At 44.5% G+C, this 72,089-nt stretch overlaps 2 long non-coding RNA genes across 4 annotated transcripts; both read left to right on the forward strand.

Moving 5' to 3' along the window:
• Positions 1-12,838: 12,838 nt before the first annotated feature.
• Positions 12,839-26,151, forward strand: LOC140476628 (uncharacterized). Of its 2 annotated transcripts, none has more exons than XR_011960529.1 (3): positions 12,839-12,944; positions 16,662-16,766; positions 26,115-26,151. It is a non-coding gene; the product is annotated as an uncharacterized lncRNA (long non-coding RNA). The 2 variants fall into 2 exon arrangements; XR_011960530.1 differs by lacking the exon at positions 26,115-26,151 and adding an exon at positions 24,157-24,253.
• A 6-nt stretch (positions 26,152-26,157) lies between these two features.
• Positions 26,158-50,428, forward strand: LOC140476629 (uncharacterized). 2 transcript variants are annotated; one of them, XR_011960531.1, is made up of 4 exons: positions 26,158-26,221; positions 34,711-34,819; positions 39,862-39,968; positions 49,667-50,428. It is a non-coding gene; the product is annotated as an uncharacterized lncRNA (long non-coding RNA). The 2 variants fall into 2 exon arrangements; XR_011960532.1 differs by lacking the exon at positions 26,158-26,221 and adding an exon at positions 32,304-32,343.
• The last annotated feature ends 21,661 nt before the right edge of the window (positions 50,429-72,089 follow it).

The following is a 72,089-nucleotide window of genomic DNA, read 5'->3' on the forward strand; positions in this document are numbered from 1 at the left end:
GATTGCAGTGTTGGGTAGGGATCAGTCAGGGAGGGGGTGAGTGCTGTGTTGGGTAGGGATCAGTCAGGGAGGGGGAGATTGCAGTGTTGGGTAGGGATCAGTCAGGGAGGGGGAGATTGCAGTGTTGGGTAGGGATCAGTCAGGGAGGGGGTGAGTGCAGTGTTGTGTAGGGATAGAGGGAAATCAGGAGGCCAAAAAGGGGACATGAGATTGCTTTGGCAAATAGATTTAAGGAGAATCCAAAATGTTTTTATAAATCCAAAAAGGACAAAAGGGTTACTAGGGAGAGAATAGGGCCCCTCAATGATCAAGACAGCCTGCACGTGGAGCTGCAGGAGATTGGGGAGGTACTGAACAAGTATTTCCTGTAGAGAAGGACATGGAAGATATCGAATAGAATGATGGTTTGAGAAGTAGCTTTCATTGGGAAAGAGTTGATGTCATCTTGCAAAATGTCCACATTACAGAGGAGGAGGTGCTGGATGTCTTGAAATGGTTAAAGGTGGATAAATCCCCAGGACCTTATCAGGTGTACTCTCGATCTCTGTGGGAAGCTAGAGAAGTGATTGCTGGGTCTCTTACTGAGATATTTGTATCATGGATATTCACAGGTGAGGCGCCAGAAGACTGGAGGTTGGGCTAACGTGGTGCCACTGTTTAAGAAGGGTGGTAAGGACAAGCCAGGGAACTACAGACTGGTTCGCATGTCGTCAGTCGTGGGCACGTTGAGAGACGGAGACATGAGGGACAGGAATTACATGTGTTCAGAAAGGCAATGTCTAATTGGGGATAGTCAGCATTGCTTTGTACGTGGGAAATCATGGCTCAAGATATTGAGTTTTTTGAAGAAGTAACAAAAGGATTGATGAGGGCAGAGAGGTGGATGTGAGTGATCTGGACTTCAGTAAGGTGTTCGAAATGTTTCCACAAGGGAGATTGGAGAGCAAGGATAGATCTCACCGAATACAGGGAAAACCAGTTATTTGGATACAGAACTGGCACGAAGGTAGAAGACAGAGGGTGGTTGTGGAGGGTGTTTTTTTCAGACTGGAGACCTGTGACGAGTGGAGTGCCACAAGGATCGGTGCTGTCTCCACTACTTTCCATTAATTATATAAATGATTTGAATGTGAACATAGCAGGTATAGTTAGTAAGTTTGCAGATGACACCAAAATTGGAGGGGTAGTGGACAGTGAAGAATGTTAGTTCACATTACAACGGGATGGTGAACTGATGGGCCAATGAGCTGAGGGGTGGCAGATGGAGTTTAATTTAGATAAATGGGAGGTGCTGCATTTTGGGAAAGCAACTCTTCGCAGGACTGATCCACTTAATGTTAATGTCCCAGGGAGTGTTTCTGAACAAAGAGACCTTGGAGTGCAGGTTCATTGTTCCTTGAAAGGAGAATTGTAGGTTGATAGGATAGTGAAGAAGGTGTTTGGTATGCTTGTGTTTAATAATCAGTGCATTGGGTAGAGGAGTTGGGAGGTCATGTTGTGGCTGTACAGGACATTGGATAAGCCAGTTTTGGCATATTGCGTGCAATTCTAGTCTCCTCCCTATCGGAATGATGTTGTGTAAATTGAAAGGGTTCAGAAAAGCTTTGCAAAGACGCTGACAGGATTGGAGCATTTGAGCGAAAGTTAAATGGGCTGGGGATGTTTTCCCTGGAATGTCTGAGGCCGAGGGGTAACCCATATGGAGGTTTATAAAGCTATGAGAGGCATGGTTAGGTTGAACAGACAAGGTCTTTTCCCTGGGGTGGGGTAGTCCAGAACTGGAGGGCCTAGGTTCAGGATGAGAGGGGAAAGATATAAAAGGAACTAAGGGATAACGTTTTGATGTGGAGGGTGTTGTGTGTATGGAATGACCTGCCAGATGAAGTGGTGGAGACTGGTACAATCACTGTATTAAACAGGCATCTGGATGGGTATACGAACAGGAAGTGTTGAGAGGGATTTGCGCCAAGTGCTGGCAAATATGACGAGATTATGTTAGGATATGTGGGTGACGTGGATGAGTTGGACACCGAAGGCCTTGTTTCTGTGCTGTCCATCTCTCTGACTCTAAATGTTTTGTACTGTCCATTTCCAGCCAAACACTTCACTGTTTCCCCTGTTTACCTTGGTCAGTTCCCCTCTCAAACACATGTCAATGGCTTTGGTTGTGATTGTTGGGTGTGCTTTATGGTCACTTTAAAAAACCATCATCTCGCTGAATTCTACTACACTACAATTTCCCAGAGGATATCTCAGTGGGACATTACTCCTTCCCTCAGCGTCATCACCCAACGGTCGATCTGAGATAGTCACGTCCCTGGCTGTTTCCACAACGTGTTATTCAAAGAAACACTGACACAAACATTCAAAGAGGAGTTCGGAGAACATCACTTTTGCCGATGTGACTGTCTCAGATTATACAAAGACTGAAGTCTCCCAGAATTATCAGCGCCTTTGTATTACACAGGAATACATTGGAATGTGGAACAGGGTTGAGCAATAAAATGCTGTTTTGCAGCCTCTAAACTGTTCTCCTGCTTGTGTTTTTGACACGTGTTACCCAGAATCTCCATTCGGACTGATTCAGCTTCATCATCTGAGGCCAAATGCTTTCTCTGTTATGCCTTTGTTAACCATTACTGTCAGGGTCACCCATCCTGCACTCCCTGACACCCCTCAATAAGGTGTACAATAAAATATTCATGTTCCACCTTTTGTTCACCCTGTCACCACTAAATCTCATTTATCTCTGTGCCACAGTCCATCCACCTTATTGCAGAGACTTTGTCCATTCCAAAAAAGAACATTACGACTGACTCTTTCCACAATTTCTTGTCACAGTCCAAGTCACTGATGTACAGTTTCAGCTAAACTCTGCCTCTTCCTGTTCCTTTCTGCTTGTCTTCAGCTACATTGCCATTTCTGTTTGGATTTGGAAAGCTCCTTTCACCTGAACCCTGGCCCTGCATCCTCTCTGTCAGTTTAAAGTCCTGCCCATAAGCTTACCGACATGGTTGACCAGGACACTGCTCCCAGCAGTGTTGCGTTTAATTCACTCATGGGATGTTGCTGTCTCTGGCTGGCCAGCGTCGCATGCCCACCCCGAGCTGCCCTTGAGCTGAGTGCCTTGCTGGATGATGACAGAGAGCAGTTTAGAGTCAACCCCATCACTCTGGGTCTGGATCATGTGTAGGCCAGACCCGCTGCCTATAACAGATTTCCATCCTAAAAGGATATTAAGCAGTTAGATGGTTATACTGGACACCGGCATTAACATCTGGATGAGCAGTCGGGTGAGAATAGCACGAGGCCATCACCTGTCCCACTCGTAGCTCACCTGTCACTGAGTACTGATCCCCGTGCACCATGAATCACAACCCTTTTATCATGACCATTGTGTGATCCTGATACCTTCCTGCACTCTGGTGATATCACTCAGTCTCTCTCCATGTGGTATCCCTCACTGTGTGGGTCTAATTACTGCCTCTGTCAGTGTCTCTCACTCTTGCAGCTACTCCAGATCCTGAGCCAACAGCATCCTCCATTCCAGAGAGACACAGTAGCCCAGGCCAGGGATGGAGACTGGGATTTTCCAGATCTCTGTGGGACTCAGTGCCATTCTTCATGTGTAACTCTCACTGCATCAGTCTAATTTCCCATTTTGTCTGTTTCTCTGTCTCCTGCAGGTCATCAGGATGTTCCTGTCTCAGCCGAATTCCTAACTCTTGTCTCGTCCATAACCACATCAAAGACGGTTGGTCAGTCAGAGAGACATGGAGAGGGAGGTCTGGAACCTTCAGTAAATCCTGCAGCCGGTAAGATCACTCACAGTGAACAGCACAGGGAGGGGTTAGTGACCTTCTGTATTCAGACCTGGAAGACAGGACATAGACACAGAGCTGGGGAAGGAACAGCAACATTCTAGGCTTCATTCACATCATCTTGTGAGGTACCTGCTTTCACCTCTGCTGTACTGGTCCTCCCTGAGACATCTCTCTCTGACTCTCTCTCTCACCCCCTCACTCTCATTCTTTCTTTCTCACCCTCTCTTTCTCTCTCACCCCCTCATTCACTCTCCACCCAAACTCTCTCTCTCACCCGACTTCTCTCTCCCTCGCATCCCTCTCTCTCTCATCCCTCTATCACTGGATTGCCCTCTATCTCTCCCTATCAGCTTTGCCTCCTCGATATCTATCTTTCTCTCTCTCTCTCACTCTCGCTCTCTCTCGTCCCCTTCTCGTGCGCTCTCTTGCTCTCAGACTCTCTGTCTTATTTCCTTCCCCTCCCTCCCACTCATTTCCTTCCCCTCCCTCCCACTCATTTGCACCTCTCTCTCTCTCTTGCCCCCCCTCTTGCCCCCCTCGGTCTCGCGCTCTCGCTCGCCCCCGTCTCACTCACTCGCCCTTCTCTCTCACCCCCTCGCCCCTCTCTCTCACCCCTCCTCACTCTCAACCCATCTCTCTCTCACCCTCTCTCTCCCTTCCCCTCTTATGCTCTCTTCCCCCTCTCTCACTCACCCCTCTCTCCCCTTTTCTCACCCCCGTGCTCTCATTCCCCCTCTCAACAGTTTGTATTTCTATTATCATGCTTATAATTTCACAAAAATCCTATTGAGAACTTTAGACATAAGGCCAGAGATGGAGATATTAGGTCATTGCCAAAGCATTGCCAAAAAGCAGGTTTTGAGGGATGTCTTAAAGGTGGAAAGCAGACCTGTGAGGTTTTGGCTGCGAATTTCAGACCATGCTGCTTCAGCAAGTGTAGAAACAGCCACACAGGTGAACTAATGAATTAACAAATGGTTTGGAGTCTCGAAGAAAATGGGTTGTCCAGGTCTCAAAGTGTGTGTGGCGCAGGGAGTTAAAGACTATGACAGCCAGGAATTAAATCAAGTGTGAGAATTTTAAATTGAGGGATATTGGCCAGGTGCTGGCAGGTGAGACTAGATTGGGTTGGGGTATCTGGTCGGCATGGACGGGTTGGACCGAAGTGTCTGTTTCCATGCTGTACATCTCTATGGCTGTATGCTGTTGATTCTAATTAGGAGCCTTTTGATGAATCAACAAGCAGAGATTTAGACTTTCTTGAGATTACAGGGAGATTGAATGTTGGAAGCTGGCCCTGAGTATGTTTGGATAATGAAGTCTGGAGATAACACACAACGGATGAGAGTTTCAGTATATGAGCTGAGACAAGGGTAGAATCAGCTAGAATTAGTGATCTTGGAGTGGGACTGGGCTGTCACCCTCACCTCACCTCTGGGATTCAGTTAGTTGTCAGGTTGTTAATCAGGGCAGTAACACAATCGGGAGCTGATTGGCCCTGGTGGAGCCTAAAATGAGTGTCACTCAGCTGGCTGTTGTTGAGCAGCTGCTGCTTGGTAGCCCTGTTGATGACATCTTCCATCACTTTACTGTTGGTCGAGTGTGGACTGATAGATGGAAATTGCCTGGGTTGGATTGCCCTGTGTTTTTGTGTTGAACATCCCTGGGCAATGTTCCACATTGTCGATAGATGCCAGTGCTGGAGTGGTACTTGGCTTGATGGGTGGCAAGTTCTGGAGCACAAACCATCAGTATTATTGCCAGAATATTGGCAGGGCCCATAGCCTTTGCACTATTTAACCATTTCTTGATGTTATTCAAACTGAATCGAACTGGCTTAAAACTCGCATCTGTGATGTTGGAAACCACTGGAGAAGGCTGAGATGGATCATCCCACTTTGCACTTCTGGCTGCAGATTGCTGCAAATGCTGTCATCTTATCTGGTGAATGGATGTGTGAGGCCCCTCCATCAGTAAGGGTGGGGATATCTGTGATGCTTCCTCCAGTGAGTTGTTTAATTGTCCATCACCGTTCACAACTGGGTGTGGCAGAACTGCAGAGCTCCGATCTGTTCCACTGGACGTAGGATCACTTAGCTTTACAGATTGTGCTGGAGTACAGTTCTGCTGCTGTTGATGTCCCACAGTGCCTCCGAGATATCCAGTTTGAGATCCTACATCTCTTCAAAGTCTGTCCTATTTAGAACGGTGATAGTGTCACTCAACACAATGGAGGTTTTTCTCAACTTTAAGGCAAGACTTTGTCTCCAAAAGGAATGTGTGATGGTCGCTCTTACTGATACTGTCATGGACAGATGTATCTGCAGCAGGTCAATTCATAACAATGAGATCAAGTATGTTTTTCCCTCTTGTTGGTTCCCTCACCACCCGCTGCAGACTCAGTTGAGCAGCTATACCCTTTAGGACCTGGCCAGCTCAGTCAGTAATTCTGTTGCAGAGCAAGTCTCGATCATGGACATTGAAATCCTGTACCCAGAGTACATTTGACATCATTTTATTGCCTCAGTGCTTCCTCCAAATGTTGTTCAACATGAAGGAGAACTGATCCATCAGCCAAGGGAGGATGGTCTGTGGTAATCAGCAGGAGCCATGAAACCTACTGGTCTCCGGAGCCAATGCTGTGTACTCCCAGGACAAATCCTCCCTGTCTGTACACCACTGTGCCACCACCTCTGCCTGGTCTGTCCTGCCGGTGGGACAGGACATATCAGAGATTTCAGGAGAAAGTGAAGATTGCAGATGCTGGAGATCAGAGTCAAGAGTCTGGTGCTGGAAAAGCACAACGGTCAGGCAGCATCCGAGGAGCAGGAGAATCGACGTTTCAAGCCTAAGCCCTTCATCAGCCTGACCTGCTGTGCTTTTCCAGCACCACACTCTCGATATCTAGGGATGGTGATGGTGGTGTCTGGTTATCTTTGAAAGGGATGATTCCGTGAGTATGACTATGTCAGGCTGTTCCTTGACTAGTCTGTGAGACAGCTCTCCACGTTTTGGCACCAAAAACCATATGTTAGTGAGGAGGACGTTGCACCATCGAGAGGGCTGATTCTGTGGTTGTAATTTCTGGTGCCTTGTTAGTTGCCAACTGGTCCATCCAGTTTCATTCCTGTGTTGAGACTTTGCAGTGATTAGTACAGTGAGTAGCTGGCTGGGCCGCTGTCAGGTTGGCAGAATTTTTTTCGCCATTGACAATGGTTTCATGGAGTTCAGATTTCTAATACGTTATTCTTTTTCTTGAATTCAGATTCCACCATCTTCCAAGATGGGATTCGAATCAGGACTTCAGCCGTTTGTTTTAATATTCTGGATAAAAGCTAAATACATCAGGTTTGTTCACTCATTTTAAATATCACTAACCCTGGTTTTGTTTCTTTCTAAAACACTGTCCATCGTCCTGTCTCCTCCATCCTCCTCTCCAACAACGAGTGAGGAGCACATGGGGTTTCCCTGTCACTAAGACTGAGATAATCCGATCTGCTGTTTCTCTCCCTCCCACTAGCCTACTGAGTCAAACTGCCTCACGTGGTGTTCCTGGTTTTTGTCCTAAACCTACATCTTTCTCCAGTCTCTTTTCAAGCCTTATCAGAGCTCACCTTGACCCTTTACCCTAATCTCGCTAAACTCACTTTCCAACTCTCTTTCCTCTGCTGCCGCCTCATCACTCCCCCTCGCCAATTTATAGATATTGTTCCTTGTTCTGTCTGTTGGTCTTTTCTGGTTATGTCCTTCTCTCCCATTCTGTGAAAAACTAATATTTGACCTCACCGTTGTTGGAAAACCCTGCTCCATCTCCACTCTCCTTTTCCATTCTGAATTCCTTGCATTTGGTGTCCCTCAATGATCCATCCTTGGTCTCTCCTGTATCTCACGTACATAGTGCCAGGAGGTGATATCATCCAAAAACACTGTGTTAGGTTTGACATGTACACTGACGATGCCCAGTTCGCTCTCCCCATTATCCCTCTCCATTACTCCACTGTTACTCAGTTATCAAACTGCTTATCACATTCCCACTACTCAATTAGCTGCAATTTCCTCCAATGAAACATTGTCAAGGTTAAACCCATTGCCTTACTGCTGAGCCCCTCCCTCCCACTGGGAACTCTGAGGCAGAACGACACTCTCAACAATATTGCTGTTCTATCTGACCCCAAGGTGACCTTCTGATCAGACATCCACACAATCACAGCACCAGGAAATCCAATCTTTTAAAAGTTGCTTTTCTCCACCTCACCCCAGCTCCATTGCTACTGAAACCCCTTACCCGCGTCTGTGTTCCCTTGTAGAACATAGAACATAGAACAATACAGCACAGAACAGGCCCTTCGGCCCACGATGTTGTGCCGAACTTCTAACCTAGATTAAGCACCCATCCATGTACCTATCCAAATGCTGCTTAAAGGTCGCCAATGATTCTGACTCTACCACTCCCACGGGCAGCGCATTCCATGCCCCCACCACTCTCTGGGTAAAGAGCCCACCCCTGACATCTCCCCTATACCTTCCACCCTTCACCTTAAATTTATGTCCCCTTGTAACACTCTGTTGTTCCCGGGGAAAAAGTTTCTGACTGTCTACTCTATCTATTCCTCTGATCATCTTATACACCTCTATCAAGTCACCCCTCATCCTTCGCCGTTCCAACGAGAAAAGGCCGAGAACTCTCAACCTATCCTTGTACGACCTACTCTCCATTCCAGGCAACATCCTGGTAAATCTTCTCTGCACCCTCTCCAAAGCTTCCACATCTTTCCTAAAGTGAGGCGACCAAAACTGCACACAGTACTCCAACTGTGGCCTAACCAAAGTCCTGTACAGCTGCAACATCACTTCACGACTCTTGAATTCAATCCCTCTGCTAATGAACGATAATATTCCATAGGCCTTCTTACAAACTCTATCCACCTGAGTGGCAACATTCAAAGATCTATGTACATAGACCCCAAGATCCCTCTGTTCCTCCACCTGACTAAGAACCCTACCATTAACCCTGTATTCCGCATTCTTATTTGTTCTTCCGAAATGGACAACCTCACACTTGGCAGGGTTGAACTCCATCTGCCACTCCTCAGCCCAGCTCTGCATCATATCTAAGTCCCTCTGCAGCCCTCCTCACTGTCCACAACTCCACCTATCTTTGTATCATCTGCAAATTTAATGACCCACCCTTCGACTCCCTCATCTAAGTCATTAATAAAAATTACAAACAGCAGAGGACCCAGAACTGAACCCTGCGGAACTCCACTTGTAACTGGGCTCCAGGCTGAATATTTACCATCTACCACCACTCTCTGCCTTCGACCGGTTAGCCAGTTTTCTATCCAATTGGCCAAATTTCCCTCTATCCCATGCCTCCTGACTTTCCGCATAAGCCTACCATGGGGAACCTTATCATGGGGCGGCACGGTGGCACAGTGGCACAGTGGTTAGCACTGCTGCCTCACAGCACCAGAGACCTGGTGCTGGGTTCAATTCCTGCCTCAGGCGACTGACTGTGTGGAGTTTGCACATTCTCCCCGTGTCTGCATGGGTTTCTTCCTAGTGCTCCGGTTTCCTCCCACAGTCCAAAGATGTGCAGGTCAGGTGAATTGGCCATGCTAAATTGCCTGTAGTGTTAGGTATGGGGTAGATGTAGGGGTATGGGGGGGTTGCGCTTCGGCGGGGCGGTGTGGACTTGTTGGGCCGAAGGGCCTGTTTCCACACTGTAAGTAATCTAATCTAATCTAATCTAAATGCCTGACTAAAATCCATGTACACTACACCCACTGCTCTACCCTCATCCACATGCTTGGTCACCTCCTCGAAGAATTCAATAAGACTTGTAACGCAAGACCTACCCTTCACAAATCCGTGCTGGCTGTCCCTAATCAAGCAGTGTCTTTCCAGATACTCGTAAATCCTATCCCTCAGTACTCTTTCCATTACTTTGCCTACCACAGAAGTAAGACTAACTGGCCTGTAATTCCCGGGGTTATCCCTCTTCCCTTTTTTGAACAGGGGCACAACATTCGCTACTCTCCAGTCCCCTGGTACCACCCCCGTTGCCAGTGAAGACGAGAAGATCATTGCCAACGGTACTGCAATTTCCTCTCTAGCTTCCCACATAATCCTAGGATATATCCCGTCAGGGCCGGGGGACTTGTCTATCCTCAAGTTGTTCAAAATGTCCAACACATCTTCCTTCCTAACAGGTATCTCTTCTAGCTTATCAGTCTGTTTCACACTCTCCTCTTCAACAATACGGTCCCTCTCGTTCGTAAATACTGAAGAGAAGTACTTGTTCAAGACCTCTCCTATCTCTTCCGACTCAATACACAGTCTCCCACTACTGTCCTTGATCGGACCTACCCTCGTTCTCGTCATTCTCAGGTTTCTCACATACGCATAGAATGCCTTGGGGTTATCCTTGATCCTATCCACCAAGGATTTTTCATGCCCTCTCTTAGCTCTCCTCATCCCTTTCTTCAGGTCCCTTCTGGCTATCCTGTATCCCTCCACTGCTCTGTCTGAACTTTGTTTCCTCAACCTTATGTAAGCCTCCTTCTTCCTCTTTACTAGACATTCAACCTCCCTCGTCAACCAAGGCTCCCTCACACGACCAATTCTTTCCTGCCTGATAGGTACATACATATCAAGGACACGTCGTATCTGCTCCTTGAAAAAGTTCCACATTTCCACCACATCCTTCCCTGACAGCCTATGCTCCCAACGTATGCTTCTCAAATCCTGTCTTACAGCATCGTAATTTCCCTTCCACCAATTGTAAAATCTTCCTTGTTGTGCGCACCTATCTCTCTCCATAACTTGAATCCAAGACAGAACTCTTGATTCTGTAACTCAGAATCTTGTTTCAGACTCCCCTCTCAGTATTTACCCTCGGACACATCCTCTCAGTATTTATCTTGTCAAACCCCTTAAGAATCCCATCTGTCTCAATGAGATCACCTCTCTTTCTCCAAAATCCAGTGAGTAGAGTCCCAACCTTTTCAGCCTTTATTTAAATGATAATCCCTCCAAACCAGGGATCATCTCATTGAATCTTCCCTGAAATGCCTCCAATAAAGTGACACATTTCCTTCTCTAAAGGGACCAAATCTGCTCTCATTCCTGCAGATATGGTGGTCTCACCAGCACAGCCACACGTTACTCTCAGGTAGAGACGCCAAACTCTAATACTGAAAACCTTTGAAACAAAACATTCGATTCCCCTTCCTGATTCCCTATTGTAACTGTGTGGTAGCTTTCTGTGTTTCCTGAACAATTACCCCTGGTCCCTTTGTGGTTCAGCTTTCTACAGTTTCCACCATTTAAATAGTACTTTGTTCTTTTATTATCTCCTCCAAAATGAGCAACTTCCCATTTTCCCGAGTTACACCCCATCTGGCAACTTGTTACCTCCTTCTCCTGTGCATCTCTCTCTCTTCATAATTCTCTTAGACCTTTACAGTTATGCCTTTTCTAGGAGATATTCCTCTCCGCCCCCCCCCCCCCCCCCATCCCATTCTTACAAACATTTACTGGGAGCCCTGGGCAGTGGGAAGCAGAAAGAGTTGCTATCTTTTTAGGGATACGCTTTGGAGTGATTGAGAGGATCTTCCTACCCATTGGTCAGGATGGAGACAACTTGCCCATCGTTAGGCATTAGCCTTTCACACCCGTGTCTTATTGATGAGGCAGAGCGGCAGCACGGAATGAAAGAAAAGAAAGTCATTCTTGTTCCCCATATCTTACTGACCCTTGGATCATTTTCTCCAATGTGTCAAAGAACTGCTGTGTTCAGTCACATGAGATCTCAAGTTGGAATCTCCTAGAAACCCACAGATTTCCCCCTGAGTTGACTGCTGATGTCCTCAAGGGTAATATGTACAGTAATCCTGGGCCACAAGGAGGGGATGGTGTGAGTTTCTAACTTGAACTGATAGTGACAGATTTTATAAACTTGTATTAAGGGATATTACAGGTGGACATTCAGATGGTAATCTCAGTAAATATTCTGCTAAACTCTGATTGAATTACTCAGTATATCAGGATCTGGATATTCACATTGTGTGTGTGAGTATTGTGTTCCAGATCAATCCCATTTGCTGCTTAAATATTCTCCTTTGAATCATCGCATTCTCTCAAAAGGTCTCCCCAAACCTTCAATGTGTCCTGTAATCCTTTTATGCTGACCTGATGAGTGTAAGGTTTATTATTCGAATGTGTAATTTTTGTATAAGGATGTTTCAGAGAGGGAGCAGAATATTCTTAAAGGGGAGAATAACCATTTTGAGGGGAGGCTGTTGTTTATTGTTGTCAATGACATAGGAATAGAAGAGTTCACATTGTTGGATCATTGGAATCTCTTGTGGGGTAGAATTGACCTCCATCAGAAGGTTGGATTGCACTGGCACTGGAAGGGAACAGTTGCTAGTGCTATTCAGGAGGCATTAAACCAGTGAAGGTATGTGGGTAAACCCAGAGAGAGAGAGTGAGGGAAGAGCTCAGTCCGACGCTGGTACAGTTCAGATGTCAAACAGTCAAGGCAGACAAGGGCAAGGCACAGAATGAGCAGCTACACTGCATTTATTTCAATGCAGGAGGCCCGATAGGTCAGGCAGAGGAGCTCAGGGGGATGGTTTTGAACATCGCACTGGGGTATTATAGCAATTACAGAAGCATGACTTAATGATGGATAGGACCAGCAGCTTAATGTTTCACTGTATAGATGCTATAACAAAGATAGAAAGGGGGCAACAGAGCAGGGGGAGAGGTATTTTTGATAAGGGATAACATCACAGCTGGGCTTCAAGAGGGTATTCCTGGGAGTACATCCAGGCAGGTTATACAGGTGGAACTGAGAAATAAGAAAGGGATGATCTCCTTATTGGGATGGTACTATTGACCCCCCCCCACCCCCACTTCCCCAATAGTCAGCAGGGAGTTGAGAAGCAAATTTACGAAGAGATCACTTATCTGTAAGAACAGTATGGTTGGGTACAAGACTTGACCTTCTTTGTTATTCATTCACAGGGTGAGGGTGTCACTGGCTGGGCCCAAAGGGCAGTAAAGAGTCAACTACATTGCTGTGGGTCTGGAGTCACATGTAGGCCAGACCAGGTAAGGATGGCAGATTCCTTCCCTGAAGGATATTGGTGAATCTGATGAGGTTATTTTTTGCAATAATCAACAATGGATTCATGGTCTTTAATAGATTCTTAATTCCAAATTTTTATTGAATTCACACTCCACTGTCTGCCGTGACGGGATCCAAACCCCGGGCCCCAGAACGTTATCTGGGTGTCTGGATTATCCATCTAGTGATAATCTCGCTAGGCCATTTGGCAGGGTGAGTGACTGAGGTATCCGTGGTGCAGCACATCAGCACCAAAGATCCCATGGTCTCTGTCGAAGATAGAAAGGGCTGGAGAGGGAGATATATCCCTGGTAGTGGGGTCTGACTGTAGGTAGCGGTCATAGCAGAGGTTAATGGAGATTAATGGGTGGCAGGTGAGGAGTGGGGGATTATATTCTTATTGTGGTTGGAGGGGTGGGGGGAAGGCGGAGGTACAGGAAGTGGAGGATATGCGTTGGAGTGCATTGTTGATCAAATGGGAGGTAAATGCGGTCCTTGAAAGAGGAAACCTTTCTGGGATGTCCTGGAGTGGAATTGCTTCTCCTGGGAGCAGATATGGCAGAGGCGGAGGAATTGGGAGTACAGGATCACGTTTTACAGGAATATACTCGAGAGTAATCAGGAGAGCAAAAAGGGGACTTGAAATATCTCTATGACATAGTTTAAGGAGAATCCAAAGAGATTCTACAAATACATTAAGGATAAAATAATAACCAGACACAGAATAGGACCCCTTAATGATCAACAAGGCCATCTATGGAACAACAGGATGTGGGAGAAATACTATGCTATTCTATTCTGGAGAGTTTGGAGAAATAAATAGTGATAACTTGAAAAGTGTCTATATTACAGAGTAGGAAGTACTGGAAGTCTTAAACAGTAGCAAGGTGGATAAATCCCTGGGACCTGATCAGGTGTATCCCAGAAATTTGTGGAAAGCTAGGAAGGTGGTGGCAGTGCCCCTCCCTGAGGTATTTATACCATTGTTTGTGACAGGTGAGGTGCTGGAAGATGGGTGCCATTATTTAAAAAAGGTGGTAAGGAAAGGCCAGGGAACAAGAGAACAGTCAACCTAACGTCAGTGGTAGGTAAGTTGTTGGAAGGGATTCTGAGGGACTGGATTTATATGTATTTGGAAAGAAGAGGATTGATTAGGGATAGTCAACATGACTTTGTGTGTGGGAAATTCACTCTCTCTGACTTGATTGAGGTTTTTTTGAAGATGTGACAAAGATGATTGATGAAGGCAGACTGTGGACGTTGTCTATATTGACACTGAACGATGTTCCACAAAGCAGACTGGTTAGCAAAGTTAGATAACATGAACTGTTGGGAGAACCAGACATTTGGATACAAAACTGGCTTGAAGGTAGGAGGCAGAGGGTGGTGATGGAGGGTTGCTTTGCGGACTGGAGGCCTATGAGCAGCAGTGTGCTGCAGGAATGGATATTGGGTCCTTAAATAAGTGAATTGGATGTGAATATATGAGATATGGGCATTGGGTTTACAGAAGACACCAAAATTGGAGTTGTATTGGACAATGAAGAAGGTTAGTTCAGAATGCAACAGTATCTTGACCAGATGGGCCATTGGAGCAAGGAATGGCAGACTGGATTCAATTTAGACAAATGTAAGCTGTTGGATTTTGGAAAGGCAAATCAGAGCAGGACTTGTACACTTCATGGTAAAGTACTTGGGAATGTTGCTGAACATAGAGACCATGGAGTGCAGGTTCATTGTTCCTTGAAAGTAGAGTCGCAGGTCGGCAGACTAGTGAAGGTGGTGTTTGGTATGCTTATATTTATTGGTCAATGCATTGAGTACAGAAGCTGGGACGTCAAATTGTGGTTGGACAGGACATTGATTAAGCCATTTCAGGAAATATGTTTTAAGTTTGAAATTCCCTGTTCTGGAAAGGATATTGTGAATCTTGAAAGAGTTCAGACAAGATTTACAAAGACGATGCTCGGGTTAGAGGATTGGGGCTGCAGGGAGAGGGTGAATAGGCTAGGGGTAATTTCCCTGGAGAGTCAAAGACTGAGAGGTGACTTCATGGAGATTTATAAAATCATGAAGGGCATGGATAAGGTGAACAGCCAGGGTCTTTTCCCCCAAGTTATGTGGGTTCAAAACAAGATCACATGGGCTTATGTTGAGAGGGCAAAGATTAAAAACGGATCTAAGGGGCAAAGTTTTCAAGCTGTGTGTGGTGTATGTGTGGAATGAGCTGCCAGATGAAGTAGTGGAGGCTGATACATTTACAACATTTGAAAGGCATCCGATTGGGTACGTGAATAGGAAGAGTTTCCAATGATACGGACCAATAGCTGGCAAATGGGGTTCCATTTGTTGAGGATTCCTCGTTGTCATGGACCAATTGGACCAAAGGTCTGTTTCTGTGCTGTACATCTCTATGACACTAATAAATGAAAATAAGATGTGTTCCTCTTTTGTGGAGAGCTAGCAGAAGCACAGATAATTGTCCTTGGAGCTGAGAAGGTTAAGCAGTGATTTTGACCAGGTGCAAATTTGTTTCTCGGATCTCTTATCTGCAGAGAGAGGGGAATTGTTAACAATGTCACAATTTTAGTAACTATTTTCAGGTAACTGGCAAATAATGTGAATATGTGAACATTATTTTATTCAGTAAGTTCTGAGTATCTGGAACAGTCTGAATGGCAGCTGGAGACAGACTCAGCAGTTATTCATAAACAGATTTGGAATTTTACTTTTTAAGGGAAGATTTGGGGGTCTATGGGCAAATGGGAAGGGAATTGGGACAGATTTGCAGCATCTCCAGAGGGAGAAGGTACATCCCAAATGGGCCGAATAGCCCCAGCCCCTGTGCTCTGTGATACTGCCCCATTGACTGTGAATGTTGAAGCTCATCCCAGGGCAGAGAGAGGGAGGATCCCACCACTCACCTCACAATGGGCCCCGATGATTGATGTCAGCGCAGGCCAATGGGGCAGAGGGTAGTACTAGAGGACCCGGTCGTACCAGTTTGTCCTCCAACCAATCGGAGTGAATGAGGGCATCCTCAAGGCTGGAACTAAAGAAAGGCACATATCGCAGAGATTTGAGAAACTGGAGGACATGAGATAGGGAGCGTTCTGTGGCTGGTGAGGAATTCTATAAATAAGGAAGAGTTGTGAGGCTGGATGAGGTGACAGTGATTGGGAGAGTTGTGAGGATGGAGGAATTTAGAGTTAGTGAGGATTCGAGTCATAATGTTATACAGCAAGGAAACAGGCCCTGTGGTCCAACCAGTCCATGCCAACCATAATTCCAAACTGAACTAATTGTACCTGCCTCCGCTTGGTCCACATCCATCCAAATATTTAAGGTCTTTTAAATATTGTAATTGTATTCACAGCTACCACTTTCTCTGGAAGTTCATTCCAGTGTGTAAATTTTTTTTAAAAAACCCTAATGTCTTTCCCCTCAAATCTTTCTCATTTCTTCTCAAAACGAATGCACCCGAGTTTTGAATCTCCCTCTCCCCCAGCTATTCACCTTATCTACACTCTTTCTGATTTTGTAAACCTCTAATAAGGTCACCCCTCAACTCGTGCACGCCAGGGAAAAAAATTCCCAGCCTATCCAGCCTCTCCTTAGAACACAATCCCTCCATTCATGGCAACATGCTGGTAAATCTCTTCTGAACCTGCTCCAATTTAATAATATCCTTCCTATAACAGCACAACCAGAACTGGACAGAGTATTCCAGAAGAGGCCTCCCCAACGTCCTGTACATCCTCAACATAACGTCCCAACTCCTGGACTCAAAGGTCTGAACAATGAAGGTAGGTGTGCTAAGCAAAGCACCTTCTTCACCACCCTGTCTACATGTAACACAAACTTCAAAGACGTGAAGCTCTCAGTCTCTTTGTTCCCACATCACTGCTCAAGGCCCTACTTTTATTGAGTGTAAGTCCTACCCTCGTTTGTTTTGTCAGGATGTTATATTTTGCATTTATTCCAATCCAAAAAAATTTCGAATATAATTAAAAGGGAAATCAGGAGGGAAAAAAGGGGCGTGAGATAGCTTTGGCGCATCGGGTTAAGGATAATCCAAAGGGCTTTTGTAAATACATGAGGAACAAAAGGCTAACTAGGGAGAAAATAGAGACCCTCAAAGATCAGCAAGGCAGCCATTGTGTGGAGCTGCAGGCGATGGGCGAGATAGGAAACAAGTATTTTGCATCAGTGTTTACTGTGAAGAAGTATATGGGAGATATAGAATGTGGGGAAATAAATGGTGACATCTTGAAAAATGTCCATATTACAGAGGAGGAGGAGGAGGTGCTTTATGAGTGGCTAAGGAGCTGGTGCAGGGGAAAAGGATTCACGTTTTTTGGATCGTTGTGATCTCCTGGAGTAGAGTTGACCTTCATAAGAAGAATGGATTGTACCTGAATTGGAAGGTGTCTAATATCGAGGCAGGGAGACTTGCTGGTGATACTCGGGAGGCATTGAACCAGTGAGGGAGTGGGTGTAAACCCAAGAAGATAGTGAGTAAAGAGATATGTCTGTGGCTGGTACAGTTCAGAAGTCAAATAGTCAAGGCAGGCAAAGGCAAGGTACAGAATGAAGTCGGACTGAGCAGTTGCACTGCATTTACTTCAATAGAAGAGGCCTGACAGGGAAAGCAGATGAGCTCAGGGTATGGTTTTGAACATGGCACTGGGATATTATAGCAATTACAGAGGCATCACTCAGGGATGGATAGGACTGGCAGCTTAATGTTCCAGGGTATGGATGCTATAGGAAGAATAGAAAGGGGGAGAAGGAAGGAGGGGGAGTGGCATTTTTGATTCGAGACAGCATTATGTTTTTGCTTAGGGAGGATATTCCTGGGAGTACGCCCAGTGAAGGTATTTAGGTGGAACTGGGAAATAAGAAAGGGATGATCACCTTATTGGGGATTTCTGCATGGATCTCGTCTGGGTCCTCTGGTTTCCTCCCACAGTCCAAAGATGTGTAGGGTAGGTTGGATTATCCAGGCTGAATTGCCCACAGTGTTGTGGGATGTGCACGTTGGGGGGATTATGCAGGCTGATTTACCCATAATGTTCAGGGATGTGTAGGTTGGGTGGCCTTGGGAAATGCAATGTTATAGGGGGAAGTTTGGAGGCTCTCAGGGTCAGTAGTAATATGATGGGCTGAATGACCTGAAAACACAGTTTGGAATTCTGACATTTCTACTAGTTTTAAAATATCGAACATAGAACATAGAAGAATACAGCGCATTACAGGCCCTTCAGCCCTCGATGTTGCGCCGATCAAAGCCCACCTAACCTACACTAACCCACTATCCTCCATATACCTATCCAATGCCCGCTTAAATACCCATAAAGAGGGAGAGTCCACTACTGCTACTGGCAGGGCATTCCATGAACTTACGACTCGCTGAGTGAAGAACCTACCCCTAACATCAGTCCTATATCTACCCCCCCTTAATTTAAAGCTATACCCCCTTGTAATAGCTGACTCCATACGTGGAAAAAGGTTCTCACTGTCAACCCTATCTAACCCCCTAATCATCTTGTACACCTCTATCAAATCACCCCTAAACCTTCTTTTCTCCAATGAAAACAACCCCAAGTGCCTCAGCCTTTCCTCATAGGATTTTCCTACCATACCAGGCAACATCCTGGTAAACTTCCTCTGCACCCGTTCCAGTGCCTCCACATCCTTCCTATAGTATGGCGACCAAAACTGCACACAATATTCCAGATGCGGCCGCACCAGAGTCTTATACAACTGCAGCATAACCTCAGGACTCCGGAACTCAATTCCTCTACCAATAAAAGCCAGTACGCCATATGCCTTCTTCACTGCACTATTTACCTGGGTGGCAACTTTCAGAGATCTGTGGACATGGACACCAAGATCCCTCTGCTCTTCCACACTACCAAGTAGTCTACCATTAGCCCAGTAATCCATCTTTTTATTACTCTTACCAAAGTGAATCACTTCACACTTAGCTACATTGAACTCCATTTGCCACCTTTCTGCCCAGCTCTGCAGCTTCTCTATATCCCGCTGTAACCTGCGATATCCTTCCTCACTGTCTACAACTTCTCCGACTTTCGTATCATCCGCAAACTTGCTCACCCAACCTTCTAACCCTTCCTCCAGGTCATTTATAAAAATGACAAACAGCAATGGTCCCAAAACAGATCCTTGCGGAACACCGCTAGTGACGGCACTCCAAGATGAACCTTTGCCATCAACTACTACCCTCTGTCTTCTTCCAGAGAGCCAATTCCTAATCCAAACCTCCAACTCACCCTCAATGCCATATCTCTGTATTTTCTGCAGTAGCCTACCATGGGGGACCTTATCAAACGCCTTACTAAAATCCATATATACCACATCTACCGCTTTCCCCTCATCTACCTCCTTAGTCACCTTCTCAAAGAATTCAATAAGGTTTGTGAGGCACGACCTGCCCTTCACAAAACCATGCTGACTATCCTTGATCATATCATTCTTATCCAGATGTGCATAAATCCTATCCCTTACAATTCTCTCTAAGACTTTGCCCACAACAGAAGTGAGACTCACTGGCCTATAGTTACTAGGATTATCCCTACTCCCCTTCTTGAACAAGGGAACCAAGTTTGCTAGCCTCCAGTCCTCTGGCACTACTCCTGTCGACAAAGAGGACACAAAAATCAAGGCCAATGGCTCTGCAATCTCCTCCCTTGCTTCCCAGAGAATCCTAGGATAAATGCCATCAGGCCCAGGGGACTTATCTATTTTCACCCTTGCCAGAATTTCCAACACCTCTTCTCTACATATCTCAAAGCCATCCATTCTACTTATTCGTGCCTCAGTATTCATATCGACAACAATGTCCTGTTCCTGAGTGAATATTGACGAAAAGTATTCATTCAGCGCCTCCCCAATCTCTTCAGCCTCCACACGCAACTTCCCATTACTATCCTTGATTGGACCTATTCCTTCCCTAGTCATTCTTTTATTCCTAACATACCTATAGAAAGCCTTAGGGTTTTCCCTCATCCTACCAACTAAGGACCTTTCATGTCCCCTCCTCGCTGCTCTTAGCTCTCTCTTCAGGTCCTTCCGGGCTACCTTATAACTCTCAATTGCCCCTATTGAACCTTCACGCCTCATCTTTACAAAGGCCGCCCTCTTCCATTTAACAAGGGATTCCAACTCCTTATTAAACCACGGCTCCCTCACACGACCCTTTCCTCCCTGCCTGATAGGTACGTATTTATCAAGGACACTCAATAGTTGCTCCTTGAACAAGTTCCACATATCAATTACGCTCTTGCCTTGGAATCTACTTTTCCAATCCACACCTCCTAAGTCATGCCTCAACGCATCATAATTTCCCTGCCCCCAGCAATAACTCTTGCCCTGTAGTACACACTTATCCCTCTCCATCACTGGAGTAAAAATCACCGAATTGTGATCACTGTCCCCAAAGTGCTCACCTACCTCTAGTTCTAATACCTGGCCTGGTTCGTTACCCAGAACCAAATCCAGTATGGCCTCACCTCGTGTTGGCTTATCTACATATTGTGTCAGGAAACTCTCCTGCACACATTGCACAAACACTGACCCATCTAACGAACTTGAGCTATAGCTTTCCCAATCAATATCAGGAAAGTTAAAGTCTCCCATAACAATCACCCTATTACTGTCACTCTTCTCCTGAATCATCTTTGCAATCCTTTCTTCAACGATTCTAGGACTATTAGGAGGCCTGTAAAAGACTCCTAACAGGGTGACCTCACCTCTCCTATTCCTAACCTCAACCCAAACTACCTCAGATGGCAAATCTTCGTCCATCTTCCTTTCCACCGCTGTAATACTATCTTTGACAAGCAAAGCCACACCACCCCCTCTTTTGCCCCCACCTCTGACCCTACTAAAACATTTAAACCCTGGAACCTGCAACAGCCAATCCTGTCCCTGATCTAGCCACGTCTCCGTAATAGCCACAACATCGAAGTCCCAGGTACCAACCCACGCTGCGAGTTCACCTACCTTATTTCGTATACTTCTGGCATTAAAGTACACACACTTCAAGCCACTCTTCTGTTTACAGGCACCCTCCTTTAAGATTGATGCCATATTCCTAACCTCCCTACACTCCAGGTCCTGCACCCTAAAGCTACAGTCTGGGTTCCCATGCCCCTGCAGAGTTAGTTTAATCCATCCCCCAAGAGCACTAGCAAACCTCCCCCCAAGGATACTGGTGCCCCTCAGGTTCAGGTGCAGACCATCCGGTTTATAGAGGTCCCACCTTCCCCAGAAAGAACCCCAGTTATCCAAGTACCGAAATCCCTCCCTCCTGCACTTTCCCTGTAGCCACGCATTTAACTCTTCTCTCTCCCTATTCCTCGACTCTCTCTCACGTGGCACGGGTAACAAACCAGAGACAACAACTCTGTTCGTTCTAACTCTGACCTTCCAACCTAGCTCCCTAAAAGCCTGTCTAACATCCTCAGCACTCCTCCTACCTATGTCATTGGTGCCAATATGGACCACGACTTCAGGCTGCTCCCCCTCCCCCTTAAGGACCCGGAAGACACGATCAGAGACATCACGTACCCTTGCACCTGGGAGGCAACATACCAAACGTGAGTCTCTCTCGTTCCCACAAAACCGCCTATCTGTGCCCCGAACTATCGAGTCCCCAATTATTATTGCTCTGCTCTTCTCCACCCTTCCCTTCTGAGTAGCGGGGACAGGCTCCGTGCCAGAGGCCTGAGCCCCGTTACTTACCCCTGGTAAGTCGTCCCCCCCACAAGTATCCAAAACGGTATACTTGTTCTTGAGGGGAACGACCACAGGGGGTCCCTGCACTGGCTGCTTCCTCCCAGTCCCCCTCACTGTCACCCATCTATCTGCCATCTTTGGAATTACTACTTCCCTATAGCTCCGATCTATGACCCCCTCTGCCTCCCGAATGATCCGAAGTTCATCCAACTCCAGCTCCAGTTCCCTAACACGGTCTTGGAGGAGCTGGAGATGGGTGCACTTCCTGCAAGTGTAATCAGCAGGGACGTCCATGGCATCCCTCACCTCATTCATGTTGCAGGAGGAACATTGCACTGCCTTCACTGCCATCCCTCTAAAGCTAACCTTTATTTTAAACAAAAAACTGGGTCTAAAGAATACAACAAGCAAAATTCGGCACTTACCTCCTTACCACAACGGATCTTATTATTAGGTTAGAGGAGGAGGGCGGGTGGGAGGCACTACCTCCGTAGTGCCTCGGGTTCTTCAGCTGTTACAGAAAATAATGCACCAGATCTAAACGTTAAGGTTCTGAATTGGACAAAGGCCAATTTTGATGGCACAAGGCAAGAACTTTCATCTATCCCCTCAAGCCTGCTCTGCCATTCAATAAGATCAGGCCTGAGCTTTTCATGGCCTCAGCTCCACATTCCTGCTCTCTCACCATAACCCTTAATTCTTTTCCTGTTCACAAATCTACCTTTTCCCTTAAAGGCATTCAAGTTGATAACGTCAAATGCTGCACTCGGCAGGGAATTCCACAGATGCACAACCCTTTAGCTGAAGAAGCTCCTCCTGAACTCAGTCCTAAACCTGCTCCCCCTTATTTTAAGGTTATGCTCTAGTTTGATCCGCCCCCAGAGGAAATAGCCTCCCTGCTCCAAGCTTATCCACTCCCTTCATAATTTTATTTTTTCCTCTCCAACCTCCTATTCTTCTAAATTACAATGACTGTCAAACCAGTTTTCTCAATCTCTCCACATATACCAATTCTCTCAACTCCCAACTCAAACTAGTGAACCTCTTCTGTACTCCCTCCAGTGCCAGTACATCCTTGCTAATGTAAGGGGACCAAACCTGTACACAGTACTCCAGGTGTGGCCTCCCCAGCACCCTGTACAGCTACAGCAGAACCATCCCTCCAGCAATGAAGGACAATATTCCCTTCACTGCCTTAATTACCTGCTGCACCTGCAAACCAACTTCCTGTGATTCATGCACAAGGACACCCAGCTCCCTGTGCACAGCAGCCTGCTGCATGTTTTCACCATTTCATCAGTTAGCTGTTAGTCTGACCAAAATGGATGACCTCACATATCCCAACATTGTCATCCATCTGCCAGACCCTTACCTACTCACTTAACCTATCTGTATCCCTGTGCAGACTGACAGTGGCCTCTGCAGACATTGCTCTATCTCATCTTTGTATCAAATATGAACTCTGACACCGTACACTTGGTCCTCAACTCCAAAACATTTGTGTAAATAGCAAACAGTTGTAGTGCCAACACTAATCCAAACACCCATTTATCCCCATTCTTTATTTTTTGTTGGTTAACCGATCCTGTATCAATGATAATACATTACCCATAATTAGATTAGATTAGATTAGATTACTTACAGTGTGGAAACAGGCCCTTCGGCCCAACAAGTCCAAACCGCCCCGCCGAAGCGTAATCCACCCATACCCCTACATCTATATCTACACCTTACCTAACACTATGGGCAATTTAGCATAGCCAATTCACCTGGCCTGCACATCTTTGGACTGTGGGAGGAAACCGGAGCACCCGGAGGAAACCCATGAAGACACGGGGAGAATGTGCAAACTCCACACAGTCAGTCGCCTGAGGCGGGAATTGAACCCGGGTCTCAGGCTGTGCATCTTTACCTTATACAGCAGCCTTTTGTGTGGCAACTTATCGAATACCTTCTGGAAATCCAGATACACCACATCCACCAAATCCACTTTGTCCAATGCGCTCATTGTATCCTCAAATACTACCAGTAAATCCTTAAACGTGACCTGCCTTTCATGAATCCATGCTGTTTTTGCAAAATGAGACAATTTCTACCCAGATAACTCACCACTACTTCCTTGAGAGATTCAAGCATTTTCTCCCCTCAGAAGTTAAGCTAACCGGTCCTTTTTGAAAAATAGTGGCACCACATTTGCAGCTTCCAGTCTTTCAAAACCATCCCAGAATCCAACAAATTTTAAGTGAATTATCACAAGTCTATTTGTTATTCATCACCCCCTCCAACCACTACCCCCGCCATCTACTTTAGTCCCTGAGATGCAATCCATTAGAGCCAGGAGACCCATCTACCTTTAGGCTGTTAACTTTCCCAATATTACCTCTTTACTGGGAATGATTGCATCTCTGTCCTCATCTGCCATTGCTTCCATAGGCCTGCGACAACAAGAGTACAAAGACAGTATGTTCCTGTTAAGGCCAAGGCTGGAAGGTGTAGGGAATGCTGTCTATCGGAAGAAATTGAGGGCCTGGTCAAGAAAATGAAGGAGGCATATGGCAGGTACAGAGAGCTGTTTTTGTGTGAATCCCTAGAGGAGTATAGGGGCAGTAGGAGGAGACTCGAGGTAAACCATGAGGGCAAAAAGGGGACATGAGATAGCTTTAGGAAATAGGTTTAAGGAGAATCCAAAGTGATTGTACAAAAACATTCAGGACAAATGAGTAAGCAGGCAGAGAATGGGTACCCACAAAAATCATCAAGGCTGTCTGTGGAACCGCAGGAGGTGAGAGCGATTCTGTATGAGCGGAGAGGTTTTACAAACAAACTGTGCATGTCGGAAAACATGTCCCAGTCTCTTGTTTTCAGTAAACGGTGAATTGCCTCAGTGTGGCTGCAGGCATGGGTGCGCGCCGCCATCTTTATTTGGGGCAAAAATTCACTGGACACATGTGGAGCCACCAGCTTTGTAGGGGGCAAGGTGCAGCCAGGTGCATGTGCAGCCTTTCTCTGGTACAGAGTCATTGGGCAGGATTTACACAGAGCACATTCAAACTCCGAGAAATGGATGTTTATTTCTGGATTTGTTTCATCATTCATTTAAATGATTTGGTATCATAAATGAGTTTGCAGGTCATACAAAATTGGAGGTATTGTGGATAATGAAGAAGGTTACCTCAGATTACAATGAGATATTGATCAGATGGGGTTTCATTTAGAGAAATGTGAGGTGCTGCATTTTGGAAAAGCAAATCAGGGCAGGACTTATACACTGAATGGCAAGGCCCTGAAGACGTTTGCGCAACAAAGAGACCTTGGACTGCAGGATCATAGTCCTTGCAAGTCAAGTTGCAGGTAGATAGGATTATGAAGAAGGTGTTCAGTATATTTTCTTTCTTTCATTAGAGCATTGAGTATAGGATGTGGGAGGTCATGTTGCTGTACAGGACATTCGTTAGGCCACTTTTGGAATATTGTGTGCAGTTCTGGCCTGCCTCCTATCAGAAGGGTGCTGTGAAACTTGAAAGGTTTCAAAAAGGACTTACAAGGATGTTGTTAGGGTTGGAGGATTTGAGCTACAGGGTGAGGCGTAAAAGGCTGGGGCTGTTTTCCGCTGAGTGGTGATGTTATGGAGGTTTATACAATCATGAGGGGCATGGATAGAGTAAATGAACAAGGTGTTTTCCCTGGAGTGGTAGTGTCCAGAAGTACCGGGCATTGCTTTAGGGTGAACAGATAAAATTTCAAAGGGCCCTAAAGGACAACTCTTTCATGCAGTGGGTGGAATGAGTTGCAGAGGAAGTGGTAGAGGCTAGTACAATTAAAACATGTTAAAGACATCTAAATAGACACATGATATGATGAGGAAGCATTTACAGGGATATGGGCCAAGTGCTGGCTAATGGGAATAGACTAGGTTCGGATACCTGTTTGGCATGGAGGAGTTAGACCAAAGGATCTGTGTCGGTGCTATACATCTCTATGACTGTGGGATCATAACAGCTTATACTGCTCTGCTTCATCTCTGGGCTCCCTCATGACCACTTTGTCAATATCTAGCTTCCTCAATCTCGAACAATGGGTGTATTTTTGGTCTGTTTGGTATTTTAATAATATAAAATACCAAAGGGTGTATATTTGGTCTGTTTGGTATAAAAATAATAACTATTATTTTTACAAACATTTCTGTAAGTTAATTTTTCACTGCCACCCAGCCCCTGACCATGTGCTGCTTATCAATATTTTCTGGAAAATCTTTAACAGTCAAGAATTCATTTTTCTAATAAGCAAGTGTATCTTCCTTCCATTTCTGGCTATCTCATTCTGCACTATTTTCATTCCCTGTAATCCGTTTTGAACTCCTTGAAACATCAACTGTGTTTCTCCTTCCACAGATACCAGTGATTAATGCCAAAGCCCTGTTGCCTATGGAAAGGGTGATGTTTGACTTTCTTGTACAGCTGCAGTTTGTGTGGTGAAGGTACCCCCACAATGTGGTTGGGTAAGAGACATTACAGAATATTCATTCAGCAACAGTAAAGATCTGAAGAAAATGTCCAAATCAACAACAGTTTGTATTTTTATTATCATGCTTATAATTCCACAAAAATATTATTGAGAATTTTAAACATAAGGCCAGAGATGGTGATATTAGGTCAGGTGACCAAAAGCATTACCAAATAAGCAGGTTTTGAGGAATGTCTTAAAGGAGGAAAGCAGACCTGAGAGGTTTTAGCTGCAACTTTCAGACCTTGTTGCTTTGGCAACTGTAAAAGCAGCCACACAGGTGAAGTAATGAATTAACAGATCATTGGGAGTCTTGAACAGAATGGGTTGTCGACGTCTCAAAGGTTGTGTGATGCAGCGAGCTAGGGATGATCACAATCAGGAATTAAATCAAGAGTGAGAATTTTAAATTGAGGGATGTGGGCTGGATGCTGGCTAGATTGAGTTGGGATATCTGGTCAGCATGGACGGGTTGGATTGAAGGGTCTGTTTCCATGCTGTACATCTCTGTGGATCTATGTTGTTGATTATGAATAGGAGCCTTTTGATGGATCAACAAGTTTTGGTACGAGGGAGTACTTGGGCAGCAGAGATTTAGTTTTTCTTGAGATTACAGGGAGGTTGAATGTGGGAAGCTGGCCAGGAATATGTTTGGATAATGAAGTCTGGAGATAACACAGAGATGGATGAAAGTGTATAAGCTGAGACAAGGGTGGAATCAGCTAGAATTAGTGATCTTGGAATGGGACTGGGCTGTCACCCTCACCTCACCTCTGGGATTCAGTTAGTTGTCAGGTTGTGAATCAGGGCAGTAACACAATCGGGAGCTGAGTGGTCCTGGTGGAGACTAAAAGGAGTGTCACTCAGCTGGCTGTTGCTGAGCAGCTGCTGCTTGGTAGCCCTGTTGATGACATCTTCCATCACTTTACTGCTGATCGAGTGTGGACTGATAGAGGGAAATTGGCTGGGTTGGGTTGCCCTGTGTTTTTGTGTTGAACATCCCTGGGCAATGTTCCACATTGTCGGTCGATGCCAGTGCAGGAGCGGTACGTGACTTGGTGGGTGGCAAGTTCTGGAGCACAAGATATCAGTATTATTGCCAGAATATTGGCAGGGCCCATAGCCTTTACACTACTTAACCATTTCCTGATGTTATTCAAACTCAACCGAACTGGCTTAAAACTCATATCTGTGATGTTAGAAACCACTGGAGAAGGCTAAGATGGATCATCCCATTTTGCACTTCTGGCTGCAGATTGCTGCAAATGCTGTCATCTTATCTGGTGAATGGATGTGTGAGGCCCCTCCATCAGTAAGGGTGGGGATTTCTGTGATGCTTCCTCCAGTGAGTTGTTTAATTGTCCATCACCATTCACAACTGGGTGTGGCAGAACTGCAGAGCTCCGATCTGTTCCACTGGACGTAGGATCACTTAGCTTTACAGATTGTGTTGGAGTACAGTTCTGCTGCTGTTGATGTCCCACAGTGCCTCCTAGATACCCAGTTTGAGATCCTACATCTCTTCAAAGTCTGTCCCATTTCGAACGGTGATAGTGCCACTCAACACAATGGAGGTTTTTCCCAACTTTGGAGACTTGTGTCTCCGAAACGAATGTGTGATGGTCGCTCTTACCGATACTGTCATGGACAGATGTATCTGAAGCTGGTCAATTCATAACAATGAGATCAAGTATGTTTTTCCCTCTTGGATCCCTCACGACCCCCTGCAGACTCAGTTGAGCAGCTATGTCCTTCAGGACCTGGCCAGCTCAGTCAGTAATTCTGTTGCAGAGTTAGTCTCGATTGTGAACATTGAAATCCTGTACCCAGAGGACCTTTGACACCTTTTTACTTCCTCAGTGCTTCCTTCAGATGTTGTTCAACATGAAGGAGAACTGATCCATCAGCCAAGGGAGGATGGTACGTGGTAATCAGCAGGAGCCGTGAGACTTCCTGGTCTCCGGAGTCAATGCTGAGTACTCCCAGGGCAAATCCTCCATGTCTGTGCCACGACCTCTGCCTGGTCTGTCCTGCCGGTGGGACAGGACATATCCAGAGATTTCAGGAGAAAGTGAAGACTGCAGATGCTGGAGATCAGAGTCAAGAGTCTGGTGCTGGAAAAGCACAGCAGGCCAGGCTGATGAAGGACTTAGTCTCGAAACATCGATTCTCCTTCTCCTCAGATGCTGCCTGACCTGTTGCGCTTTTCCATCACCACAACCTCAATATCTTGGGATGGTGATGGTGATGGTGGTGTCTGGTGGTGTCTAAGTCTGTAAGGGTTGATTTCATGAGTATGACTATGTCAGGCTGTTCCTTGATTGATCTGTGAGACAACTCGGCACATTTTGGCACCAAAATCCAGATGTTAGTGAGGAGGACATTGCACCATCGAGAGGGCTGATTCTGTGGTTGTATTTTCTGGTGCCTTCTTAGATGCTGAGTGGTCCATCCAGTTTCATTCCTTTGTTGAGACTTTGCAGTGATTAATACAGAGAGTAGCTGGCTGGGCCACTGTCAAGTTGATAGGGTTTTTTCTGCAATTCACAATGATTCCATGGAGATCAGGAGATTCCTAATTCCAGTTATTTTTTCTTAAATTCAGATTCCACTGTCTGCCAAGATGGGATTCGAACCAGGACTTCAGTCGTTTGTTTTAATATTTTGGTTAAAATTTAAAGACATTAGGTTTGTTCACTCACTTTAAATATCACTTACCCAGTTTTTGTTTCTTTGTGAAACACTGTTCATCATCGTGTCTCCTCCATCCTTCTCTCCAACAACAAGAGTTTGGAGCACATGGAGTTTCTCTGTCACTAAGACTGAGATAATCCGATCTGCTGCTTCCCTCCCTCCCACTAGCCCACGGAGCCAAACTGCCTCACGTGGTGTTCCCGGTTTTTGTCCAAACCTATATCTTTCTCCAATCTCATCTCATGTCCAGCCTTATCAGAGCTCACCTTGACCCTTTACCCTAATCTCACTAAACTACAGACTTTCCAACTCTCTTTTCTCCTCCTCCTCATCAGTCCCCCTCACCAATTCACAGACATTGTTCCTTGTTCTCTCTTTTCTGGTTATGGTCCTTCTCTCCCATTCTGTGAAAAACTGGCATTTGACCTCACGGTTGTTGGAAAATCCTGCTCCATCTCCACTCTCCCTTTCCTTTCTGAATTCCATGCATTTGGTGTCCCTCATGGATCTTTCCTTGGCGCCTCCTGTATCTTGCCTACATACTGTCAGGAGGTGATATTGAGCAAAAGCACCAAGTTGGGTTTCACATGTACACTGACGATGCCCAGCTCTCACTCCCCATCATCCCTCTCCATTACTCCACTGTTACTCAGTTATCAAACTGCTTACCATATTCCCACTACTCGATTAGGTGCAGTTTCCTCCAATGAAACATTGTCACAGTTAAACCCGTTGCCTTACAAATTCCTTTCCCTAACTGCTGAACCTCTCCCTCTCACTGGGAATTATGCAGCAGAACTAGACTCTTCACAATACTGCTGTTATATCTGACGCGAAGCTGACCTTATTAGACATCTACACAATCCCAAACACCAGGAATTCCAATCTCTAAACCGTTGCTTATCTCCTCTTCACCCTAGCTCCATTGCTACTGAAAACCCTTACCCATGTCTGTGTTACCTTTAAACTTGACGAATCCAATGCAGAACCCTTGATTCTGTGACTGGCTCAGAATCTGGTTTCAGACTCCCCTCTCAGTATTTACCCTCAGAGACATCAGTATTTATTCTGTCAAACCCCTTAAGAATCTGGTGGTGCGGTCTGATTGTAGGTGGTGGGAATGACAGAGGATGATGTGTTGTATCTGGGTGGAAGGTAAGGACTTGAGGGGGGGTGTTCAATCCTTGTTGCAGTTGGAGGTGTGGGTTTCAAAGGCATGGGTGCAGGAAGTGGAGGAGATATAGTGGATGGTATTGACCACATGGGAGGGGAAATTGCAGTCCTTGAAATACGGGGCCATTTGGTATGTTCTGGCCTCACTGGAACGCAGCAGTAAGCATGAGGCAGAGATGTTGGCCAGGGAACAGACTCGTGTGTTAAAGTGGCAGGCAGCCGGAAGCTCGGAGTCTGTTTTCGCAGCAGAACGTAGATCATCAGTCGCCATTTCTGCCACCTCCACTGAGATGCTGCCAGACACAGGTTCCTGTCCCCTCCATTAACAGCTATGCACACCCCCCCGCCCCCCCCCCCCCCCCCCAGCCAGATGGTAATCCACTCCTTTGTCTTTCCAAATGTTCTAGTCTCTCTTTGGGTTCTGTCCCTGCCTGTTATTTACTCTTTAACCCCTATCTCCTGCAGTACAAAGATCTGCAGGTTAGTTGAATTGGCCAAGCTAAATTTCCCATAATGCTCAGGGATGTGTAGGTTAGTTGCATTAGTCAGGAGAAATATACAGTAATAGGGTAGGGGAATGGGTCTGGGTGGGATACCCTTCGGAGGGACGCTGTGGACTTTTTGGGCCGAATGGCTTGTTTCCACACTGTCAGGATTCTAATTTTCCCAGCTCCCATCGGTTCTGAGGAAGGGCCACTGGACAGATTTCTGTTCCAAGATGCTGCCAGACCTGCTGAGATTTCCCAGCACCTTCTGCTTGTTGTTCCTGATTGACCCCATCCATACACCTTCTGGGTTTGATTCAGACGGGGGGAGGATCCCACCACTGACCTCACAATGGGGTCCAGCTGATTGATGGAAGTTTCGGACCAATAGGAAAAGGTGGTGGGACTGGTGGACCAAGTGCAACTAGTTGGTCATCCAAACAATGGGAGTGAATGAGGGGCGTGGCCAGTGGGATGACACGTCACCAGTAACTCAGCCAATACAGTGCCACGTGACTCGGCCGTTGGTGAATGTTGGAGACGCAAACAGAGAAGGAGAGAGTGGCTTCGGAGCTGGAGATAATGAGTCACTTTAGACTGGGAAGTTTTAATTACACTCTGTGTGGTTTGAAAGTCTGAACTAGAAACTCTTAATCCCCCGTTTGCAGCAGATGGGAAAATGGCTGCGGCCCTCAGGCGGTGAAAGGTCCTGGGATATGGCCGCCATCTTTATTGGGGGTAAGGTACAGTGAGGCACATGTGCATGTCCCCTTCCTAGGATGGGGGGGGGTGGGGGTGCAACTTGAAAAGAGGCATTTACACATCAAGCACATACCAAGAGAAAAGTGTGTCTTTATATTCTTCCTGTACTGACTGAGTTTTGTTTTGTGAATTCATTTCATAGGATATTAAATGAGAATAATTGGGGCTGGGATCTCAAAAGCAAGTTTTTACAGTCAATGGGGCCATCAGGATCTGAATGTTGTTGGCATTTAACTGTGGAAGGAGAAAGGTTTGTCTGTTCTGTTTGTGGGACGATATCTCCAATATTTTTGTTAAGAAGAAAGATGTACAAATTCATGATTGGGTCACCCTTTGGGTATCTGCTCTGTTCTGTGCCCTACAGCTGAGGAAGGAGATATTGGCCTGAGAGGGAGCACAGATTTATCCAAATTACACCTCGTCTCTTTGTAAGAAATGTCAGATTTAGACCCAATCACCCACTTCATGATGTTAACCTGTAAACTTCATATTTTTAATTACCTGTAAACTTCCCATTAAAAATCCTTTTGGACTAAAATTCCAGCACCATTTCGGGTGGAATGTTCCAGATTCTGACAACTGTCTGTTCATTCAGAAACTGCTGAAGTCCATGTTGACTCTGGGGTTACAAAGGGCTGAATTGAAAGATGAGGTGCTCTCCCTGAGCTCCCATTCAGTTGCATTGGAACAGGACAGGAGGCTGAGGGCAGTGTAGGTATGAGCAGACAATGAAAATGACAGGGCTGCACTGTGAGGGCTGCTTGGCTCAATGAGAGTGTTCTGGAGTTGGGTGTAAACAGAGTGAGGTGAGACAGGGAGAAGGTGAAGCTGAAACTCCGTTTTAGTTCAGGCCTTTCAGAAATTCACAGTCCCAATGGGAACAGCCAGTTTTTAAGTGATACCTGCGGAGTATTTGTTAACAGTTTTTAAAGTACTTTTCCTGAGGGCAGTTGAGAGTTAACCACATTGCTGTGGGTCTGGAGTCACATGTAGGCCAGACCAGGTGAGGATGACCGTTTCCTTCCCGACAGGACATTAGTGAACCAGATGGGTTTTCCAACAATCAATAACAGTTTCATGGTCATCATTCGCCTTTTCATTCTAGATTGTATTGAATTCCGATGCTGCCATCAGCCATGTTGGGATTCTAAGCCGAATCCTCGGAACACTGTACATATCACTCATCTGGCAGGAATACCATTAAGCCGTTGCCTCCCTATTTAACAATGTTTAAAAGAAAGTTCCATCATTCTCCATGTACAATGTGAGATAAAATACTGCAACGTCTATGTGTCAGCCTCTACAAAAGGTCAATCAACAGAAATTTGTTTAGGGCTGAAATATTTCACTTTTTTTTTGGGGGGGGGGTTATTAAAAAAAAATGAATCTAAATAAAAATCTTATGCCAGTCATGTAATTTCTGAAGCCGGAGGGGGATTACAGAGACAGGGAGGGTTGTGGGGCCAGAGGGGTTTGTTGTCCAAACATCACTGAGGTGTACATGGACTGCAGCATTTCAGGGAGGCGGTTAACCACCACTTTCTCCAAGACAAGTAAAGGTGGCCAATAAATACTGGTCTGGGCAGCAAAGGCAACCCCCAGTGAATAAAATCAGGCAGTGACCTCTCTGAGCTGACTTGCTGTGAAGTTAAAAACCTCTCTGGAAATGGAGTGGGCAGAGAAGAGAAACAGAGACATTTCACAGCTGGTCTCAGAGAGACCTCACCCTTGGAAGTACTCAGAGCCGGGGATCAGCTCAGTGAGTTTCAGTCTCTTCAAATATCAATCTTAGTCCGTTTTATTTTATTCAATCTACAATAGTGAGTAAGGTGAGGATTTCTTTTTAATGTCTTACGGTCTCTTGATTAAATGTTTAAGATTTGAAACGTATGCATTAAGTTATTCTCGGGCAGTATTTTTCGAGCAGTAAGACTGTGCCTTTGTCTTGGTCTGTAGATTGTTAAGGCGGGGAAATGGCCTGTTGTAGAGTGGTGTGCTGTTCCTGTCGGATGTGGGAGATTAAGGAGAGTTTCGATGACCCTGATGATTATGTCTGCAGCAAGTGTGATTGTAAATCCTGTTGGAACGCATGGATTGGTGGAGGAGTGATTAAAGCCAGTGAGGAATTGACAGGGGAGGGGGAGGGGGAGGGGGTGGGGGGGGGGGATTGTGATAGGTGGCAGTCTCAGGAATGCAGGATACTGCAGATACAGTCAGGTAGAGGAAAGCTAGGAGGGGTAGGTCGGTACTGCAGGAGTCTCCTGTGGCTATCCCCATCTCAGACAAGTATACTGTGTTGGAAAATGTAAGTGGTAATAGACTTTCAGGGGAATGTAACACTGACAGCCAAGTTACTTGGTATTGAGACAGGCTTCGAACATAATGTGAGGTGTCTCCAGTTCCACACGATCGATGGTGATTGGGGACTCTCTAGTCAGAGGCACAGTCTGCCGTTTCTGCAGCTGACAGTGAGACATCAGAATGGGGTGGTCCTGCCCTGGTGCTAGTGTCAAGGATGTCTCTCAGAGGGAGCAGAATATTCTCAAAAGGGAAAATAACCAGTGGGAGGACATTGTACATTGGTACCAATGGCATAGGAAGGGGAAAGCATGGGGCCCTGAAGAGCAGGGAGATTTGCTAGTACCACTCGGGAGGCATTAAACCAGTGAGGGAGTCGGGGTAATCCTAAAGAGATAGTGAGAAAAGAGGTAAGTCTGAGGCTGGTACTGTTCACAGGTCAGACTGTCAAGGGAGGCAAGAGCAAGTCACAGAATGAGGTGCGACGGACCAGTTGCACTGCATTTATTTCAGTGCAAGAGGCCTTACAGGTCAGGCAGATGGGCTCAGGGTATGGTTTTGAACATGGCACTGGGATATTACAACAATTACAGAGGCATCACTCAGGGATGGATAGCACTAGCAGCTTAATGTTCCAGGGTATATATGCTATAGCAAGGATAGAAAGGGGGCAACAGAGCAGGGAGAGCGATGTTTTTGATTAGGGATAACAATTTGGCTGGGCTTTGGGAGGATATTCCTGGCAGTATCTCCAGGCAAGTTTTTGATTGGTACTGAGAAATAAGAAAGGGATGACCATCTTAGTGGGATTGTATTATAGACTGTCTCAAAATAGTCAGCGGGGAATTGAGACACAACTTTAACAGTAGACCTCAGTTATCTGTAAGAATAATATGGATGCAATAATAAGGGGTTTTAACTTTACCAACATAGTCTCGGAGTGCTGTAGTGTTAAGGGCTTGGATGGAAAGATATTTGTTCAGTGTGTACAAGAACATTTCAGATTCAGTTTGTAGGATGTACCTACTAGAGAAGGAACAAAACCTGACCTGTTTTCTTTACTCATTCACAGGATGAGGCTGTCACTGGCTCGGCCAGCATTTATTGCTGCGTTTACCCAGAGGGCAGTTAAGAGTCAACCACGTTGCTATAGGTCTGGAGTCCCATGCAGACCAGACCAGGTAAGGATGCCATTTTCCTTCCCTACAGGTCATTAGTGAACCACACTGGTTTTTCCAACAATTGACAATGGATTCCTTGTCGTCACTAGATTATTTTTTCCAGATATTTATTGAATTCACGTTCCAAAGTTTGCCGTGATGGGATTCAAACCTGGGTTCCCAGAACATTATCTGGGTCTCTGGACTAACTATCTCGCGATAATTTCACTCCGTCATCACTGCTACTTAGGAAATGAGGCAGGCTGAGTGACTGAGTTATCAGTGGGGCAGCACATCAGCACCAAAGATCCCACAGTATGGTGGCTCAGTGGTTAGCGCTGCTGCCTCAGCACCAGGGACCTAGGTTTGATTCCAGCCTATGGCAACTGTCTGTGTTGGAGTTAGCACATTCTCCCCAGTGTTTGTGAGGGTTTCCTTCGGGTGTTCCATGTTCCTCCCACAGTCCAAAGATGTGTAGGTTAGTTGGATGAACCATGTTAAATATCCCGTAGTGTCTAGATGCAGGATATGAGATTTTGGGATGTGCAGGCAAATCTCTGCCTGATGTGAAAAGATCCTTTTGTGGTCTTGGACAGAGGTCAGAGGGAGGTGTGGCCGCATGTTTTCCATCTCCCATGGTGGCAAGGGAGGGTCAAGGGTGTGGACCGAACAAGGAAGGCGCAGCGGGAATGATCTCTGCGGAACGCGGATAGAGATGGGGAGGGAAATATGTCTCTGGTGGTAGGGTCTGACTTTAGGTAGCAGAAATAACAGGTTAATGCGCTGTATCTGGAGATTAGTGGGGTGGAAGGTGAAGACTGCAGGGTTATATTCTTTATTGTGGCTGGAGGGGTGGGGTAAAGGCGGAGGTGCAGGAAGTGGAGGGTATGTGTTGGAGGGCATTGTTGATGCAGTCAGAGGAAAATTACGGTCCTTGAAGTCGGCCTTTCTGGGATGTCCTGGAATAGGATCCAAAGAGATTAAACAAATATATCACAGACAAAAGGTTAACTGGACCAGAGAATAGGACCCCTTAAAGGTCAACAAGGCTGTCTATGGAACCACAGGGGGTGCGAAAGATATGCAAATATTTCACGTCGTTTTTACTGGAGAAGCATATGGAAGCTCGAGAGATTGGAGAAATAAACAGTGATAACTTGAAAAGTGTCCATGTTCTAGAGGAGGTGGTACTGGATGTCTTAAATTGCATCAAGGAGGATAAAGCCCTGGAACCTGATCAGGTGTATCATGGAACTTTCTGGAAATCTAGGGAACTGATTGTTGGGCCTCTCCTGAGGTATTTGTATCGTTGATAACGACAGCTGAGGTGCCATTATTTTTAAAAAGTGTCAAGGAGAGGCCATGGAACAAGAGAACAGTGAACCTGAAGTCAGTGGCAGGCAAGTTGTTGGAAGGGATTGGGAGGGACAAGATATCCATCTATTTGGAAAGGTAAAGAAAGACAGGGAGAGTCAATGTTGCTTTGTACATGCACAGTTGTGTTTCACTAACTTGAGTGAGTGTTTTGAAGTGACAAAGAAAATTGATTAAGCCAGGCGGTGAACGTTGTTTATATGGACATTCAACAAGGTTCCACAAAGCAGACTGGTTCGCAGTGTTAGATAACATGGAATGCAGGGAGAGCAAGCCATTACAAAACTACCTTGAAGGTAGGAGACAGAGGATGATGATGTTGGGTTGCTTTGCGGACTGGAAGCCTGTGAGCAGCAGTGTGCTGCAAGGATGGATATTGTGCCCTTAAATAAATGACTTGGATGTGAATATATGAGGTATGGTCAGTAGGTTTACAGAAGACACCAAAATTGGAGGTATAGTGGACAGTGAAGAATGTTTTTTCAGAATACAACAGGATCTTGATCAGATGGGCCATTGGAGCAAGGAATGGCAGACGGAATTCAATTTAGATAAATGCGAGCTGTTGTATTTTGGAAAGGCAAATCAGGGCAGGACTTGTACACTTAATGGTAAAGTCCTGGGGAACGTTGCTGAACAAAGGGACCTTGGAATGCAGGTTCCTAGTTCCTTGAAAGTAGAGTCAAAGATAGGCGGGGTAGTGAATGCAGCATTTGGTACGCTCCCCGTTTTTGGTCAATGCATTGAATGCACCTGTTGGAACGTCGTATTGTGGCTTTATAGGGTGCTGATTACAGCTCTTGTGGAATTCTGTTTTCAGTACCAATCTCCCTGTTCTTGGAATAATGTTGAGAAACTTGAAAGTGTTCAGAAAACATTTGCAAGGACATTTCCAGGATTGGACGGTTTGAGCTATTGGGAAAGGCTGAATAGGCTGGGAGTATTTTCCCTGGAGGGTTGGAGACTGAGAGGTGATCTTATAAAATCATGAAGGGCATGGATAAGGTGAGCAGTCAGGGACTTTTTCCCAAGTTCAGTGGGTCCAGAGCTAGAGGGTACAGGCTTAAGGTGAGAGGGAAAAGATTTAAAAGGATTCTAAGGAGCATCTCGTTCATGTTGAGGGCATTGCATGTGTGGAATGAACTGCCAGAGGAAGGGGTGGAGGCTCGTACAATTGCAGCATTTAAAAGGCATCTGAATTGGGTACATGAAAAGGAAGGTTTTAGAGGGATGAGGGTGAACCGCTGGCAAATGGGACTCCATTAATGCTCTCCGTTATTGGTCAATGCATTGAATACAGAAGCTGGGATGCCATATTGTGGCTGGACAGGACGTTGATTAAGCCACTTCTGGAATTCTGTTTTCAGTTTGAATTACTCTGTTCTGGGAAGGATGTTGTGAAACTTGAAAAGCTTTGGACAAGATTTTAAAAAACGTTGCCGGGATTGGAGGATTTGGGCTACAGGGAGAGGCTGAATCGGCTTGGGCTATTTTCTCTGGAGAGTCAAAGACTGAGAGGTGACTTCATGGAGATTTATAAAATCACGAGGGGTGTGAATAAGGTGAGCAGCCGGGGTCCTATTTCCTCAGATTATGTGGTCCAAAACTAGAGCACCTGGGTTTAAGTTGAGAGGGCAAACATTTAAAAGGGATCTATATGGCAACGTTTTCAAGCTGAGTGTGGTGTGTGTATGGGAGGAGCTACCAGATGAAGTAGTGAAGGCTGAAAAATCACGACATTTTAAAAGGCTTCCAATTGGGTACATGAATAGGAAGGGTTTTGATGGATGCAAGCCAAAAGCTGGTAAATGGGAATCCATTAGTTTAGGATTCCTTGTTGGCACGGACGAATTGGACCGAAGGTCTGTTTCTTTGATCTTAATAAATTAAGATGCATTCCTCTCTTTTGTGGAGAGCTAGCTGAAGCACAGATAATTATCCTTGGAGCTGAGAAGGTGAAGCAGTGATTTCGATCTGGTACAGATTTGGTTCCAAGATCTTGAATTTACAGAGAGAGAGAGGAATTGTTAATACGATCATAATTTTTCGTAACTACTTTCAAGTAATTGGCAAATAATACAAGGTGAAAATGTGAACACTATTTTCCTCAGTACGTTCTGAGCATCTGGAACAGTCTGAACGACACAGATTCAGCAGGTGTTCTGAAACAGACTTGGAATTTTACTTTTTAAGGAAAGATTTGGGGGGCTATGGGCAAATGGGAGGAGACTTGGGACAGATTTGCAGCATCTCCAGAGGGAGTGAGTACAGCCACAATGGGCTGAATAGCCCCCAGGCCCTGTGCTCTGTGATACTGTCCCATTCACTGTGAATGATGAAGCTCATCCCAGGGCAGAGAGAGGGATTAGCCCTCCACACTCATCACAATGGGGCCCGGCTGATTGACGGCAGCTCCAGACCAATGGGAGGAGAGTCTGTGTGGTCCTGCAGCCAATGGCATTGAATGAGGGGTGTGGCCAGCAAGACAACACCTGTCCATGAGCTGTGCAGGTGCAGTGTCACTGTTTGGGGTTGGGAGAGACAGCAGAGACTGGGACAGAGGCTGTGGGACCTGAATTACAAACTCCCGGTAAATTAGAACCAAAAGAACTGCGGCAGATGTAAATCAGAAAAAACAACCAGGAGGTTCTGGAAAAGCTGAGCAGGTCTGGCAGCATCTGTGAAGAGAAATTAGAGTTAAAGTTTCAGACCCAGTGTCCCTTCCACAGAACAGATGTTTCTGAGAATAAAAGTCAGTTTATGTGCAGAAGTTAGTGTGGGGCGCGGATAAAAGGAGTAAAGGATAGATGGGGATAGAGTGAGAAGAACAGTTGGATAAAGGAGTGGATAAAGTTCTGGCTGGGGGAAGGTGATTAGCTGTTAATGGAAACTGTTAGTGGCTAACCATAGGTAGTGTGTAATGACAGGCTGTGAGAACGAGGCCTGGTGTGTGGGGTAGGGGCTACGACATGAGGTTGTTAACCTATGGTTAGCCACTAACTGTCTCCGTTGTAAGCTGTTGCCCACCTATATCACTCCACGATTGGAGCTGCCGAGGACACAAACCTTTGGAATATCTTCCCTAAACCCCTCTGTCCGCCTTAAAGATGTATCGAAAAATCGTTCTCTTTAATCAACGTTTCCATCATTCGTGAAGCATTTTAGGAGATTTGTCAATGTGAAAGGCTCCATACAATGCAGGTAGTTGTTGTTATTGTCTGACATCAGGAGAAACAGGGATGAGCCCTCTCTCTCTCATACCTGTTGAACAGCAGCAAAAGCAGGAAGCACTGAGCATGCTCCAGCCCACAATGGCCTCGGATTATTGATGTCAGCGCAGGACCAATAAGAGTGGGGGAACAGGGGGCTTAGAGGTGCTAGTTGGTCCTTCAACCAATCGGAGTGAATGAGGGGCGGGACAATACTCAACCACGTGATAAACGTCACTGACAGCACAGTGTTGTTGTGACCAAGGCATTGGAAATGTGTGAAGGTGAAGGGCAGGGGAAAGGAAAGACATATTGACCAAGAAGAGAAGAAAATTTTCACAGTATGGAATGAGAGGTTTTACAGAACTTAGTGCACATTGTAAAACACAAATTTGAAAATCCAAATTCTGCACTATTTTCCCTCCCTATGATGCATTTTGCACTCCCTGAAATATCAACTGTGTGTTTCTCCCTCCACAGACACCAGTGATCAGTGCCAAAGCCCCATTGCCTGTGGAGAAGGTGATGTTTGACTTCCTTGTACAGCTGCAGTTCGTGTGGTGAAGGTGTTCCCACAATGTGTTTGGGTGAGAGCTGTTATAGATTATTCACTCAGCGACAGTGAAGAGTTGACAATGTGTGTGCAAATCAATGACAGTTTGTTTTTTTTATCATGTTTATAATTCCACAGAAATACTATTGAGAACTTCTGACATAAGGCCACAGATGGGGATATTAGGTCAGGTGATCAAACGAATTGCCAAATAAACAGGTTTTCAGGAATACCTTAAAGGAGGAAAGCAGGTCTGAGGGGGTAAGGGTGGGAATTCCAGACCGTGTTGCCTTGGCAACAGTAGAAACAGCCAGACAGGTGAAGCAATGAATAAACACATCGTTGGAAGTCTGAAAGAAAATGAGTTGTCGGGGTTTCACAAGTTGTGTGGTGCAGGGAGACAGGGATGTTCACAGCCAGGAATTACATCAAGGGTGAGAATTTTAAATTGTTGCTTGTTAATAGGAGCCTTTTGATGGATCAACAAGTTTTGGTACAAGGGAGCACTTAGGCAGTAGGGTTTTAGATACTCTTGAGATTACATGTAAGTTGAATGTGGGAGGCTGGCCAAGAGTGTGTTTGGATAATGAAGTCTGGAGATAACACAGGGATGGACGAGTATTTCAGTAAATGGGCTGAGACTAGGGTGGAGTTGAGTGATGTCACTGATGTAGAAATAGTGCTTTTGGAGTCGGGCTGCTCCTCCTCCTCCTCATCACTCCCCCTCCCCAGTTCACAGATATTGTTCCTTGTTCTATCTGTCTGTCTTTTCTGGTTATGTCCTTCTCTCCCATTCTGCTACAAACTAATATTTGACCCCACCGTTGTTGCAAAAACCTACTCCATCCTGACTCTCCCTTTCCTTTCTGAATTCCTCGTATTTGGTGTCCCTTAAGGATCTCTCCTTGGACCCTCCTTTTTCTCACCTACATACTGCCAGGAGGTGACATTGTCCAAAAGCACCGTGTTAGGTTTCACATGTACACTGACAATGCCCAGCTCTCCCTCCCCATCATCCCTCTCCATTACTCAGTTATCAAACTGCTCATCACACTCCCACTACGCGATTGGCTGCAATTTCCTGCAACGGAACGTTGCAATGGTTAAACCCATTGCCTTCAGTTGCTATTACAAATTTTTTCCCTGACTGCTGAGCCCCTCCCTCTCACTGGGAAGTGTCTGAGGCAGAACCACACTCTTCACAATATTGCTCTCATATCTGACCCCAAGGTGACCTTCTGATCAGACATCTACACAATCACAAACACCAGGAATTCCAATCTCTTAAATGTTGCTTGTCTCCACCTCACCCCAGCTACATTGCTACTGAAACCACTGACCCGTGTCGGTGTTACCTTAAACTTGACGAATCCAAAACAGAACCCGTGATTCTGCGACTATCCCAGAATTTGGTTCCAGACTCCCTCTTGATGGAAAACATTCACTCAGTATTTACCCTGTCAAACTCCTTCAGAATCCTACATGTTACAATGAGATCCCCTCTCATTCTCCCCAAATCCAGTGAGTCGAGTCCCAACTTCTTCAGCCTTTTCTTAAAAGATAATCTCTGCAAACCAGGGTTCATCCCAGTCAATTTTTTGTGAAATGCCTCTGATGGAATGATGTATTTCCTTAAATAAAGGGACCAAATCATCTGTCATTACTCCAGATGTGGTCTGACTTGCACTTTATAAAGTTACTCTCAGGTATATACTCCAAACAACTCCCTTTAAACTTGCACAGATGTTGTTGGAAATGTTCAGCAGGTCATGCAGCATCTGTGAAGAATAATCAGTTAAAGTTTCGGGTTTGGTCACCCTTCCTCAGATACATTAACTCTCATTTCTTTTCACAGATGCTGCTAGACCTGCTGAGCTTTTCTAGAAACTTCTGTTTCTCTTCCTGCTTTACAGCATCTTCAGTTGGTTCAGTTTTCATATCCTTTAAACTTGCCATCTCTCTTCTAGAATTTGTCATTTCCACTTTGGAAAAAAGATTCACATTTGTTTGGACTCCCCTACCCTGGGAAAAAAAGAAACCATGACTAGTCACACTATCATTGCTCCTCATAATTTTATAAAGTTCGATAAAGCCACCTAAAGTGTCCAGTGCTGCAGGGAAATAGACTCAGCTTATTCAGCCTCTCCCTATGGTTCACATATTCCAATACTGGCAACACCCTGGAAAAGCTTTTCTGAACTCTTACAAGTTTCCCAACATCTTTCCTATAGCAGGGAGACTGGAATTGAAAGCAGTCTGGGGATTCCAAAAGTGGCCGAGCCAATAAACTGTACAACCGAACCATGATCTCCCAACTCCTACCCTCAATGCACTGCCCAATAACAGCTAGCATACCGCACACCACCTTCACCGACCTGTCTCCCTTCAACCACACTTTCAAGGAACTATCAACCCACACTGCACGGTCTGTTTGGCGGTCAACACTTCCCAGGAACTTGACATTAAGAGGTTGAGTCCTATTCTGGTAACATCTTTCTGAAATCAGGGAGACCACAATTGAATACAGTATTCTAAAACTGACCTCACCAATGCCCTACTCAGCCACAACGTGCCCTCCTAATCCCTATACTCAGTGACAGAATCCCTACAGTGTGGAAACAGGCCTTTCGGCCCATGGGACCATCGGAACAGCATTCCACCCTAACTCTGTAACCTACCATTACCCAAAGCTAATCCAACTTACCTGCATGGCTTTGGATTTGTGGGAGGAAATTAAGAGCACCCAGAGGAAGCCCACGCAGACACACAGGGCGAATGTGCAAACACCACACAGACAGTGGAATCGAACCAGAGTACATTTATTGATCAGCACATTTCATTCAATGTTAGTGTCCCAAATGCCACGTTCAGCACCTGATCTCCCTGAAACTCTGCTTTCCAAGAACTATACAGTTGTTCTGAGCCCTTCAGAGGGAAATAAGGTGAGGAGGAGAAAACGGGAACAGGGTTGAGTTTTAGATCTATAAAATAACTCTCCATCTTCCCCCTCTGTTCCCCTATCTCCCCACGCTCTGTCTGCTCCCCCCATCTCCCCCCGCTCTGTCTGCTCCCCCCGCTCTGTCTGTACCTCCCCTCTGTTGGCCTGTTCGCCCCACCCCCACCCACCTTGGCCTGTCCCCCTCCCTCTGTCGGCCTGTTGTCCCCCCCCTCCCTCTGTCGGTCTGTCCCCACCGGCCTGTCTCTTCCCCCCCCTCCCCCAATCAGCCTGTTCTCCTCCCCCCTCTGTCAGCCTGTTCGCCCTCTTCCCCCCCCCCAACCCCCGGTCTGTTCCCCTCGCCCTTTCTGTCAGTTGCAACCCCCGCCTCCCACCCCCCGTTCCCCTCCTCTCTAATCCCACTTTCTGTCCCGACCCATCTCTATGCCACCCCTCTCCTCTATCCCCCGCTCTTTCCCCATCCATTTCGGACCCACCCCCCTCAATCTGCCTACCCTCCCTCCCAGTCCCCTAGTTCTGTACTCCCCCACTGCAGGGAAAATATCTTGTCTATTTACCCTGTCCATTCCCAGCCTGATTTTAAAAATCTCTTTCAGGTCACCATTCAGCCTCTGACGCTCCAGGGAAAACAGCCTATCCAACCCTGGCAACATGCTATAATTCTTTCTGATCTCTTTTAAAGTTTAAGAACATCCATCTGATAGGAAGGAGAACAAAATTCTATGGAATATTGATTCGGCAACTTTTGCGATGTCCTGTACAGCCGCAATATGACCTCCCAACCCCTCTACTCAATGCTCTGACCAATAAAGACAAGCAGACCAACTGTGGCCTTCACTATCGTATCTACTTGCAACTCCACTGTTAAGGAACTATGAACTTGCACTCCAAGGTCTCTGTTTAGCAGCACTCCCCAGGAACTTACTATTAACTGTATAAGTCCTGCTAAAGTTTGCTTTTCCAAAATGCAGCAGCTCGCATTTTTCTAAACTGAACTCCTCAGCCCATTCACCCATCTGATCCAGATCCTCTTGTACCCTGGGGTAATCTTTTTCACTGTCTACTACACCTCCCATTTTGGTGTCATCTGCAAACTTACTTACAATACCTCTTATGTTCACATCCAAATCATGGATATAAATGACGAAAAGTAGTGGATCCAGCACCGATCCTTGTGAGACTCCACTGGTCACAGGCCTCCAGCCTGAAAAGCACCCTCTGCCTTCTACCTTCGGGCCAGTTCTGTACTCCATGCGATCTAACCTTGCTGACCAGTCTCCCATGAGGAACCTTGTCAAACACGTTACTGAAGTCCATGTAGATCATGTCCATGCTCTGACCTCAGCAATCCTCTTTGTTACTTCTTCAAAAGAACTGAGTCAAATTCATGAGATATGATTTCCCATGCACAAAGCTGTTATTCGTATCCAGGATTTAACTCTGTACATTGGGGTCTGCGTTGCCCAGTTATAGGTGTTAATATTCTGGATGAAGTTCAAGTACACCAGCTTTTTGTCAGTGACTCTGTATTGAGTCTTGTTTATGTCACCAACACAGGTGAGTTCCTTTTGAAAGGCAGTCCCTGTATCCCTTGCCCACCAGGAAATAGTGTAAGTGTCCTTACCTCTGGACTAGGAGGATCAGGCTCAGAGTTGAGTAACAGCATCTTTGAACAGGCTGATTAGTAAACCTGCCCAAGCCCCCAGGCCATACTGTCTCCCAGCTGTCCCTGCCTGAGCCTCCAAACAGACCCTTCCTGTAGTTTCTCTCCTGTCAGACTCTCCCATTACTCAGTTTGTTCAGGATCCCCTCCTGCTGCTGCACTGATCCTGTCCCTCACTGACCTGTCCATCCCCCAGTGTTCTGCACATTCATTCATTGTTTACAATCCGTTATCCCAGTCCTCCAGCCCCGCCCCCTCCCGTCCATACAGACGGCTCAGTGGTGAGCACGACTGCCTCACAGCACCAGGTACCCGGGTTCGATTCCGGCCAAGGACGACTGTTGGTGTGGAATTTGCGCATTCTCCCAGTGTTTGAGCGGGTTTCCTTCGGGTGCTCCGGTTTCCACCCACAATCTAAACGTGTGCAGGGCAGGTGAATTGGCCATTCTAAATTGCGCACAGTATTAGTTGGGGGGAATGGGTCTGTGTAAGTTACTGTTTGGAGGGTCAGTATGGACTTGTTTGGCCGAAGGGCCTGTTTCCATACTGTCGAGATTCTGATATATTGGTTAGTAGCTGATGTCAATCCCCCGGACCCCTGTATGATTGAGAGCAAGTGTTGTAGGAGGGGAGACAAGTGCACGGGCGCAGTGCTGGCCATTTGTGGGACTATGTGCCTGGGAAGGAGGCTGTGGGTGTGAGGGATTAATCTATCATTAGCAGCTTCATCCCTCAGGGAGCAGGACCCAGGGGAATGGTCCTTCTCTTGCTACCCTGACATGTGATCAGACTATCAGTGGTGCAGCGTTTTGCAGAAAGTTATCAGAACTCTTTTGTGAAGATTCAGGGTTGTTATGGAAAGGGACAAGGATGGGCCTGCCGTTAGAATTCTAATTTGGCTCATTTTAGTCAGATGGGTCTTGGCCAGAGTGTGCAGGAAGCAGTCTATGCAGGATGGTTCTCATCGGGAGCTAGGAAACTGAATTCGAAGGGAGAGTGTGTGAGAGAACTGGGTGTGGAGGAAAGGAGTGGGGGGATTGGTTTGCATTTCAGTTCACAGAAGAGAGAAATTGTGAGACTGAGGTTTAAAGCTTTGGGGGAACAAGGAAACCACAGTTTAATACTACAATTGTCTTATGAATTTCCATCCTGCATTAACAGTGGTAACTTGTGTGCTCTGTTGTATGGTACTGAAAGGGTGGATTTGAGGATGAGAAATACAACTTGAACTTCATGTTCACATCTGATGGTTACTTGATCCGTGCTGATCTGAATATCATTGGCCTTTTCATGTGGAAGGAAAGGTGTGCATTCTCTCCATGGGCGAATATTTCACATCTCAGTGTGACTGAAAAAGTACTGAGACACAGCCAAGTCCATGTCAGCGTGGTGAGTGTGGAGAGAGATTTCATTTGTTTTTGAAAGTCTGAAAAAGCATGGCACATTTCCCAGGAACAATTAATCCACAACTTTGCTTTGTAGAAGGACAAGTCTTTAATTCACCATGTAACCAGAAAGACACAAGGATACCTGCACCATGGGGAACACTATGAAAATGGGATTGTTGTAAAGGAGTTCATTCTCGATCATGGATTGTAATCCATTGGCATTGTCCCGTCGGTTCCAGCGCCGCGGGGAAACACTGGAAATATGAGGAATGTAATGTAGGTTTCAGTTATTAACCTGTAAAAAGTGCAGAACAATTTACAAGGATGTTGCCAGGCCTCAGGGGTCTGAATTATAGGGAGAGGTTGGACAAGCGAGGATTTTATGTTTAGAGCAGAGGAAACTGAGGGGGTTCTTTTCTAGAAGTGTATAAGACCATGAGAGGCATGGATAAGGGGAATGCACTCAGTCTTTTTCCCAGGAACTCAAGGATTGGACGGCTTGATTGGATCAGTTTAAGGTTAGAGGAGAAAGAATAAAAGGGAAGCTGAGGGGCAACTGTTTTACACAGATGGTGGTATGTATATGGAATGAGCTGTCAGTGGAAGTGGTTCAGGCAGGAACACTCTCAACAGGTAAAAGGCATTTGGCCAAATACATGGATAGGAAAGGGTCAGAAGCAGATGGGCCAAGTGCAGGGAAATGGGGTTAGCGTGGATGGACTTTCTGGTCGGCATGGGCCAGTTTGGGCCAAAGAGCCTGTCTCTGCTGTCGGATTCTACAACACCTAAGTGCATCTGCTATTTCTCCCCCTAACTCTGTTGGTATCCTGGGATGGATTCCATCAGGGCAATGAGACCTGTTTACCTTTAGCTGCATTAACTTGCCCAGCTCTAACTCTTTCACGATAATGGTTATTATCTAGGGCCTCACCTTCCTCAGTCTCTTTATCAATTACTGGCATATTCTTCGTATCCTCCACTGTGAAGATTGACTGCTGTGTGCTCATATTCCTGAACCCTGCTGGATAGGAATAATTGGGCACAGAACTCTGAGAGATCTTCTTTGAGTCTTTATTGATGAGACATGGTAGTTAATTGGATAGTGAACATGCAAAACGCCTCCAGGCAGCATCAGGTAACTCCCCGCTTGTCCCATGTACAGCTCCCAGTCTTATACCTTTGTGGTTTGGGACTTTGAATCGAGACTGTCTCTCAGTATTATCTCCATGGCAACGGCAGTTAGAAAGTCTAGTTCAGCTCAGCACTTTGTGGTTAAACCACATACCCCTCCCCCACACCCCTGTGGCTCAGTCAGGTATCTGACAGGTACTTCAGTTTCAGTGGGGCTGTCTATTGGGATGCTGATATGGAGAAGCCGGTGGTGGGGTGGACAAAGTTAAAAACCACACAACACCAGGTTATAGTCCAACAGGTTTATTTGGAAGTACAAGCTTTTGGGGTGTGCTGTGATTTTTAACTTTATCAGGATTATCTCTATGGTAACAGTTAAGTGCTTCAACAATTACAGAGGCCATATGTTCACCAAACAATAGGTTCCCCTCTAACAGTGTAAACTGCTGTTCTGACCCTGGGGATAGCTACTCATCACTTTTCTTCCCCAATCCCATCTCGCTTTCTGTTGATCTTTAAAGTTTTTCTAATCTCCTCGTTTCTCCATGGTCTTTGACAATCTGTATGCATTCTATTTCAGTTTGATAGACTCCCTTATTTCCTGAGCCACCCACGGCAGATTATTCCTTTTCCGACAGTCCTTCCTTTTCCCTGATATATACTTTAGCTGAGCACTTCAAAAAATTGCTTTGATATTCCTCCACTGTCCGTCAACCTTCCCACCATAAACTTTTTGTTTCCAGTCTACATTAGCCAACTCCTGCCTCATCCTATTGTAGTCTCCTTTTGTTTAAACACTGGATCTTGGGAGTGGATCTAATCTTCCAGCTTTCCGCCTGTGTTCTAAATTCAACCAGACTTATCAGAAGCCTTTTATCAGATTACGAGGGGAGGCGATGTTTCCTGGGAGTTTTGGTTTTCATTGTCAGTGACCTTGGCTTTGCAATAAAGTACAGGATGGATATTCACAACAGCGTACTCTGGACGCTGCGAATGTACGACGCAATCTAAAACCATAAATCACTGTCTCCTCTCAGTTTAAAATTGCAAAATCATTATCTCCTACACGCTTCCTCACTACCTAAGTTTGGAACGCTAATCCATCTGACTATCTGTCATTTTCCGAAAATCTCCTTTGGTGAAGATGGTGATTTTTGGATTCAGCTTTCCAGTTATTACCATAAGAAGATAAGCCCTGGGCACAGGAGAGGCAATGCAGCACTTCGAACCAGCTCCACCATTTAATACGGTGATGATTGAGCTCACCTCGGTCTCAGCTGGATTTTCCTGCCTGCTCTTTCTCACCCTTCAACTCATTGCAAATTCAACATCTGTATCTCTTCATTAAATTGGCTCATTGTCCTGGCATCCACCGCATTTTGAAAAGGGAATTCCACCGATTCACAACACATTCAGACAAGTACATTCTTCCTCATGAGAATAGAAGAGTCCCTATAGTGCAGAAACAGGGTATTCATCCATCGAGTCCACACCAACCCTATGATGAGCATCCCATTCAGACCCACTTGCATTTCCCATGGCTAATTGTCTAACCGGCACGTGCAGGGACACTATCAGCAATTTAGCATGGGCAATCCACCTAACCTGCACATCTTTGGACTGTGTGAGGAAACTGGTGACCTGCACGAAACCATGCAAACATGGGGAGAATGTGTAAACTCCACACAGTCGCCTAAGGTCCCTGACGCTGTGAGGCAGCAGTGCTAGCCACTGAGCCACCTCTGCTTAAAACCTGCTGTGCCTTATTAACCTCCCCACCCCGCAATTGGCTGATTCTATGTTCCTTACGTCAGAAACCGAGGTGTCTAAGCGGATGTCTCAGTAAATCCCAGTGACAGCCCACATGTCCCGTGTGTCTGAATGGGGATCCGATACGCAACATCCTCCATCCCACAATTTTCATTCACGTTCCAGAGACATGGCTCCAGTGGCTGCATGAGGACTGTAACTCTCAAATTCTGAGGCAGGGACCGCACGTCTGTGGGGAAACCTGGCACTGCACAAGTAAAGAATGTGGGTGGGTTTTGGAGCGTGTGCTTTGGGGGAACTAGTGGAAAGTATTTTACACTGTGATTGTCTGGAGGAGGAATGTATTTGCTTGTAGTATTGATCTGTTGGAGGGTCAAAGTGTCACCACACCCACATGGGACCAAGTTACATTGCCAACTTGTCATAACACTAGAATCGACCAATGAGAAACAAGGAAGAATCTGACCCATTCTCCCAGCCTGAAGGTTCCTCTTCTGTCCAGGATCTGCCATCTCCCTGTCTGTTTCCGTCTGTTTCATTCTGCTGTTACATTATTGACTTGCAGCAACTGGAGGGAAAGGAAGTGAACCCAGAAAGGGTGCAGAGTATAACCAGGGACAGGAAGTGGTGTCATAGACGTGTTTATCAGTAACACCATGAGAATGGGGAGGGTGTACATTAGGGGGTAGTAGAGTCAGAATGATGGGAGAAAGTAAATGGGCTGCAGGGTTACAGCTTTGGGGGAAGAAAGGGGTAAACAATATTCTAGAGAAACTAGAATTGTCTGTTCTGAATTTCTAATCTGTACATATTCCTTTATACAGGGTGCTAGATGGTGAAGATTTGCAGACTGATATCTCAACATCATGTGACGATCGTGATAAAGTTACCCAGAATTTGAAGAACCAAAGATAGAGAATCACTCGGCCAAAATCCTGCAACACTCTCCCTCCCAGCATTGTCGGTCTCTCTGCACCAAATGGACTGTGAATGGTTCAAGACAGCAGCTCACGACCATCTTCTCAAGGGTATCTAGAGATGGGGAATAAATGCTGGCTGAGACAGTGATGCCCATATCATGGAAATGGGTTCTATATCTATTTACTGAAACCCAATTGATGTTACTGCAGGATGATGAGGGATGCTGAGTGTATCCTCCAGGAGGCAGCACCATCACATTATCCCTGCCTACACCCACACAGTAACTTAGCAACGTCACTGGAACAAAAGGTAGTGAAGCCAAAGGAGGACTGAGATATTGTTCTTTGAGCTAAAGTCATGAAAGGGGATGAGAACACAGCAGGAACAGGAGATTGAGCTGCATGGTTAGCTGTTTCCCCTTGAATCGTGAAGCAGGATTGAAAGGCCGAATGGCCTCCTGCTGCTATCTCCCAGGTATGTATATAGCGATGGAGCTGGGGTAGGAAGAAGTAAGCAGGGCAGCGATTCTCCAGGAGATTGTACTTCCACATCAGCTTTCAGTGAGGGATGGTTTGATGAATTTTATTTAACATTTGTCTTTAACACAAAGTTTGTGAATTTGGTTTTAAAACATTGTAGCTGTTTATTCCACAATAAATAAAACTAAAAGAAAAGAAATATAATATAATCTGAGTAATCAGTTTTTAAAAATTTCAAACGCCTTGTAAAACAAAATCCTGTCTATTCCCGGACACCATCACTTTCCAGTTACTCAAACTTTCTAAACCATTGGATTGATTTAACTGCTTTTGAGTTCTCTTTCAGTGAGCTGTGAAGTGTTCTATTTCCCCCCCATTTCTGCTACCCAGAGTGTTATCTTAGATTACAGATTAGATTATATGACAGTGTGGAAACAGGCCCTTCGGCCCAACAAGTCCACACTGACCCATCGAAGCAATACCCACCCAGACCCCTACATTTACCCCTTACCTAACACTACGGGCAATTTTAGCATGGCCAATTCACCTAATCTGCACATCTTTGTGACTGTGGGAGGAAACCGGAGCACCCAGAGGAAACCCACGGAGACACTGGGAGAACGTACAAACTCCACACAGATAGTCGCCTGAGGCGGGAATTGAACCCGGGCCTCTGGCGCTGTGAGGCAGCAGTGCTAACCACTGTGCCACCATGCCGCCCATCACACAGCTGTGTGAATGGGTCACATACTTCTTTGTTTCTCATTGGTTGATTCCAGTGTTATCTCACACAGCTGAGCAACCTTCCCACGTTCATTATTATGCCATTTTGGGTTTTTTAAATATATAATCACCAGCAGTAAACCACCCGTGTAACCAATTGAATATTTACAAACAAAGTCCAGTACGGGCAAAGCGAACCATTACAAATGACACAGTGGGAAGGGACCAAATCAAAGTAGAGTTAGGGGTGAGGGGGAAGCAGTGGGGGTAAAGCACTTTATCCCCTGCGATGCTCACCTCGATCGAAAGGCATCGAGAGCATTGATGCATACCACATGTGCCTTCTCCAAGGACACTCTGCTCTGTAGCCTTTATCCTCAATCATAGAATAGAATCCCAATAGTGTGGCAGGAGAGCATTGTCCCATGAAACCCCACCAACCATCCAAAGAGCATCCCACCTGGAGCACTCCATCCTTGTAACACTGCATTTCCCATGGCTAATCGACCGAGTCTGCATAATCCTGGACACTGTGGACAATTTCTCACAACTGATCCACCTAACACACAAATATTTGAACTGTGAGAGGAAACCAGAGCACCTGGAGGGGGACCCACACTATCCTGGGGAGAATGTGGGAACTCCACGCAGGCCGTTGACCAAGGCTGGACTCCAACCTTGTACCTGGTGCTGTGAAGCAGCAGTGCTACAGTCACAATTTAAATCAAAACAGATAATCCCTGCTCATTGTCACATTGCTGTTTGTGGAGACTTATTGCCCAGAGAGACATCCTGAGGTTCAGAAAGAGACGGGCTAAATTCAGTCAACTCCTGCCGAGTTAATGTGATTAACAACAGCATCAATACTCCAACAGTGCCATCAGACCTCGTACCTACTCTATCATTTACGATTTTTAACCCATGGGAAGTTTGTTACCAGCTTCGATGACAGCCATAATGCTCTGACCACTTTGACGGAGCCAGTGCAAGTCAGTTCTAATAGTTATCAATAGATTGAGTCTAAACAGGATGCCCCACAACAGGAAGTGCTCTGACACTCAATGCCTGTAAGTCAAGGTCATTTTCCTAAAACCACTCCCGTCTGGCAATACCATTGAAGATATTTTATGCAGTAACCTTTCAGTCTCAATTGTCAGTTCCAGTCCATGAAGCAGTCAGTAACATGCACCAGTGAATTGAATTCTAACAGCAGCATTGCCCTGGCAGGAGAGATTGAGGAGCTTGAAGCTGTCTTCTCTGGAGTATCTAAACATGAAACACTTCAAATGAACACAAATCTTCAAGAGCTCGAGAGGATACATGCAGGAAGGATGTGCTCCTAGGGTGGTGTGCCTGGAATAAAATAAACACTAACTACGGTATCTTTACCCAGCATCCCCTTTAGCTGCATTAATGTTTAAGATTTATTTGCTGCTTTAATTACACTCCCAGTTTTAACTGCTGTAATGTTGATGACTATGCAAATGTCTAAAATATAATTTAATCTATCACAAAACCTCTCTGTACCTGTGTCTCACTTGTGCTTACCGAGACACTTATTCAATCTGACCTCTTTATAAACCCTTCCCTGATATTTCCTTAGAGGGCTCAGAATGAAATATTCACTGTATTGTTACTGTGCAAAAGGAGGCTGATTGGCTCATCAGCTCTCCAAAGGATCACCTCACTGAATGCTATTCTTCTCCCTTTACCCCATAAACCTTCCCATTCATCCTCTTCCAATAACACCGGCGAGTTCACAACTAACCACAGTGATCAGATTTGTTTTGTTTGTTCATGGGATCATGGCATCACTTGCTGGGTCAGCATTTGTCATCCATTCTAACTGCCGAAGAGATGGTTCAGAGTCAACCCCATTATTCAGTGTCTAGATTCACATGTCGGCTGGACCAGGTCAGAATTAACAGTTTCTCAGACCCAGTGACATGAAGAGTTGATTTCTGGCCTATTATCTTATTTCTGAAATGATAATGAATAATGTTTGCAGTTGAATTAAAAGTGAAAGACCAAAATGTGTTTTATTCTGATTGAGCACATCCTCCTATTTTCTAAGTTGTTATTGACAATCTCATTCCCCCCGCACCAGAATCCGTTCCAGAGAGTGTTACAGAAACGGCAGAATGGTCAGCTGCAGGTGGTCACCTGACCGGTCGCTGGACCCAAAGGTCCACTCTCCACAGATGCTACCAGATCTGATTTTTTCCAGCAATTTCTGGTATTGTTCCTGATTTCCCAGCATTTTCAGATGTTTCATTTTTGAATATTGATCTTGTCTGGTGCAGAGGAGTTTATTGATGAGTTTGGATGGTTTTGAAAATTGCAACTTAGGCCACAAATCAGCCATGATCACTTGAATGGCAGAGCAGGGTTGAAGGGCTGAATGACTTCCTCCTGTTCCAATGAAAGTGATCCATCTGCAGCTTGTGGTAACATTTCCCCTCAATGCTCCCTTCACATCCATGTCTAACACACTGTTACTGACTGAACAAACCTCCTGTGTTTGAACGAAACCTGCTCATGTTCAGTAGTTCCTTCTACTGCCACCCGGATTTAACTCTCATCATGGGATGCTGTCTCGTGTTACTGCAGGAATGCCCACAAGGACTAATCCTGGAGTCTGTATCCCCTGGGGTTCCACAATCACCGTTTATTTCCTTCTTCCTATTTAATTCTGGCATTGAACTCTCGGTTTCAATCCATTCTCCTGTCATGCTCTTCAACATGTCCATGTGGGTGGACTAGAGGCAGCTGGCACCTGAGATTGTGGGGGAGGCAGATTCAATCAGGGATTTGGGAAAACACTCAGACAATGACACATTCATCTGATTGTTGACTCAGACAGATAGGCAGAAAGAAAGATGCACATTTAGATAGCACCTTTGATGACCTGGGGCAATGAAACATGCTTCAACCCAATGATTTCAACCTCAAATCTCTGAAAACAAAGACACAAAGCTTCCTACTTGTACCAGGTTGTCTCTCAGCCTCCTCTTAAGAAAAGAGTTTTAAGCTGTTAAGCCTTTCCTGGTGATTATAACTACTGTGTTTCTGTCAGATTTGTGACTGAACCTTTATTTTCCTGTTGTGAGTGATGCTAGTAGCAGAAACAGTTCCTGACTTGTAAGGGGTTTCGGTTGGAGTATTTATATTTACACATTCATTCCCACCCTCACATACAGGGTGAAATTGATGTAAAACAGAAGGAAAGGATTGCGTGAGCACCCACAGAAACACCAAGGCAGCATGTGTACCTGAGTTGAATGAACCTGGACATAGGAAAATGTGACAATAATCACAACTAGTTAGAATTACAGAATCCCTTAGGCGCACAAAGAGACTATTCGGTCCATCGAGTCTGCAATGACCTGCTGTCCCACCCTACCTCCATAAACCCACATTTAGCATGGCTAACCTAACCTGCACACTGCAGGCCATGTTAGCACGGCCAATCCATCAAACCTGCACATCTGTGGGTGGGTCACATATTATGTCTAAGTGCTCAGAATTGTGGATGAAGGCTCAAAATACTTGACTCTAACGCAAATCCTCTTTTTTTTTCAAAATAAAATCTAGGGGAAACTGCAGCCAGAAAGATTTCTGATTATCTCATGAGGAAGAGAATTCAAAACTCGTGCCACTGACCCAGGGGGCGCAGTGCAGTCACAGAGGTCTGGGAACCATCAGAAATGTCACAGGTTTTGAGCAAGGTGGGGGTGAGACAAGGACAAAAAGACAGTCTGTCACACGGGGGAAGGCAGGAGAGATTAAACAGCAGAAATGGTCGTCCCTCAAGGCCACAGGGAATGGAGATAGGGCTGGGAAAGAAACCAGGAAACAAGGTATGCAGCTGTGAAAGATATACATTATAAAAACAGATTATAACAACATAGAGGGCAGAGTTCACAGTCTGAAATTGTTGCTCTCGTTGGTGAGTACAGAACGCTGTAAAGCCTGGGTAGTTCTATCACAGCCAGCACATGAAGGATAGGCCAAGTGGCCTCGATCTGTGCTGGAACTTTCTGATAAAGTTATTCTGTCATTTGGAATTCAGGTTGGGTGATGTTCATAAATTCTCAAATTGGACTTGATTTGAATATTCTGGAGAAATGTCAAATAAATCACAATGATCCCATTCTGCAGACTTTAGTCCACAGCCCTGCATGTTCCAGCATCTCAGTTACATCCATGTCCTTTTATTCTGATGTGATGCTGGTTACTGCCTCTGCCACTCCATCAATGGGTTCCTGCACCACCATCTCTGAGTGAAATGAATTCTTCCCTCCCCTTCTTTCTGAGAATTAGTTTCAATCTAAAACCTCCAGTTTCTGACCTATCAGTTAATGAATAGCTCCTTCCTATCCACTCAAACCGGATTCCTCAGCATTTTATCACTTCAATTAAATCTCAGGTCATCCTCCTTGGAAATCATCCCCAGCCTATCCAACCTTTCATCAGAGCAGAAATTTCCCAATTGTAGAAACATTCTGATCAATCTCCTGTGTACCCTCTATGGTGTGATCACATCAACCCTGGAATAAGGGGATCAGAAGTGTGTGCCAGTACTTTAACTGTGGTCAAACGAGTGTTACTAACATTTCCCCTGTCACCTCCGATTTCTTATGGTTGTTGCTCACAAGAAGTGTCCTGGTTTTCCCACATGGAACTGGATGTGCGCTCCATGGGGCTGGGATTCCATACCATGTGTTTATTTGTTAGCTAATCCTAAATTAACTTCAGATTAAAACAACATTATCAGCTACCCACCAATCAACTTCTTCCATTATACACATCACCTTACTTTTAAAAAATCTCTTTAAAATTATTACTATCTAAACACAACAGGCTTTAATTTGCTGATCAAGTATTCAGATGTCTCCACTGTTACCATCACTTGAAGATTATCTTTACCTTCAGCTACATTTGGTGAATTGAACACTGATTGTAAATATATGAATATCAAATAGACATGAGTTTTATGATAATTAATCCAGTCTGACATTCTTGTTGGTTAATATCTTGAAGAGAACTGTCCTCCGAACTCCAGCTGTGCTCTGACTTCATTCACAACTGGATGTGGTTGGACTGCAGATCTTAGATCTGTTCTGTTGTTTCCCGGATTGCTTCACTCTGTCTATCACTTGCTGCTTATGCTGTTTAGAAGACAAGTAATCCTCTTTGGGAACTTCATCAGGTTAACACCTCATTTTTAGGTATTCATGCTGCTGGTACTGGCATGTCCTCCTGAATTCTCTCAGTTGAATGAGGATTGATCCTCTGGTTTGATGGTAAGAGGCAAGTTGGGGGCATGCGGGGCAGTGATTCTGTAAGTTTTGTTGGAGTACAATTCTACTGCTGTTGGTGGAAGGAAAGAGCTAAACTCTTGCACTGTAAGCCGTATATGTAAGAAGCTACATGCAGTATCATGAACACTGATAGGCCAAGACATGAAATACGAGCAACACTGTACAATGATGCAGGATCACAACTGCAGCAAGGGGAGTTTAAGAGCCAACTTGACATAGGAGTAGGGAAAGAAGCAGCTGATCAGATTGTCTCCTTCATAGTCACAAAGAGACTCTGTGAGATTATTGTACTGTTGGAGATGAGGATGGAGGAGGTCAGGGAGATAGAGAGTCCTTCAAAAGAAACTAATCTGTCTGAGAGTTATGGGATCGACTTGATTGTCATGCATTTAATGGAAAGCTAATTGAAACTGTTTTTATCCCCAAAGGATAACAAGACAATAGAAACAAACCCCAGAACACATGGTTCAGAGATGGGTGTCAATAGCCCATCAACATCCGACTCCTGCAATTATTGAGCAAATGTATGTGTGATTACCCTGTTCTGATGAACCAGAAAACCACTGTTCACTCTGTGCAGATGGACAGTGATGTGGGGAAGGATTGGCCGAGTGGTATTGTCACTAGACAGTTAATCCAAAGCCCCAGATAACGTTCTGAAGTCCAAGGTTCAAAGCCTGCTGCGGCACTTGGGGGAATTTGAATTCAATAAAAAAAAGCTCTGGAATTTAAGAACCTAATGATGACCATTAATCGATTGTCAGAAAAACCCATCTGGTTCAGTAATGCCCTTTCAGGAAGGAAGCTGCCATCCTTACCTGGTCTGGCCGACATTGTGACCTCAGACTTACAGCAATGTGGTTGACTCTTACCTGCCCTCTGGGCAATTAGGGATGGGCAGTAAATGCTGCCGGGCCAGCGACACCCTCATCCTGTGAATGAATAAAGGAAAATAAAAGTCTCTACCCAGTGTGAATCTGTACATGTTCAACAATGTTGTGAACATTTCCAAAACTAAGTTCTCTACATGCAAAACTTTATGAACTGCCAAAACTAGTATTCATTACTTGGTGTGAACAAGAGAAAAAAAATCCGTCAACTTGTGGTTATGAGTAAATTCACTGGTGTCTCAGCATGATGGATGCCTGAGTGAATCTCCTCCCCCCCCCTCCCCCCCCCCCCCCCCCCACACACACACACACAGCAGGTGAACAGCTTCTCCCCAGTCTGACTGGTTTGGCCAGTGTCCAGGTGGGATGGGGAAAGAATTCCCTTCTGGCATTCCCCACATTTCCAGTGTCTGTCCCTAGTCTGGTTGCACTGGTGTTTTGCCATTTCAGATAAATTAAATGCTGGCAGACTGTTACACACACCGTTAGTACCACCAACCACCCCCCCCCCCCCACCTCCCCCACCCCCCACCACCCCAGAACCCAGTATAAAGCAGTAAATATTATCTCCTGTTGTGGAGGGACAGCCTGTATTGGTCTGAGTAGGAACACTGAGCAGATTTACCTCAATGACAATTTAATCGGTGCAAGTTAAGCAAGTCCAAATAAAATGCATTATAGCACAGAAAGAGGCCCATTAAATCCAAACTGGCTCTCTGTAGCAGAATCCAACATTATCATTCCCCATCTGTCCCCCAAACTCTGCAATTTTATTTCCCTCAGATCTGGTATAATTGTTTTTATCAATCATTGATCTTCTTGGCTTGCACCACCATAATAGGCAGCATGTTCTGCATATTTCCAGCCAATACAGTCAGCAGAGATACTTACTCATCTCCCACTGTCTCAAAACCTCACCTCTGGTCTTAATTCTTGTGTCATCACCTATCGAATACAGATATTTTTGTCTGCTATATCTAGGTCTCTTATAATCTTATACAGCTTTATGAAAAATATATTCAACTTCTTCACTTCAAAGAAAATCACAATTTCTTCAAATCAATCCAGTGACTGCATTTTCTTCATCAGTGAATCACTCCAGTAAGTTTGTACTCCACCCCCTGAAGATCACTCAGATCCTTCCTTGTTAATGTCTGTTTTGTTCCACAAATCTAGACGACACAAGTTTTCTGTACAACAGCAGTAGCTTTATTATTGGACAGCTGGCAAGAATTTCAAAGCATCTCTAAAGTAGCCGAGTGTCTACTTGTACAGACACATCTTCACGAATCTCTGCCTTACCCACAGAGACAGTATATTTAATAAGAATTAGACAAAGGCATATCAGTCACATGGGCGATTGCCATTACCCAGTTTAAAGATGGTAATTATGAATTTACAAAGCTTGATGAATGCCAATGTCCTGTGATAATGTGTGATGGATTACAGAAACTGATTATCGTATTGTCCATGATTATGTGTTGACGGGAAGAGATTAAGGCAGAAGGGTTCTTCCTTCAGTAAATGGGGGATTCACTTACCTATGCTCATATGGAGGGGAGGTAAGACAATGGGAGCAGGAGGCAGTTTAACAGGGTTGTGCCCAGGGCTCTCCGTCTTGTCTGGAAAGGGCAAATTGCTCTATCTGGGGTTATGGTGGAATCCACATGTGTGGCTCCAAGAGGTTCTGTTTCGAAGATACAGTCTGCCTCACCCCTACTGAGGTGTTCAGTCTGTATTGGAAGAGTACAGGCCTTGTATTCTTACAGTACGGCAGTAAGACCTTTGGCAGGAAAATGTTTAACCCTTGAGTCACCAATGCATCCTGAAAGAGAAGCAAAGTATGGAACAGGCCCCTCTGTGGTATTTTAACTTCCTCATCCTGACCAGGAATCTGTTGACCACAATTGGATGCAATGATTGACTGTGACCTAACTAGAACTTTGTCAATGGTCAGCATCTTTTCCATGAGGATGTTATCATTCCCTCTGTTAATGAAGCCCAGCATCCTATATGTTTACTCAAAACACTTTCTGTTTTCTCTCCTTTAAGGATTTGTACACATTGTCCCGCATTCCTGCTGTCCTGCTCTCTATGTCTGTGCCATTCAAATATATATTCCCTTTCTACATCGCTTCTCTCAAAATGCATCAACTTACTGTGTGTTCTAAAGAAGAGACACATTATACTCAAAATATTATCTCTCGCACCACACATTCTCCCCCCCCCCCTCCGCCCCCCCCCCCCCCCCCCCGGAAAACAGAACAGTGCAGCACCGGAATAATCGGCCCACCATGTCTGCGTGGATCATGATGCCATTCCAAACTGATTCCATCTGCCTGTATATGATCCATATCCCTGCCAACCCATGTCAGCTTATCTGTCTGTCCAAATGCCTCTTAAACATTGTGATTGTTTCTGCTTTTACCATCTCTCAGGCAAGTACATTCTCGTCACTGACCACCTCCTGCAGAAGAAACTTGTCTGACACAACTCGCTTTAAACTTACACAGATGTTGTTGAAAATGCTCAGCAGGTCATGCAGCATCTGTGAAGAAAAATCAGTTAATGTTTCGGGTCCAGTCCCCCTTCCTCAGAAATGTTAACTATTTTCTCTTCACAGATGCTGCGAGAACTGCTGAGCTTTTTCAGAAACTTCTGTATTTCTTTCTGGTTTACAACATCTGCTGTTCTTTCGGTTTTCATTTCCTTTAAACTTGCCCCCTCTCCCCTTAAATCTATGGCCTGTAAATTGGTAATTTCCACTTGGAAAAAGATTCAGATTATTCACTCTCTCTGTGCCTCTCGGATCACTCCACAGCCACTGACTTTCCAAAGACAACAATCCAAGATTTTCCAACCTCTCCCAATCCAGGCAACATCCTGGTAAACCCATTTCCATCCTCTCCAAAGCCTCCACATCCTCCTTATAATGCGGTGCTCAACACAGCCCACAATCCACCAAAGGTGGCCTAATGACAGTTTTATATTCAGTCCCCTGACAGAAGAAGACAAGCCTGCCATCCACCTCCTTCACCACTTTCAGGGAGCTGTGAACTTGCACCTGAAGATCCCTCTGTATATCAATGCTGCTCAGGCCACTTCCTTTTAGTGTATACATTCCTCTTACAATGAGCCGCCCAAAACGCATCACGTCACACTTGTCTGAATTAAAATCTATCTGCAATTTCTCCGCATAACCTTCCAACTGATCTCGTCCTTGATGTTTCCTTTGACAACATTCTTCACAATTCACGACCTCTTCACTTTGTGCCATCTACAAACTTGCTAATTAAATCGTTTACATTTTCAGCCTAATCATTTATATGTATTACAAAGGACAGATGTCCCAGCTCTGACCCTTTTGGAACAGAGGCACTGGTAACAGACCTCCAGCCGGCAACATCCCCCTGCACAACTGTTACTGGGAGAAATATCAAAGAGGAGCCTTGAGTTCTGTGCTGAGCACCACGATCAATGTTTATTCAGAGCTCCTTACTAATACATGATGGAAGAGTTCCCTCTCTGGAATTCTGTGGCTCTCCCAGCCAAGTCCAGCATTTGGATGTGTTTCTTTCATACGTTCCACTCATATTTTCCCCCCTGACCCGATCTCCTGGGTTCGGGATGTCAGCTCGGATGTTTATGAGCTCCCTTTCCCAGGCTCTGATTCTCTGTCCGTCTGCAACTTCCCCTCTCAGCTCATGCAGTTGCTTTGTCAGTTCTTTCACAAATTGTTTCACCCAATCCTTGCCATTGTACATCTCCTGCCCTCCCACTACCATACCCTCTGGCAGCTGCATAGTCCATCCGGTCACTAATTCAAAGGGGGATTGCTCAGTTCCCTTTGCAGGGGTTGACGTCAGTTTCATTTGGATTGTGGCGAGTACACTAACCCATCCTGGCCTGTCTCTGTCAGGGCCTTAGTCAGACTAGCTTTCAGTGTCTGCTTCATTCCTTCTACTGTCCCTGAGCTCTGGGGGTGGGATGTGAGATGGGATTTCTGCTCAGTACCAAACAGGCCACAGAGCTGCTTAACTTCGTTTCCTGGAACATGTGTCCCTTGGTCAGAATCTGCAGGGGAATGTTTCCACCCACTGAGTAAACCTGTTTATTAAGACCCAGTAGGATTTCCTTCCCTGGGATTGGGATGGGGGTGTATGTAAAATCCATCTGTAATTGTTCCCGTGAGCCCCTGGGTCCCTGCGGCTGTCTCCATTTTATCCTGATTGTTTTCCCTGGCTCACACGTTGTACAGACTACACCCCTTCGACAAATCCTTCTTGTTCCAGAACACCCCTATAGTTGATCATCCGATATTGCATTTTATCCTGCTCAATATGGGCCAGCCCATGATATGTTTTTCATAATGTTTGTCTTATACAGTGGCACTGCTGGATCATCCTATTTCCTATTACTGCCCCACCCTTTTCCCATTCCTGTTTCTCCTGCTGTGGGACTGTTTCTGGAAATGTCTTTAAACTTTCCTTTCTCGCTTCTGTAGCTACTCCACTGCATCCTCCTCAAATGTCTGCACTGTTTCAGTAAGTATGCTCACCCATGCTCACCAACTACCCCGTTGGTGTGGAGTTTCTACTTTCCTGTGAGCTCTAATCTTCATTATTGCTGCTTCACTGGGAAAGTTAGCTGCTTCCACTAACTCTCTGACCTGTTCTTCATGCTCAATGTGACCCCCAGACAGGGTGATATACCTTCACCCAGCCCAGTCTTGAACTATACCAAAGGCATGCTGACTGTCCGTGTACATTTTGCCTCCCTCACCCCTGGTTAATGTCCGCGCTTCTGCCAGGGCTCGTGATGGTTCTCTATTTCTGGATAATTCCTCACAAAATTCCTACAATAATTAAACAATCCTAAAGTTTGCCTGATCCCTGTACGGTGTGCGGGTGGATAGTTTTATAATCATAGTTTTTGTTCCCGCTGGGTCTGTTCCCTCTCCCTTCCTGATTTGTTCTCCCCAATATGATGTCCCAGTTCCGTCTCTCCTTACCTTCCCAGTTGCACTCTCTGTGTGTTAATTTTAAGCCTGGCCTGGCTAACCTGATCCAATACTCTGTCTAATATCTGGATATGTTCTTTCTCACTGCTTGAGGTGATGAGGTGTTGTGGTTCGATCAGTGTGACGAAATCCATCAAACACACTTTGGTGGGATATATTGGAATATTGCGGGATCCCTGAGGTAATAGTATCCTGGTGGACTGTTCTCCTCGGTCAGTAAACACCACTCTCTTCTGCCATTCAATGTCCACAGGTATGGACCCAGACTATTTCCAGCTTCTGTCAATCTGTCACTGTCACAATTACTGCCTCGTCAGCCCCAGCTTTGATGAGATCCCATTTGTGAGGGGAGTGAGAGGGCCCTCGATCTCTACAGGGTCGATAGATAACAACCCACTTTACTGTTTGAGTTACGCACACTGCTGAGTGGGTCCGAGCTATTACCCACCAGATTCTCTGACTGTCTCAGTCTCCCTCCAATGTAGCTACTCTGGAGAGGTTGCCTCTCCTTTTCTTTCTGTCCCAGTCCTGGCCGGATAATCCCCATGTTTAAATTTGGGTGTTGATGTCAATAGTTGCCATTTTAGAATAAATCGGAGCAACTCCCAGAATGGTCCCTTCTTGAGTGTCACACCTCCATATCTGAATAGGTTTTGTCATACTCCCGGTCTACATCGGGGCAGGTTTGCTTCATCCAGATTCCTAGGTTCCCTGTCCGACTGCTCTCATTTTAGTAATTGAGGGGGTGAGGGGTAAATCCTTATCGGTAACTGACATAGATGCTCTGGTGTTAGAATCATGCAAATGTTGGCCCCTTAACAGCGCATCAATGAATATTCATGGACTATGCATATACCTACATGAACACAGGCCACTCACAATATGAACACCTATCTCCCTCTCTCTGCCTACGTTCCTTGTCTATGTGCCCCTTTCCTGCTTCCCTTGTAACATTGTGGGTCTGATTACCCTCTCTGTACTGCAGCTATTCCCCTGTGTTTCTGTGTTTGCCTCAGCTCTCATGGCCCAATTCAGAGTGTGGTTAGAATTATCTCCCACTGGGTGTCCCATGTTTATAATTACAGTTAAATAGGGTCCCATGTCATCTTTTAAATACATCAAACCGATTTCATCATCACAGGTTGGGGTTTGGTAATCCCCCATGGTTGTTACACACCTCAGGCTTCCTCTCTGTATGTTCCTCGATATTACCCTTGGTTCCCTGAGTCACCAAGGTTATTTTAGCCCATTCAGCCTGTCTTCTCCACAGTGTGTCCCTGTAATATCGGTAAAGGCCACTGATCAGCTGTACTCTGGGGGGATCCGGCTCACACCCCCATCCTCTCATTGCAGGGACAGTTTCTGCTGTACACTTCTGGGCATCTTGGGCCGAGCGAGGGTCCATACATCATCTTCGGTGAGACTGTGTACCTCTACTAATTCATCCATATTGTCCCAATAAGGCCCATTATTACCATTTCTCTATCAGGCTGGGTGTTAACTCACCAACATCTGTTATTCAGCGGGTGAACGGTTCAGGTTTGGTTTCTGTCAGTTCCCTTTGTTGCTCCCTACTGTCTAAGTTGAGCTTTGATGCCCAGTGGTGCCATAGACACGGCCTTCTGGGCCTTATAGGGTGGTGGGTCATCCCACCCATTGCCGTCCCTCTGTCCATACATGGGCTCTTTGTCATCTAACCCGTTCCAGTCAGTGTCACCATCCTCTCTGCCTTCTGAGGAGAGCGGGGCACAAGGTACCTCCCCCACTGTAACTACCACCTGGCCCTTTGGCTTTAAGGCCTCACGTCAGAGAGCCACCACCTTCACTTGTTCCTGTTTCCCATAATAATGTAACACATTCCGTCATTCCTGGATTCAAACAGAACAAAATGTGAATTTGGTTTTACTTGAAATATTAATAATTTGATAGTCACTTTACATATCTATAGAGGTGAAAATTCTACTATGATTATTTAAGTGAATTTAACGTGATCATACAATGAACTGATAGTCAATGACAATTAATGAACTGAATAATATGTGATTATTTGTACAAGTTCTTACAATGAAAATTAAATTTTATTTAATGTTTGTCACCTATTACACCATGGGCATTGTTATTAGGGAATAAAATAATGGAAGGATATCAGAGAAAATAAATAGACTTTAATTTTAGCTTCACTGCAATAATGAACCAAAACAATATTTGGAAATATGGTTAAACTACATAACAAAATTTCCAGTGTTATTATTGACATGAAAACTCTTTTAGTTTGCAAGTTGTTTTGCACTAAGAATAATTGAAAATGAATTGTGATTTGGAATACACCATTTAAATTATATTTTGAAGAGAATAATCAGATACATTTTTGGGAGGAAATTAGGAATGGAAATAAATATATATTCATTGATATTAATAGTTTTAAAATGTTGAGAAGTTGACTGGGATTATTTGATTGAGAGAGGCTGCATGATTATAAAGACCAATTCACCTTTTTCATTGCATTGTTGGTTTCACTAGAATCTGTTGTGGTCTGAGCTCTTGTTGTGTGCAATGGACTGTCACTAATAGCTTAATTAACCTGCGAGTCCCTGATCAGGTTGTCTGTAAGTCAGTCAGTCTGTAAGTGAGCAACACACCTTTTTTGAGGGGAAACAGATTCTCTTCAAAGGAAATAAGTGGCAGAACACACTGAGAATGGTTTCTAGCACACACCATCAGCAGGAAAGGGTTTTTTCTAAAGAATTCCAATCTCTATCTACAAATCTGATTTGTCAGTTTGTGGAGGATTCAGCCCCTTTGTTCTGAGCTGTTTTTATACAAGCAGTTGGTTCATTACGTCTTTGCCAAGAATGTTGTTTACTTTCCCCTTTTACTGTGATTCTGCAGGTTAGAATATTCTGTGAGTCAGTAATGTTCAGTAACTGAACATTGAATGATTTTGTCTCTAACAGAGCAGTGGCCTTGTTTTCAGCTAATTATTCACTTTCCATTTCCTGGTTGTGTTGAATGTTACAGAACCAGACTCTGAGCAATGTTTCCAAACACTTGTGTTGGATTCACTGACAGCCGCGTGGTCAGTCAGTTTCAGCAGTTTGAATTCAATAATCATCTAGAATTATGACTCTATTAATGAAATTATTCTCGATTGTCAGGAAAAACCCATCTCGGTCACTGATGTCCTTTAGGGAAGGAAGCTGCCATCGTTACCTGATCTAGTCTACATGTGACCCCTGACCCACAACAATGTGGTTGACTCTTCCTGCCCTCTGGGTAATAAATGCTGCCCATAGCCAGTGGCACCTACATCTAGTGAAGGAATTTTCAACAAAGCTCTTAGTCCGGTGTCATGTGAAAAAGAAGCAGAAGGTGACCATTTTGCCTCTCAAGTCCACTCCATCATTCAATAAGGCCAGGCCTGATCTGTTAGTGATTTGTGTTCCATCTTCCCCCAAAGTCCCTTAACAAGAACCTATCAACCTGTGTCTTAAATTTATTCATTGAGCTCACCTTCTGGGGCAGAGAGTTCCAAAGTTGCACAGCCCTCTGAGAGGAAATAAATCTCCTCATCTCTGTCCTGAAAGGGTGAATCTAATTTTAAAGTACTTCTCTCAAGTTCACGTAGGACCCACAAGAGGAAACATCCTTTCCACATCCTCCTTAACAAACCATTCAGGATCTTATACACTTCAGTCATGTCACCCCTCACTCTCCCAAACTCCGGCTGAAACAAATCCAGCCTGTCCAACCGATCCACATTTTATTACTGTCACGCCGGGTTGAAATGTTGTGTTGTGTTTATTATGCAGTGAATGTGTTGTTCCACTGTGTGGGGTCTAAGAGTCAACGTGAGCCATACTAGCTTTCCTGTCTCACTGTGTTACATATATCTTACATCACTGTGGTAATCCAATCCCTCCCTACCTCATATCACCAAAAGGAATGGCAGAGAGAGATCAAGAAAAGTTGTTAGAAAATTTGTTGTTGCCTAAAAGGTACTTGGTCTGTTTGTAGAGATTGCATTGTAATTGAAGTAACCAGTTAATGAAAAGTTACTGACAAAATATTTGAAGCGGAGTTGCTGCTGGTGATGGAAATGCTGCTGGGTGGTATAAGAGAGGGCTGGGGGGAATACTGTACTGATGAGAAAGTTGAGCAAGGTAACCTTTTATCTTTGTCAAAAAGAAGGGGCAGAGACTGCAGCTAGGACAGCGTTGGAGCTGTTTTGATCTTGCAGACATTATTTTAATATTTATTTGATGTGATTTGGTTGTCACTGGCTGGGCCCAGCATTTCTTGCCTGTCCCTAGTTACCCTTGAGAAATTGGTGCTGAGCTGTCTTCTTGAACCGCTGCAGTCTACCTGCTGTGGGTTGACCCACGATGCCATTGGGGTGGGGCTTTCCAGGACATCCACCCACCCAGTGAAGGAATGGCGATATATTCCCAAGTCAGGGTGGGTTAGTACCTTGGAGGGGAACTTGAAGGTAGTTGTATTTCCATCTAGCTGCTGCCTTTGTCCTTCGAGATGGAAGTGGCCATGTGTTCCTTGAGTGTTGTTAGGGCGGCACTAATCCAGGCAAGTGGGGAGTATTCCATCACACTCCTGACTTGTGCCTGGTAGCTGTTGGGCAGGCTTTCAGGAGCCAGGAGTTGAATTACTCTTGTAGCCACTGTGTTTGTGTGGTGAGACCAATTCAGTTTCTGATCAATGATTATCCCCAGGATAATGTTGATAGTGGGTGTTCAGTAATGGGAACAGCATTGAGTGTCAAGTGATGGTGGTTAGGTCATTTCTTATACGTGATGGTCACAGCCTGCATTTGTGTGGGATGTATGTTACTTGCCCCTTGTCAGCCCAAACCTGGATATTGTCCAGATCTTGTTGTTCTTGGGGTTGGACTGCTTCAGTACCTGAGGAGTTAATTGTTGATCATCGTTCAATAATTACAAAATTATGCAAATTCCTTTTTCTATCAAATGTCATGGACTGTATCTTGTGGTCACTCTGATATTCACTTTCGTTATCTCCTTATTTTCTTCCTAATTCAGACACAGATGTTTGAACATCGATCAGGATAAAATTAAATAATTTAAAAACATACGTTTCTACCTGTAAACTAATTGAATGAAATACATTCCTTCTGTATTGTCTGCATTTTGAGCAAAAGTCATTTCTTTTCAATCATTACTGGATGGCTCATTTATTGTCCTCAATCCATCAATCCAGCTGGTATATTTTAGTCTTCAGTTTACCGATCTTAATGATGTCTAATCAACATCAGAGCAAAGTGCTTTTAAAATGTTGAGTCAACTTATTTTTTCTGATTACAACAATTATTATGAAGTCATTATCCTTATAATAATTACAGAATAATTTGTTTGTCTTTCTAACATGTATAGTCAGATCCATATTTTAATTTAATCCATTGTTTCATTTAATCCATTGTAACAATACTATTGTATTCAGGCCAAGTATCCCACAATAGAACCAATGATTTTGCATCCAGCATGCATTGAAAACTGACTTTTGCTCATTTGAATAATCACAGTAATCTCAGCCGTATAAGTTCAGAGAACTGTAATTACTTTTCACTGCAATGATTGCTGTTCTTGTCTACACATTGCACAGTCACATAGCAACATTAAATATCTCCTTCTTTGAAGTGCACTGATATATTTTCAAAAATCTATGTGTTGCTAATATGTAACTATTGTTCAGTTCAGTAAGGGGTATAAATGTGCAATAATAGCTCAGTACGTGAACTGATGTGAATATATTGCAGTGTACAAACTCACAATCATTGTGAAAATCAATTTTTGTTTTAACCATGGAAACACAGTTGAATTAATTCAATTAAATTTCACTTTAATGCTCGCATTCATTGTATTTCTAATCACAATGAGAGTGAACTATTTCATGTGACACAATTATTTAAAATTCATGTCACTTTTTTATGGACACAAACTAGAATTAATACCCGTTTTTGCTTTCCCTTACATATCACAGTCAAGTTTGAATTGTAGAAAGTTAGACTGATACAGCACGGAAACAGGCCATTCAGCCCAAATTGGCATTCCGGCCAGGTTTCCGAAACTAAACTAGTCCCATTTTCCTGTGTTTGTCCCATATCCCTCTGGATGTTTTCTGTCCATGTAACTGTCCGAAAGTCTTTTAGATGTTGTAATTGTACCAGCCGCTGACTTTCCTCTCACATCTCATCTCAATATGCCAAACACACGTTGTGAAAAGAGTTGCCCCTCAGATGCCTTGTAAAACTTTCCCCCTCACCTTAATAACATTCATACTTTAATCAGTGACCTGAAGCAAATAAATTCAAGATATTGTGACCATTATAATCAACAACAGATACAAGTTGAGAAAATGTTGGATTGAAAAGTAATTCAATTGAAACTTAGATATTTTCTAATCAACTCTGATGTGCTTTGACACATCTCTGTTTAAGGTAGGAATTGAACGCCTGCCTCCTGGTCTATTAGTACAGACATTACCAGAACCCTGCATAATGTTCCCATGCAGGAAGGGCAGGACTATAATCACATACTTTCTGTGGTTACTCACAGGGAAAACTGCTCAGATATTTATCGTGATAATTGGACTAGGATTATATTAGACACTTCCAGTGTGTTATGGATAAAAAGAATTCCTAATTTCTAATAATGATGGAACGAAGCGACAATGATCTTAAATAAATATAAGTCTCATGATAATCAAATAATTCAATATGTTTGAAGCAGTTATTCATATACATAAATTAACATTTACCTGCTTTGTAACGCACATGATTTGGAAAGAAAGCATTCGCCATTCAACGTGATACTCAGCGAAAGACAACTTTCCTCAGTTTCACAAAATTGTGATTTCTATGAATTCAAGGTTTATTATAAAAGAATTGATCAAACATTTGTTAATCAGGTTTGTGTACACAAGAAAAACATGAAATTTAAATAATGTTTAATGTGAAAAATAGTTAGCTCTTTTGTAATAATCAGAACTATAGAAATGTTAGCATTGAAGTGAAATACAATCAGTACAAGAACGCAAAAAACTGTGGATGCTGGAACTCAGAAACAAAATCAGTAATTGCTGGAAAACAACACAGCAGGTCGAGCAGCATCTGTGGGAAGCATTCAGTGTTAATACTTTGGGTCCAGTGACCCTTCCTCAGAATGTATTTTTGCTCACAGCCAATTCAATCCAACTAAGCTTCCGCACTGAAAATTATTTTGCTAAGAATAAGAGATTGTAGAGTGCAATATTGTTTGTCAGTTGATGTATTGAGTCATTGTTCCACATCGACAGCTGGATATATTGCATTTAAACAATGATTACCAGTTAGACATTAGCAATAATTAGTTTTAAAATGGCTGCAACCAAATTTAAGGTTGATAAGAAAATCCTTATTGCAATGTAATTGTGCAGTATATCTGAAAAAACTGAAATATTGAAGTGAAAAATAATTAGCCATCTCTTAATTGATAAGGCTGATTAATAATCTTTCCATTAATATGAGAATTCAAATGAAAGAGAATGAGATAGTTACTATGAGTGTTGGGTGAGAAAACTCTGGTTGATTGCAGGTGTGTTGACCTGAAAAGAATGTTAATATTTCATTATGACACTTGCACAAAGAAATAATGGATTCAACTAAAATGTGAATCTCATGATGGTGTGAGAATTGAAATGACAATTAAATAATAATTAATGTTAGAACTCAACACTTAAAATGATTCAATATATTCAAAGCAGTTTGTACTGGATATTCATTAAGATCAGTAAACTGAGAATTAAAATATTGGGTTAATTTAAAACAAAAATCACAACTTCAGAGATTATTCATCAGAATTGTTTTGCCATTGAAAAAAAACACATTTATTCAAGAAATTTCCCTCATTTTCTGTCTTTTTTCCACAGGGATCTGTACTGGAACCCTTCTGGTTACGATACAAATATATAGAAGTGACATGAATTAAAACCTAATTGGGTGAGTTAATAAGCTTGCAGATGATACAAAGTTCAGTGCAGTTGTGAATAATGTAGAAGGTTGTCAAAGAATGCAACAGGAAAAAGATAAACTGCAGCTATGGGCAGAGAAATTAAAGGTAAAGCTTAATCCATACAAGTGTGAGGTGTCACACTTTGGGAGCTCAAATATTAAGGAAAAGTAGATAGTTAATGGCAGGACCCTGAACAGCTTTGTTGTTCAAAGGGATCTTGGCATTCAAGACCATGGCTCCCTGAAAGTGTCCATGCAAGTAGATAGGGTGGTAAGGAAGGCAAATGGCATGCTTGCCTTTATTGGTCAGGGAACTGGTTACAAGAGTCAGGGTATCATTTTGCAACTTTGTAAGACTTTGGTTCAGGCATACTTAAAGTATTGTATTCACTTCTGTTCGCCACATTTCAGGAAGGGTATGGAGGCTTTGGAGATGGCACAGAGGGCGTTTACCCGGATGCTGCCTGGATTTGGAGAGGTTGCTTTTTTGTGGCGTGGCGGTGGCTGAGGGGAAGAATTGATTGAAGTCTATGAAATCAGGAGATACATAGGTAAGGTTGTCAGTCAGGAAGTTTCTTCCCAGAGTTGAAACGTCAAAACTATGAGGCATGCATTTAACGTTGTGGGGGGAAGTTCGAGGGGCATGTGAGGGGCATTTACTTTTTACACAGGGAGTGGTAGGTGTCTGGAATGAACTTCAAGGTTTGGTGGTGGAGGCAGATACATTAAGGCTATTTAATGTTCATTTCGATAATTTGGACGGATATGGATCAAGGATAGGCAGAAGGGATGAGTTTCTTTTTCATTATATTCAGCACAACGTTACGGGCCAAAGGACCCATTCCTGTGCTGCACAGATCTTTGAGAGAAAACTAATACCTCACTCATATGACATTTAATCTAATCAATATTTAGCCACTGGTGTCAGAAATAGTAAGAAAATAAGTAGAGAACGAACTTGACTATAATCTAAACATAGAGTCAATGACATTTACAGAGGTAATTTTTTGATTTTTTTTAAATTATAAGATTAATAACTTTGGAGATGTGTTGAAAATGTTTGCAGTTACTGATGTGCTGAGCCAAAATTACCCTTTTTGAATTGAAGATTGGACTACAAACCTGTTAGAAAACTTGAAAATATTCAGTAAGGTGTGATGCACATCATAATTTAATCCATTGATTATTACTGCCAATACTACAATAAAAAAAATTCAGCTCTACACCAAAAAGCATCAATTTTCCATCCAATGCTCATTGGAAATATTGGAATACTACTCATTTCAACAATCAAAGTAATCACAGCCCCATCGATTAAGAGATATATAATGACATTTCACCAATAATTACTATTTATTTCGACATATTGCTCGTTCAAACGGCAATGTGAAGTTTCTCATTAATATTCAGTTCACTGACAGCATATTAATAATTTAGTTATTGCTAATATCTAACCATTGATCAATCCAGTCAGGGATAGAAAAGTGGAAATATGGCTCAGTACATCAACTGATGGAAAGATATTGCAGTGTTCACTCTGCCAATTATTGTGATAATCGATGTATATTTTGATTTGATTTGATTATATTTTTCTTCAACACAAAGATTTATTGTAATTCTGATCACAGTAAGATTATTTAACTTTGTGACTTTTTTTGTAAACAAAAAAATAGAACTTACAGGTGTTTGCTCTTTCCTTTATCAATCAGAATACATTTGGAATTGTTGCAAGTTATACATTTGTGGAAGGAAGAGAAGATGTCTGCAGCTGAATAGTTACAGTGAATGACCTTTCCTTCCGATTCCGTCCGACTGCTAAACATTCTCATTATCTTTTTCTTGATAAGAAAAACTGCTTTAAACGTATTCAGCA

Source organism: Chiloscyllium punctatum, chromosome 4, assembly GCF_047496795.1.
Source record: "Chiloscyllium punctatum isolate Juve2018m chromosome 4, sChiPun1.3, whole genome shotgun sequence".
Classification (NCBI taxonomy): domain Eukaryota; kingdom Metazoa; phylum Chordata; class Chondrichthyes; order Orectolobiformes; family Hemiscylliidae; genus Chiloscyllium; species Chiloscyllium punctatum.